The sequence below is a fragment of the Ixodes scapularis genome, unplaced genomic scaffold (genome assembly GCF_016920785.2).
Source record: "Ixodes scapularis isolate PalLabHiFi unplaced genomic scaffold, ASM1692078v2 PGA_scaffold9__187_contigs__length_104089568, whole genome shotgun sequence".
NCBI classification, from domain to species: domain Eukaryota; kingdom Metazoa; phylum Arthropoda; class Arachnida; order Ixodida; family Ixodidae; genus Ixodes; species Ixodes scapularis.
This window is the reverse complement of record NW_024609884.1, coordinates 16079150-16151238: the sequence shown is the minus strand read 5'-3', so window position 1 is coordinate 16151238 and position 72089 is coordinate 16079150. Positions and strand designations below refer to the sequence as shown.

General features: G+C 44.3%; 1 protein-coding gene across 3 annotated transcripts; it reads right to left on the bottom strand.

Moving 5' to 3' along the window:
• Window positions 1-23325: 23325 nt before the first annotated feature.
• Window positions 23326-71043, bottom strand: LOC8053869 (probable phospholipid-transporting ATPase IIB). Of its 3 annotated transcripts, XM_029981107.4 has the most exons (26): window positions 70943-71043; window positions 70695-70742; window positions 67345-67374; window positions 62130-62285; window positions 59559-59703; window positions 59313-59426; window positions 58560-58727; window positions 58141-58287; window positions 55182-55262; window positions 53237-53386; window positions 47410-47499; window positions 47171-47241; window positions 46944-47109; window positions 46366-46680; window positions 44412-44573; window positions 41642-41734; window positions 38369-38452; window positions 36327-36497; window positions 35805-35993; window positions 33567-33711; window positions 29361-29514; window positions 28895-29026; window positions 27956-28064; window positions 27785-27842; window positions 24687-24890; window positions 23326-23855 (listed from the first exon to the last, which is right to left on the bottom strand). In XM_029981107.4, exons 2-26 carry the CDS (start codon window positions 70700-70702, stop codon window positions 23722-23724), a joined length of 3276 nt encoding a protein of 1091 aa, XP_029836967.1. In that variant the 5' UTR covers window positions 70703-70742; window positions 70943-71043; the 3' UTR covers window positions 23326-23721. The 3 variants fall into 3 exon arrangements, with proteins under 3 accessions (XP_029836967.1, XP_029836969.1, XP_029836968.1); XM_029981109.4 differs by lacking the exon at window positions 67345-67374; XM_029981108.4 differs by lacking the exons at window positions 67345-67374; window positions 70695-70742 and having other exon boundaries at window positions 70943-71030.
• Between the last annotated feature and the right edge of the window lie 1046 nt (window positions 71044-72089).

Here is a 72089-nt window from a genome sequence, read left to right as displayed (position 1 = left end):
ATTACCTTGCGAACAACAAGTTCGATGGTGTTTGTAAATAGCATGGTGGAAGCCTGAAATCATTGTGCTCTCAAAGGAACACTGCCAACACCGTCGAAATTAAAGTTCCTTCATTCTTTTTATTTGCGTCGATGGTATACCCTTTCCGACGTCATAGTCAGCTTTTGGGCCAATCGTGAAAGGCCGACCACAGCGACGCTTTCGGTCGCGCACGTCGCCAATATTTGAAAATCAAAGAAATAATCGGCGTTAACATAAAAAAAACGTTTATATATATATATATATATATATATATATATATATATATATATATATATATATATATATATATATATATATATATATATATATATATATATATATATATATTTGTTTGTTTTGCACGTGATTCTCGGCCGCGTAAAGCCAGGGTCCCACTGGTCATACATCATACAAAAGACAGTCTGGCAGAGACGAGACACCGCAATATCCGTGCTTCGAATACCGCGTGCCAAGTTTCTCCTTGAACTCCTTGCCAGGCGGTATTCGAAGCACAGATCTCGCAGTGACTCGCGTTCAAATCTGCACACCGACTGTCTTTTGTATGATGTACAAGCAATATGACCCCCGGCTTAAGAGCGTATAGAGACAGCGATAAAGCATATCGGCGACAAGATGTTTCGGTGGCGCCCTCTCATGGCTTTTATCCCTGACGTCACGATCGAGATTCTTAGTCGCGAGCGACACGTTCGATGGTGCGTAAAAAGTGCGGTGGAAGCCTGGTCATCACGTTCCTAACCCAACACCGCCAAAGTTGAGAGTCTGACTTCCGTCGATGAAAGCAGATTTCATCCCACTAAAGACGTCATAGTGAGCGTTTGACCAATCCTGGAAGGCCGATGACGGTGACGCGTTTGGTCAGGCACGTCGCCAATAATGTTTGTCGCTGTCAGATTTGAATTAATCTACGGCCACATCGTAGCCTTATTCGTGTGTCGTTGTCGGTTCGAATGTGTGCAGCAGTTTGTTTTAGCGTACCTTCGCTACCTCCGGGTGTAGAGAGTGAGGGAGAGGTGGAGACGAGAACGGGGCGAGGACGTCAGATCAACCGAATTCTGGTTGGAATGCTTTGTGAAAAGACTCAAAGCTCTAGCTGCCCGCGTCTTTACTCCCTGTTCGAAGGCGAACGCCGAAACGCCGTGAGGTAACGAGGATGTGGCCTGTTATGGTCACGCGTTTGGCTTCGTGATTCGTACCGCACCGTTCTCATCGGCTGCAGCCGTAATTTTATCGACTGCCCAGGAATAATCAAATGTTTGGGACTCGCCGCGCCCCGCGTTTCTTTATCTGCCAGCGACTATACGGCGAGCAAGTGTTCCAAAATTGCGTCTTTGGCACGTCGCCGGAACGCAAGCAGAAATACGCCAACCAAAGGGCAACATTGACAAGGCGCAGGGAAGGCGCGATGACGAGGCAGCCAAACGCGCACCATCTCTGATCGAGGTCGGGGGCAAAAACAAAAGCACGCGGGGCGCATTGGGGGTATAGACAAACGCACGAGGTGCGGAAGGAGCAGACGAACTTGCATGCCGCATAGTATAGTCGGCGCTCTCAGTTTCCGTTCAGTGATACTGACAAAATTATTCGGTGGATTCGCGCACTTTGATCAGCCCTGTCGGATCGCGCGAGCATCCGTCTTCCATACCTCCCACGAAGAAATGTCACGAAGAAGCAGTTTTCTTTTCTTTTTTTTTTTCACATTTAACCACGCCGCACGCCGTGATTCACCGCAAGCGCAGCCTAGTTTGCGTATAATTAACCACACGCGCGTATTTAACCCCAATCGCGCTCCGCAAAGTGATACGAACCACCTTGCGGTACGTAATAACGCTTATAGCCCGAGTTTCGCTCTACCCGTGCGCGCGTTGTAACCACGCGAGAGCGCTATTAGTGCGAACACTCCGGTTTCCTGTGCACCTGTGCGGCGGAAATTGCTCGTGATAAATTAGGGTGCGTGCCCGACGGCGGCGGCGCTTGCTCCACAAAGCGGACCATCCGCGCGCGCGAGGGCCGGGGGTAGCCGTGCAGCGGGAGGCTGCCTCGGGTCGAGAGCGCGCAAGTGTATGTGCTGTCCCGTTCTGCCCCTTGGCGCCGCGCGGCCAATGAGACTAGCCGCGCATACTGGTCCAACGCCCAGGCCAATGCGAGCGCGAGGGCGGCTATTTCCGACTCGATTGAGGACGTCACGCCTCCCTTCGCAGAATGTCACGTCAAGTGGTGTGCTCGGCGTCCATCACGCTCGTCGTCGGTTTGCCTAACGATGCCGCAGTCGAGAGAAGTGTGCCTTTCAACGCCTGGCTCCCCGGCCGCCTAATAGCTATCTTTCTGACTCTGGCTCGGCTACCACCGGCGCCGCTCCGACATCCCCCGGGGAAGCGACTTGTTTGTTTGCTCACACGAAACCTTTCGGATTCAATAAACATGCCCCCCCCCCCCCCCCCCAGTCGCTCGCGTGCGCGGATCTATCAGGCACCCCCCGCGTCGGCCGCGCATGCCGCGGGATACCTCGTCCGAAAGACCGTCGGCCGGGCAAATCAAATCTTTTGACGACTGCCCCGTGTCCGCGCGTCTACCTCGGCCCGGTCACGACACGGTCATAGTCGACTTCCTTTTTCTCCAAAACCCGGCATTTTGTCTTCCAGTAACGCGACGGAAGGGCCTGCGTGTTCCTTCTTCTTCTGGCCGATGGCAAAACGCACGGCATGTGTGCATAGGTCGGTGCGCGTCGAAAACTATTAGCTTGATTCGCCACTGCAGTGACACGTTTCTTCTTACAAGTTGGTGTAGAATGATGGTCTTCGCTCCGCCTTGTTGTCCTACAGCACGCATCCCTCGTTGATGGTGGTGCTATTTAAGCCGCAGTTTCGCTCTAAAGAAAACAAAATGGCCGGTCACGGTGCTGAATTGCCCTTCGGCGCTTACGGAAGCGAGAGGTCTCTCTGGCCTTGCAGCATGAGGGTCGTGTACTTTCCGGTATTACGGCGAACGTCTCACGCTTTAGCGCAGTCGTAAATTACCTAATACAGCTGATACAAAGAATGCTTTAGAGAAGAGCAAAAAATAAAAAATTAAAAGATGAGCATTTGGCAAATAATTAATTAGAACAGTATCGAGAATAACTTCCCTACAGTGAAATAGCTTCACGTCCGATAATGATTAGCTGTGCAAAAACAGGCATAGCATATGCCTGGGGTGAGGCGTCTATAGATTGCAATGTTCTTTCATTATATTTTCGTACATGCCCCTAGGTGTGAATCATATTTCAGAAGGCGCTGGTCGAAATATGGCACAAATTAACGTACTCAAAGTAAGCTAACGTATACTGCGCGACGCGGTGAACGCAAACACGACATCCCCCCCCCCCCCCCCCCCCCCCCTGCGCTTTCTGCTATTGCCTTCTGAAAGAATATATTAACGAGCACCGAATTTTTCCGCTTACCCTGAATGAACACTTTCCGCAACACACGCAGTTACGATGACAGATTTGTCCATTTCAAAATAAATACTGAAAAAACTGGCGATAACGTGTTCGTGCTGTGCCGACCTCTGTGCAGCGGTACACGTGAAACGGTTGAAAAATCAGCGTCATTATTTGCCATTCGCTGAGGTTTTAAAAATACCGTCCACAAACAGTACACCGCGGTCTACAGAGTCCACCGCCCTTTATCTAAAAAAAACACACACACACAAAAAAAAACATAAATTATATCTTTGAAGATGTCTGAGAAGCAAGCGTTTTCACCAGTTTAGAGGGAAAAAAATGTTTGTATTATATGCTGCAATTAGAAATAAGCTGTGCACATTTAGAGATAATTCAAAATCCTGCGCTTTATAATGTGCTGTTCAAGGCAAACTCAAGAGCAAAACCAGCACGTATATATAAGGGGAGATTCAGCAAAAATCTGAATTTAGGTCTGTTTTGCGGACTGCATTCAGCTATTCATAATATTTACGCTACGGCGGTTGATACAGCGAGGAGCTGGGAATCGTCTTTTATGCTAACCAGGCACTTTCTTAGTTGGATATCCCAGTAAAAGTACCTGGTACTCCTAAATAAAAAAAGAGAGACCAGCACACCATATCCGAGTTTTGAACCATGGTTAAAAGTGCTAAAAAGACGAACACAAGAGAGAAGACAAACACGGGTGCTACTCACAACTCTATTTGAAAAAGAAGATAGAAGTGCACACGCGCACACACACATATATATATATGCATATATATAACCCACGCCTTCGGCCTCCCGCCACCATGCCCATTATATATATATATATATATATATCTGGCATATCCCACAAGCATATATATACAATTATACAAAATTGTGTAAAGGATATATATATCCATGACCCCACACAGACATGTGATTAGATGAGCACTTGCCTGTGCGAAACACTGTGCGCGTGTGGAATTTAGAATAAACATTTAGTTGTCAGTCAGCGTCTGTCTTGCTCCTTTTACGTTTGTCCCGTCCCTTTGCGCTGTTTTTAATAATGTCGTTCAACAACCAACTACCCAGCAATAGAGCCTTTTACTTTTATCATACCCACGTTTTTTCTTGTCAGTTCAGTGAGTGTTAGATACTGTTTTAGAATTAATGGTTTCCAAAGTTTGGTTGCAGAGACTATAAAAAAGACACCGACCCCCAGAAAAAAACAAAAAAAACATTTTGAGTGCATAAATACACATACCCCCAATCTAAAAATAAAAAAAAAAAAAATTATGTTACAATTTTTTAGCAGCGTGACGTCTTTAGAGAGCATGTTTCTAAAGACGTCGACCCCGAAATGGAAATATGTTTCGGAATAGCTCAACTAAGTCTCGCGACGTAAATATTAGTATAATATAATACTAATAAAATTAAATATTAATGGATACCAAAAAAAAGACCGCGAGTAAGCAATGTTGTTTTTATTCGTCTAGTAGTTCAGTACACCTGGTCCATTTTGGTATGGGCCAGTGAGAGGTTCAATTTCCTTTTTTCCCATGTAGTACGGAGGTAAATTTAAACGATTAAAACAAATTAGTAAAAGTTGTAAAGCTGTCGTAGTCATGTATGACGTAACAAATAACGCATTGGTGGGAGGAGACAGTAGCCATTTAGAAGCGAACAAATTTCACATAAAATGCGTCGTTTCACGCGATCCCATGAACACGCCAAGCGTTTCACTCGTATAGCTGCATACATCATCTCAAACTCCGGATACCTCTCAAGAACAACGTAGACTACTACAGAATTAGATTAGACGTGACCTATACGCCAGTTACAACGTCAGCTTTATTTACGACACGGTTCGTTGTCTGGCTTCGTGTAGCCTTGAGCTGATTCCTCCTAGCGGTACATGTGCCGTTTAATTAAATCGAAGGCATCCCTCATCCGGAGTGTTTTTATTTCTCTAAAACCGCAAAGAATCTTCAAAATTTGACCATTAACGCCCAACGCGTAACCAAAACGGCCTGGGAACAAGAAATTTCGGGTTATCGGAGCAGCGGCATGAGTGGTCATGACCAGTGCGCCGAAACAGTTAAGGGGGGAAGGTGACATGATAACAACACTAACGCTACCAGACAGGCACGAAGCCCCGGGGGGAGGGGCCGGGGGGGGGGGGGGGGGGGTTATGGTGCCTGCCCCCCCCCCCCCCAAATCTTCCATTTTGCTGGGACCGCCACTCCCCCTCCACCTCATACAGCATTTTGTCATGGGCGCCCCCCCCCCCCCCCCCCCCCCCCCGAAACAAAATCCTGGCTACGTGCCTGCTACCAGGGCAGACTATACAGATTGGCTCGCATTTCCTCATTTTCTGCTGGAGACCGGAATCACGACAACTCATTGAGTACGAGGCCCTGGGTGCGTCTTGAATATAGTCGAGAGCGCGCGGGATAATGTATGTACGTAGCACGAATTCGAATAATCGAAGCCCGCGCACTCGCACTTCGACGTCATCAGCGTGAGATCGAGCGCAGACAGTGACTGGACAAGAGGGCTGTGCCACTGTTCGACTAAGCCTTCTGTCAAGTCAATGCGTTGAATTGGACACTGGGCGTCGGGCTCGGGCACCATTTTCTGTGTTGACGCCATCCTATGTGCGATCACGTCACGCGGAGGAAGCTGTTCACAGGCTTCGATTATTCTAAGTGGTGTTGGGGAATGCGCCGGTCGGTGGTGAATATTGACCACTGTAGATATTTCCGGCTTGCCACGCTATATATATCGACAACTGTCCCACATGGTAGCCGTCTCCTCATCAAGCGAACAGCCTGCAGGACCAAAAAAACCACTTGCACAAAAAAAAAAAAAAAAAAAAAAAAAAAAGATAATAGAAGATTGCATGTCGATTGCAAAGTTTCGATCGTTTCATTTACGAGATTTTCACAGTGCAATAGTTTATAAATATTCTCTCGATCGGCATAAGTTCGTGTACGCATTCTTCGAGCGGCGTACATGCCTTTGCGGAGAGCAAGTCGCCTGCTTCTTGCGCAGTTCTGATTGGCTTTAAACGGAAGGATAGTGGGTAGACCTCAATGCTAGATGCCTTGAGGTCGACCCACTCTTTGTTTTAATCAGCCAATAAGAGCTCGGCATTCTGACGTCACCACAACCCCTGCAAGAGAAGCAGACGAACTTGCGCTCCGCATTGTTTTCACATGACTTGTCACGTTCCTGCCAGAAGTGCGCATTTGCGAAACGCGTGGTTTCTGCCAATTCGAAGCTCCAATGCCCTATACATGGCGGGTTGGTAGTTCCAAGATGGTGGAAGAGACGGGGATAAATTTTTCGTGCACCTGCTCGCTGACGCATGGTCAGTGTGCTCAAATTTCTTTATTTGGCGACAAATCCAAAACGGTCTGGACAGAAGCGTATCATAGGTGACAGAGATTTCGACGTACGTTAAAAAATCAGCATTTTTTTTTTAGAAGTTGCGGAAACATTACAGAACGTGTGACGCTTTGTGAAAGACGAGCGTGTTTTGGACGCCGGTCACATCATGTGTGGCAAGATATGTTTGTGGGTGGTGAAAATTTGGTGTTTGCGCTGTGCCTTTCCACCGGTGTTCTAAAAAGTGAGCCGCGCACGGTGACCAAGCTCCGGTAGAGCAGCGTTCGCAGTATTGATGTCTCTGTCACATGCTAACAGCTGTCTGCGCACCGTCGAGGTTGTAGCGCATTGTAACACGTGATCAACCTGCATCATGGTTGCTGAAAGGCAGTAGAGCATAGCGTATCCGCCGGCTACAGTACGGTGAGGCATTGCGACCAGAAGTTCCCGCTGCACCTTGGAAGCATGATTTTCAACGCGCGCCAGGAGCGTTGCCATGACCACGGCAGCCCGTGGTAACGCCATGCAAGAACTGCATAATAATGCCATGGGCGTGTTTGGGGGTTTTATTTATTGCTCTGCCAAAGAAATGTTAAAATATACAGTATTTATACACCTGTGTACCGTGTTATTCGCATCATCAAGACCCGGCCGCCTCCCCAAAACTGCCCGTTTTAAGCACACCTCACGATCTGCACACAGACGAGCTTAAAATGCTACGAACATTCCTTTATTTGCTTTAATAATTAACTGAAATCAGGTACCCGTAGTTTGTCCTTTGTGCTTGAAGAAAACTGTCATGCTTCATGTCACGCGTCCCTTCGTCGCATAAAATGCGAACCCATTCACGATGTCTACGCTCGATCTACACCGTTGCGCGAGCAGCTCTCTCCTTCTTTCTGGAAAGAATAAACTTTTCGTAGATCGTACGCAAAGGCTTTGCACTACCAGCAGGAGCTTTTGCCGTCACGTTGAGCACCGATTGTTCTATCAACCGCAGGACCCGGAATCCACAGCGTATATGCGATCTACGAAAAGTTCCTATGAAATGAGACATCCCGCTCCCCTTGCACAACGCTGATGCAAAGCGGATCACAACGATTCCTATTTTAAAGCACTCGCTGCATGATGCACGAATACGCCGACCAAAGCAGCAGCACCAAGGCCGACTGTCCCCGCCACCGTCTCCGCCATTGTCCCCGCTCCTCTGCATGGTTCTTCGTTGGTCCGCGAGACGGCGAGCGGTGGGCTGGAGTTGCGAATACCGTTGCCGAGGGAGCAATGCTGACCACCCACAGGAGGATAATATGATAGGAAAGACATGTCAACAGCATAGCGTCTGTGTCTGACGTGCGTCACAAACAACGAGTTGTCATTGAAATCTGAAAGGCGAAAAAAAGATATGTAAGAAAGATTCACTTTTTTTTTTTGTGTGTTGTTATAGCGTCTTCATTCTTGGCTCAGCATCTCCGCCCGCCATCCACCTCGCCAAGCGGCAACACACACATGCGCACGGGGAGCCGTGCAGAAGGTGTGTGCCATTAAATTGTATGCACTATCCGAGTTGCTGCATCTCCTAAATCTGGGCTTTCTAGTTAAAACAAATAATCGTAACTCTACCCCCCCAAAAAAAAAAAAAAAAAATTGATGAGTTAATTTTTGTAACGTCACAACTTCCGTGCTTCTATCCGTGATAGTTTTTTAAGATAAAAGTTATAAAAAGACTTTATACTCACCTTGTACTTCGATTTACGTGGTTTTTGAGTCTTTTTTTTTTTTTTTATCTCTCATGGTCAATAAGGTTGCATTGCCGTGATCGAGTTGCAGTACTATATTAGACTACGCATCGGAGAGAGTTAAGACTGTGTCCGAGTGTCACCATACAGGTGGTATACCCTGGCGGCCATAGTCGAGTCCGTTGGTACTAAACGCAATCTTACGATGAGCTCCCACTACGCTTCCGCAGCGTGCATTCCTCACCAGTGTAGAGTTCTTCTGCGAAGATAAGTGGGGCTCCTTCAGAGCATGCGCAGTGAACACCGCGCTCAAATATGGCGCCGAGTGATTACCATCTACGCTGGATAAGCTACCAGCTTCAGAACTTTCCGCTATTCAATATAGAAGTTCGAAACAATTTTCGGAAATTGTCAGTGAGGAAATATCGGCAAGTACCTGGAGTTGCACAGCGTATACTGCTCAAATGGGTGCCGTTTTCTCACTTAAATTTTCCCAACATCGCTTCCAACTTCTGAATCGGACATAATGATGTTAAGCCATCGGCATTTTATCCCAACAGCTAGAATGGCATTCGGGTTGGAGCCCTGACCTTTGGCAATGCGTATAATTTATTTATGCGGCTCAAAAACAAAACAAAAAACGTTTCAATATTTTTTCGTAAAGTCTTACGCATATTTATATCAAGACTGCAGGGCATACTTACAAGTGATACCAGGATTAGAAGAAAAACAAACGCTCAGCTGCCGACCGGATATTTCATGCCTATTTTTATCCACCAATTCGTGAATATAATACCCGTATTCGGTGTAATACGTATCAATGTTTTCGGAAAAATACTGAAAGGGAAAAATATACCCTATACTTAGCACTATTCCGTGGGTTCTTGATCGTGATGATGACTACACGAGTGGTTGCCTCCACCCGTGTTCGCACACAGATCGGCCACACTGGCGTCAGCCACGGGTTTGTTTACTACCGCCGCCTCCAAATGGGCATTGGTGAGCTCATTGGAAAAGAAATCTGACAACCCGTGTAAAGGCGAGTTATTAGAGAGTTCTAGAGGGGCCTCAAAGCTTTGGGCCTCCCAAACAGCTTGGAGGCCCCCTATTCTAATAACTGCTCCTTGAAAGGATACGCTTAGCTTAGAACAGGTGTGTCGTGGCTTAGGCACTTGCTTCCCGTGTACTGTCCATTTGACACTCACTTTTTTTATTTAGTCGCTCTTGGACACGCTGGGGGCATTGTATGTGTCCCAAGCTTTCATAGTGAGCATCTTGATCTGAAGAGACTTTAGAGAGTCTGGTTGCGTCCAGATCATGCAACCGCCCGGCCACAAGAATAGCTCAGTTTTTGCCGGTGGTATGCAAACTGTAAACATTACTGTACGCGACCTTCCTATGTCAAAGGAGTTGTCTTCACCGTTCTACTTTTCACCCGGGATAAACAGTATGACACAGGAAGAGCACGATGATGCACGGGTACAAGTTAAGCGGAATGCAACACCGGTCGCATATGGCGGGAACATATCCTCGTCGCAAGCTGCTTATTATTATTTTTTTTAATTATACGGCATATATCGGCGCTCGGAGCTCACCCATGCCGCAGGATTCATTGCTTGAAATTGGAGAATGTTTGTAAGACGAACGGCCTAAAGCTGCCATATATGCTGAGAGCCTCTATAGGCGTTTAGTCAAGAGTGGCAACCGACGCCTCTGCGTGCATCTGAAAACATGATTGCTGCTTTGTCTAGTCTTGCTATACCCATCGGGTATTAAAATGTATTTACATCTTCTGGGCGATACCATATACTGTAGAGCTAAATCTGCGAGAGAAGTTGACGTGCTAAGTCTCGTCGTACCGATGCTTTTTGCGTTTCATTTTCGAGTATCCAGCGTTTGTTTTCGAACAATCGTCCTGACTAGGATTCTTCAATTAACTCATTAGTTACAAAAATATTTTTTTTTTTGCTGAAATGAATGTTTAAAGGCAACTAAGAAATTTATGTCTAAGTGAGGAGTTTACTTTCCTTGCCTGAATACATTTTAAATTAGTTACTTTTAGCATCTGTTTTATACAGACAGTGTTTTAAAGGCGCCCGTACCGCTTAAAATATATAACGCAAATAAACTACTAAATAATTGTAAAAAAACGACTTTTGAATACGATCCACGACAGCAATATTCATCCTTCATCTTTACAACCAACATTTGAGTCGTAGACGACCCAAACTTCGCCACGGCTTCTCTGCGACGGAGCTGGTGGACATTTGGAGGTCCTTGAACTACTCGTGCAAACTGGGTCTTTAAGTCATTGTCACGCTGCTTATTCGCGGTAAGAAGTTCGCGAGGGGCGCTGCTGTTTGCCTCACCATGGGTGGTGTACATGCTACCCCATGCGGTTATGTTTTAATTTTCATACTGCGTAGAAGCTTGGCATTGCACGTGCTTGTACCAGCGGAGGAAGTTAAAGTATCCTCACTCTGGGTTGTGAAAAAATTCCACCAGGTGGCGATATCCAAACTTCTCGCCGCGAATACGTCATACAAGAAACAGTCTGCATACATATTCAAACGCGAGTCACCGCGAGGTTCGTGCTTCGAATGCCGCATGGTAATGAGTTCAAGGAGAAAACGTAACACGCGGCATTCGAACCCCGGATACTGCGGTGACTCTTGTTTGTCGACTGTCTTTTGCATGATGTATAAGCAGTGTAATAACCGCCACTTTAGAGAGAACGATCCTACTGGCGTATTCCAGACCTGCCCTCCATCCTCTCCGAGAGCTCGAAACCGGCGCTCAATTGGCTGCAGCAACGGCGGCAACTACCAGGCTGGCGGGGAGGATGTGCTGAAAACTTGATTTTCAGGTTGTCAACACACGCTGGTGTCGTGGGGAACGAGAGGCCTGATGCACTCGCTGCTGATGCGCGTCAACTCAGAACTCCTACTATCCCCCTTTGTGGATACATTGGGACAGGTGGATGTGTACGCGATTTCTGCCAGAAGCGCCACACACACGACGGGGTTGTTGATGGGCGACCTCTTCATGTGTTACCCCGCAAGCTCCCAAGCGTCGCTTTAGCATCGCCCGAGGACATGGACATGCCCGAGGACATGCGCGGACGCTAGATCTACTGTGCACAAACACCAAAGGGCCAGTGACCCTTCCTTGACAGAACTGCGTGGTACGGGAGGACATCGAGCACGTGCTTTCTGCATGCACAGAATAAGAGCAAGAGTGCCAAGTATTGCTTTATCGCTATTGGTCTTCTCTGCTCCACGGAGCTCCTAGCCCAAAGAGGTTGTCAAAACGCCTTGGGTCTTTGGCAGAGACAGTCTTAGCCGATTGTATGTGAACATTTACCCGACACCACAAAGAGTGCGGATGGCCCTCAAGTAAGGCCTTATCGCAAAGATAATTTGGACTGTTTCTAAATTTCCAATTCATCCCTTTTAGCCGCCTTCGGCTTTCTCCCTTTCATAAGCCAGGTAGCAACCTGCCCCGAGAGGAGGTCCACATACATCTGCGCTTTCTCCTTTCCTCTCTGTAACAAACAGAAGAAAAAGACAAGTACTCGAACACCTATTTGACAGAAACTAACTGAAAATCGCTTGAAATTCGCAACATGGACAAATAGGTTCAAAAGTTATCTTTCGAAAAACGAACCCCGCGTAAATATTTAAATATGTTTTTAGCGCGACCAAATCTACGTTTAAAATGTATCTAAATGCCCTCGTTTTTTTTTTTGTTTTTTTTTTCTTTTTTTAATAGAGCGGAATGATTTTTAAATGTTACAAATTTTGCGCGATTTTCGATTCGTTCTTTGCACATGTGTTCCAGCTTTTAAAGACATATACACGAGTGCCAACAACCAGCCGAAAATTGCGCAAAATCTGGAAGAGGACGAAACTATAGTTCCACACTATTCTTCACGAAACGAACCACACGTAGGTATTTCTTACCGTATCCGGCAACTGCCAATATGCTTTTGTCTAGATCATAATTGTAATTTACGTATTTCAAATACCTTTATACATACACATATATATATATATATATATAATATTGAAGATTTTTCTACATTTCCGAATTTTGAGCGATTTTCGGTTGGGTTTTCGCGCCTCTGTTTGAGCCTTAATAGTATAAATTCACACATTATTTGAGTAAGATCTCTGCCTCGCGCTGGCCTGCACTAGATGGCGTTCTGCACAACGGCCTTGTTATGTGTTCAATTAAACTATTCCTTCTTTCGCGGCGCGAAATGAAAAAAAAAAACGACTTTGATTGCGCGTTTTATATTAGAAGCGGGACGCTTTTGATGATAACTTGTGTGGTTTTTAGACTTCGTGAAGTAGGTTTATATATAATTTTATTGACATAAAAAAAGAGCCAAACATTTCTTTCGTGCACCTTTAACGCCTTACAGCGGCAATATTAGACATAGAGTTTTTTGGATTTTGTTTTAAAATATGGAGAGGAAAGCAAATAAGGAACTTTCGCTCTACGAATATCTTACTAACGTTCTTGGGCAGGAAAATAAAAATATGATTCTTCTGACGAGGATGAAACGTGAATTTACAACTACAAGTTGTCTTTCACTTAAAAGAAAACTCAACCACTTTTTCTAAAAGCTTGTTTTCAGGCATATTGTTTGTTGCGCTATAGTCAATAAAAAAATATCAGTAAGCCAAAACGTTCTGATAAACTCGAGCAATCGAAATACACGGGCACGATTTTCTCCTCGGGAAGCCATCCTCGGGTTCCCGCCACCTTCATTAAATTGGACCAATAAAAATAGTTAATTGCGTGGAGATTCCAAACGTTTCCATTATTTTTCTTTTTAGGCGCGTTCTGGCCGTATATTTTGACAAAAAACGTCAAATCTTTGGGTGTAGGAGACAAAATACAGCAACTACTGTTTGAAAACGCCGTCTGTCGGCGCTCCCCGGTGTCTGCTCCAATTGGTGCAGAAAGAGGGGCGTGGCACGATCTTTGATTAGATCTTTAACAGGGAAATCGGCCGCCCATGAGTATATTTCCGGGGTTGTTTTTTTTTAGGAATGCTGGAGCCCGTAGATTGAGTTATCACCATAAATAGACGATCTCAGAATCCACTTGAGTGTCCCTTTAAACGCTCCGCTAACGATACCTGTGATTTTTTTTTCTGTTTTACACACGTATTGCGTACACGTCGGGATTATGAAACCACTTTTATATTGCTGTCTTGACTTTAAAGGCGGTTGAATCAAGATTCAAAACGAAGAAGTTAACCACTTTGCCGCAGGCACTCGAGCTTTCAGTTCTAAAGCTCGCAGATATCATTTTAAAGCATTTCGGCGCTTATGCGCGCAACCGCCAATCTCCAACTGACCGTTCCCAATTTTGTATATTCAAATACTAGAACTATTTTTAATGGTTCCAGGCGTTTCTTGACGCTTTGCTGTCATTATTTCTCCCTGCAATGGCATATGCTATTCTACATTGTACCCTGTGTTGTGTACTTTGCAACACTATGGAGATCAGCGCGCATACGCAACAAGAAATTTTGCACCCTTAAGTGTGTAACGAGGGTTCACCACAGACTTCCACTCATGGCAACACCCTTTCAGCACCCTTATTTCAAGTGATACACAATTTTTTTTAATGTTGCTCCATATGTGAGAAGAGTGCTGCAGTGCTGCGCGGCTAACACCTTTAATGTTTGAAGGGTGTCTGCAGCACTTACACCTGCTTAAAACAGCTTTAGCGGGGGTCGTTTTAGCGACACTGTCGAATAATTATTGTCTGTACCAATGCTTTTTACATGGAGACACATACCTTGAACTTATATAGATGATGATTTATGCGTAACCTGCGTAGTGCTCACGAAGAATGGAAGAAAACAGCCTCTTGCTTCTTAGTGAGACCGACACTTGAATACGCGTGTGTTTTGTGGAACCCACACCAAACTTATCTTGTAGATATAAGCTGGAAAAACTTCACAGCCGTGCCGCAACGTTTCTATCGGGGAAACTGTAGAAGAGATGGCAGTGTAACAGATATTAAAAACATAATTGGATGGAAACCTCTAACTTTAAGGCAAAAATTAAAAAAACAACCTGCGCTTGAAGTTTTTACGTGCTATGCTCAATCACCTGACAAGAATATAAGAAACAAAACAACGCTACGTAGAATTACGAAACTATTTGAATTGTTGCGTAGATCATTCAAATAAAAAAAAATGTAGCATTAACAAAACTCGTTTTCACCTCAAGAGCCGTAATAAAGAAAGTCTGGCTCCTCGTGCAGTACTACTAATTTCCTCCTTTATGAAGAGAATTAAGATATATCTAGGTGAATTTAAGATTAGATATATGTTATCTAATCAAGACGTAATCTTTCAAACGCTAAACGCATCGCTTCTTCCCCCGAGAACCAAATCTTGTAAGAACTATACTTTGCGCGGTGTATGACAAATGCGCAAAACTTCCTTTTTTCTTGCTGTGAACACGAGTACAGGAGGAATATTTGTTTTTTCCTTGTACAATCACCGAGTGGAATGCATTGCTTGACTCTGTCATTAGAAGTATTAACATGGGATCGATTCTTTCAGAAAGTTATTCTGATTTCTAACCTGCCTGTTTTTTTTTCCTGTTTTTTTTAATTGATTTTGTGTTTAATTAACAGCCTTTACTGATTTGTTACCTGTTCATGTTCCACAAACCAGTTTTGTTGTTGCTGTTGTTGGTGGTGGTGGTGGTAATACTAGGACTTGTACCTGTTATAATGCTTCGGCGCTGCAGGTTGTTTTTGTAAATAAATAGATGTAAATAAATAATAACGAGAGCAAAGCAATATGCGGCCAGAAAGTGAGGGAGAGGAGGAGACGAGAGGGGACGTCAGAACGCCGAGCTCTGATTGGAAGGATTAGGGGGTAGACCGAAAGCTAGCTGCCTTTGTCTCCACTGCACTCGTCGAACGATTGCAGTGGAGCTACTTCGCATTTATCAAGTTTATAAAGCTGTAAAGCAGTAAACAAACTAAACGAGGCCCCTAAGTTAGGCGTGCGGAGTAATGAAGTACGTTTCAACAACACCGGGGTCGTCATTATGGTCTCGTGTGTGCTTCTTTGCATCTGTATTTGCCGTATCTGTGCACAATAGTATGGCATGTAGCATGAGTAGTTTGTAAACTCGTCCCTCGTAAGGAAATACCTCGTCTAGTATGCCGATAAGATCGCCAGCACCCTGTTTTTGGGTGAACTCAAGCATCCTAAGGGTGTTGCTGTATCACCCCCAGACTGTTTGCCCTGTGACAAGTTGATTTACACCCTTAGTTTGATGTGTAGCGTATCGTGGTGATTTATCGTGCATTATTACAATTTACTTTTGTGTACTGATGATTATGTAAGTTCGCAACAGAACCTGTTTAAAATATATTTGTGTCCTGTATATGTTGAATGTTCTAGAGTCTAGTCGAAATGTGCGGACGCTCCCGCTACTGCGAGAGTGTAGGGAATCTTAAAAATAAGCTCTGTGTAGTGCTCCTTAAAACATTAATATTTTAAAGATTTTACGATATAACAAATGTATTGTGCTTATTTTTTATTGTTATTTTTTTTCATTCTCAGAGACATAATTGTTTGCTTCAAAGTAGCAAAATTAATTTATAGGAGGGGTGACGAAGAGTTTTCGATTCCACAATAAAAGAACAATTCTCTCTCGAGAAGAACAAAACACCTCTTCAGTTTCCTTCAATTTGAGAACAGGCGCTTTTATATTTTGCACATAAATGCAAAACCCTCGATTTATCCAAGACTACTAACTTCAGAGACGGAAGATCAAATCTGCAGCTAGAGAGCCACGACTAACGCGAGCGGGCACGTCTCGCCATCTAGTGAGCACTCTACACACTACGACCGGACTAGGCGGGATTCGGGCACACAGCGCACATTCAATCCCGAGAGACCGTGTCGGTTCGTGCAGTAACATTCACTGTAGTAACAACATACATGGAGCCCTTTCGCGCAAAATGTCGTGCGAAATTCGCCGAATTTTGAACAGCAAGCGTACATAAACGTACCACATCAAGTAGAAAAGCAAAAAAAAAAAAAAAAAAAAGCTCTTGTCATGGTTGAGTTTTTTAAAGAAATGTGAGGGCGTGGTCAAGAAGAGCAGGTCTGCATTGTTTCATCTAAACACGTTTCATGGAAAATTGTTTGTGGACACTTTTTTCATCGACACACGTTTCGTGAACGCACGTTTTGTCGACACTGTGAAGTTTCGTATCGTGGAAAGTAGTCTCGCAAACCGCATAAGCTCCTGCAACGTTTCGTCAACATTTTTTTTTCTTCTTTTTGCCGAGTAGATTAGAATTGACTACTGTCTTTATTTCGCTCGCTGGAACTATCTATAACGGAGCCTATATAGGCCACCCAGGCATATAGCAAAAAACATATCTGCGTCCCAACAGACTGCGCTACGCGCGGTCACTCCTCGCTCTGCTCCGCTCCTCGGGGAAAATTGATTATAACTTTATAAGCTCTGGTCGGGATAGAAGTTACGGCAACCCTCGTCGGGTCGGAAACGCCAAAGGTTCGGCAAGGTAGGCTACCATCAGGATACCGGTGGTCGAGGCGATGTGCGCAGAAAGCTGTCGACGGAATGTCGATAGAATGAACTGTGGCGCCTTTCGAATAAAAGTCGCAGTGTCGACGAAACGATCTGTCTATTAAAACGTCGGTCGACAAATTGATTTCTACCAAGTCAAAAGCGTAAAAGGTCCGATTTTGCCGATTGTGACTTGTTTGTAAAACGTCTTTGCACGCAAGCGGCGCATGTGTTTTGAATTTCCAGTTTGAGTCACGGCCGTGATCATGAGACTTCGTACATGCAACTGCTGTAGAAGGGCTAAACTGGCAGTATTCACCGCGACATGTGACAGTTGTGACAATCATGCACGCTGCGGTGAAGAGCAGATTCTGCTCATGGTTGGAGTAGACAAAGGGGTGCGAGTTTATAAATTGTTGGCGCTGGTCCTGAAAATCGGCAGTGGAAGCAGAGCTTGCCCAAGATTCTCACTCTGAAAGGGGGAGGGGGGGGAGGGGGGGGGGGGACGTTTTGGTGGCGACGCGGCGCCACCTGGAGGGCGCCCTCCTGTGACGGAGCTGGTAAGATGCGAGCAGACGAAGCGATGTGAAAGCACGGAGTGGCTATGTTAGTTCGCATCTATACGAATTAATAAGGGTTTATATATATATATATATATATATATAAAAGAAATGTGTATGACGTTTTTGTGAGTGCATGATCATTCTGACCAGTGTTGTACGGAACGGCGTTCCAAGGAACGGCGTTCCTGGAACGCGTTCCTTTTAGGAGGAACGAAGGAACGCCGCCGTTCCATTTTGCATCGCTGGAACTGGAATGGGAACGTGTTACATTTTTACTGGAACGGAAAGAGTAACGGCGTTCCTTTTTTTCGTCCAGTGGGGTAGTTTTTATTTTATTTATAACAGGGAAATTTTTACAATACAAAAACAATATCTTTACGAAGTGCAGGATCTCGTTAACTATTTGACTGCTAATCTTAAGGGTAATTTTGTGTGGTCCTCGCTTGCTAATAGTTTTGGGTGCAGGAGAGCTGGTGGACATTGACTCTTTTTTGAGTGCCCGAAACTGCGGCACAAAAAGCAAAGCTTTTAGTCGTAGGAAAAAACAAAGAGGGTCATTTCAAACTCGACTACTTTTTTTGGTTTCACGAACCCTCATACACCAACACCCAGAAATCTAAGGCCAACTACAGCCATTTCTGAACTTCCCTAACGAGACCTACAGTTACAACAAGATCACAGGTTGCCAGACATGTAACGCACCCTGTATCCCGAACATTGGTCACTTAAAAAATACACAAAAAATAACCTTTATTTCTTCTCTTGTCCCCTACCTTCAAACTGAACAACAAATCCAGCCTTCACAAAGAAGTATTTGTAGTTTTCAAGACTGACCTTCAAAAATCCATACCCGCTCCTGTACTTGCTCGTCTTGCGGACAGCAACATCGAGAAGCAACTGTTGTTAAGTTCTAACAAGGGACTTTGTTAAATTGAAACGTGTGAGGTTGTTGTAAAACGCTCGTGCATTGTGGTTACATTTGGCTCGTCTCAATCGTCCACTACAAACATGAATATGGTTAAAAGCTGAGATTTTTAACTTGAATATATCAACAAATAAAACCCTGCTTCCGCTCGTTTTCTTCTTCTGGTGCCCTTCCATCGCGACATACAAACTCGTATCGTATACGAAAAAATAGTCAGAGTGCAGGCGAGCTGGTGTAAGTTGAACATGATTGTAAACCTGAGACTGGGGCAGAAAAGAGAACACAACAGAAGGTAGTAAAAGAGGAGGCAACGTCTCAATTGAGACGTTCCCTCCTCTTTTACTAACTTCTGTTGTGTTCTCTTTTCTGCCCCATTTGAGACGTTGTCTCCTCTTTTACTACCTTCTGTTGTGTTCTCTTTTCTGCCCCAGTCTCAGGTTTACAATCATGTCGTATCGTATGTTGCGTATTGATGGGATAGATAAAAAAGAAAACAATCTTTGCTTGATTTAATTAAATATGGTAATTAGCAAACTACAAATGTAACGTGTATGTAACGATACGTTCCATTTTTTTACGCTGTAACGGGAACGAGTTCCTTTTTCACAAATGGAACTTGTAACGGGAACGCGTTCCCAAAATCAGAAGGAACGAGGAACGAGCTTTCGTTCCTTTTTTTGAAGAACGTGTACAACACTGATTCTGACGAATAACAGCGCCTCAAAATTGCTTATATATATATCAGTGGCGTCACGAGGGTCTGCGGCACCCGGGGCGGCAGCCCGCCGCAACACCTTCCCCCACCCCCCCGCTCTCGCGTGGCCCGCCGCGACTTCCCCCCCCCCCCCCCCCCCCCCTCCCCCGGAGCGCTGCACCCGGGGCGCTCCGCCCCCCTCCCCTTGTGACGCCACTGAATTATAAATAAATATATATATATATATAATTTTCAAATGTGTTTCTTAACCTACCGCGCTACGGCTTTGTGCAGCGTTGCCCACAGATGGTGCATTTTTTCTGTAAAATTTGCAAAGAGCAAACTTACTTGAGGAAAAAGTACAGAAAGAAAAAGGCTTAGCTCCTATGGAAACGCAGCGAAGCCACCGGTCTTCAAACAATACGGCGCCGCATCGCACGGGAGACAAGAGATGGCGCAAGCGGTCGCGACGCCAACTGCCGCCGACGAACGAGCACACAGCGCTGAGAGCCGGCGTCTTTAGCAGACGATCGTTTCGACGCAAAAGCGGAGCGAGCTTTTCGGATATCAGTTGTCAATGCATTATTTTATCATCCTTACTAAAAAAAACATTGAATGGACAGATAATCGATTATAAAAATGGTTTGCCGGGATGTTTTGACTGTTTTTTTTTTTTTTCTTTCTTCCTTTGGGATGTCGTCTGCTTTGCAGTTCCTTGCTGTTACCGCGCCTGTTTTTGTTTCTGCAACTGTCGCTTCCTGCGGAACGCGTGCCGCTTCGAAAAAACGCAGTCTGAGTTGTGAACTTAAGCAATGCAAGTGTGACGTTTTGTATCAACTTTGAACTGCGTTTTTTGGTCTAAACATATGTTTCGGCATCGTCCTTCGCTGAGCTGCCTCCGTAAGTTGCGGTGGTTGGCTCTCCGAGCCTTGTGCGGGAAAGTAGACGCACGGGCTTTTTTTTTTTTTTGAGTGTGCGCGTGCCACGGTTTCAAGCTTTAGTAAAATGTCCTACTACAAATATCACTTCAACAATAAACACAACGCGTGAAACAGGCTTTGCCGTGCGTTACCCAAACAGCGCATGAGGCCAGCTGACGAGCCGATTCAAGATCTGCGCGGTCTGTCCCAGTATGTGCTAGCCGTGACGTCGCAAACGACGATGATGATGCTGATGATAGTTAGCGAAGCGCGCCCTGTAGTTCGCGCACGCCGCCAATAACTTTTTTTTTTTTTTTAGCTGCAAAAACAAATTACGCATTACCGAACGCTTATTCTCCGCTCCAATGTAGCCCTAGCGGTCCGAACCAGATGCCAAAGTTTCAAAACGAACCATCATCTCAGTCAAAAATTATAGATTTCCTAAAAATTTCAAAGGGAAAAGGGGCCCGTCTTCGCCCGTTTTCGGTAACTGGCGCCATTCAGCTGCATGCATTATAAGAGCTCCATCGGCCACCATTTTCCCATTAAAATTTTTTTAGAAAATCCGTTATAAATTTTTAATAAGATAATGGTTACTTCTGAAACTGGCATCTGATTGGGACTCCGGTTGAACGTGTTTCTCCACGCCGTCACCGCCTGAGGGGAAATTTATCCAGTGCTTTGGAGGGGAACACTCCAGCGCGCCGCCGCCGTCAAGTTCCGACCGGCGCACAGGTCTATCACGTGGTGTTTGGGCTCTCTCAGAAGCTTCCTTTAGGCTCTAAAACTTATATTAACCTTCGTTGTTTTGTTGCACTTCAAACGGAGATGAATATCAAACTTTTAGAGACCATAGGAAGCTCCCGAAAGAGCGCAGGCAACACGTGACCATAGAGGCCAGTCACGTGATCATAGCGGCACTTTTCCGCGAGCGCCTACTACAAATTCGTTTCGCGCCGTAAATATAGCTCTAATTTTTTTTTTTTCGCTGTATATTCGTTTTATGACATCCTTTTTCTATCTAAACTGTTTAAAAAATTTTTTTCTTCTTTGCATGTGTTCTTTAAAGGGGTACTTCAACGAAATTTGAAATATTCCCGTCGTGTTCAAAAATAGGTTGAATATGATCCACAATATCCGTAAATGACAATCGCACGTTTGTATTTTGAGCCTGGGTGGCTGTATTTTTCGTTATAAACGGCCCACTCTGGCAAGCGCTCGAAGGCCCAGCGGAGACCACGTGACATCCAACGCAATCGTGACGTAGGTCTCAGGACGAGTAAAGCTACGGCGAGGCTGACGTCGAGAGGATGGCCTAGTCGTTCCAGCCACCGAAGCGGCTGCTTTTGTACGAATTTTGAGTGACGGGTTAATCTTCTGTAATCTCGTAGGGCGACAATAGCGACTTCTGCGACACACAAAAGGCATTCTCGGGAAGAGGGGAGTTCCTCCTGCCCCTCTTCTCTCGTCGTGGCCGGAGGCGAGACAACGTCCGTCACTAGCTGTCAAGGTTCCTAGACGGGCATTACAAGCGAGGCGTTAGCGACATCCACCAGGTGCTCTTTGCTAATCGTTTAATTCATTTTAAAATTCCTTTTCGTGACTTTTTTAACAAGATATTCGTATGTTCGATGTGATGCTGCTCCTTGGAACACATATAAATAAAAAAAAATGAGCGCCGAAATTTCGTTGTAGTATCCCTTTAAAGGGATACTACAACGAAATTTCGGCGCTCATTTTTTGGTCTGTATGTGTTCAAAGGAGCAGTATCACATCGAACACACCAATATCTTGTTAAAAAAGTCTTGAAAAGGAATTTTAAAACGAATTAAACGATTAGCAAAGAGCACCTGGTGGGTGTCGCTAACGCCTCGTTTGTAATGCTCGTCTAGGAACCTTGACAGCTAGTGACGGACGTTGTCTCGCCTCCGGCCACGACGAAAGGAGAGGGGAAGGAGGAACTCCCCTCTTCCCGAGAATGCCTTTTGTGTGTCGCAGAAGTCGCTATTGTCCCCCTACAAGATTATAGAAGATTAACTTGTCACTCAAAATTCGTACAAAAGCAGCCGCTTCGGTGGCTGGAACGACTAGGCCATCCTCTCGACGTCAGCCTCGCCGTAGCTTTGCTCGTCTTGAGACGACCTACGTCACGATTGCGTTGGATGTCACGTGGTCTCCGCTGGGCCTTCTCCCAGCGCTTGCCAGAGTGGGCCGTTTATAACGAACAATACAGCCACCAGGCTCAAAATACAAACGCGCGATTGTCTTTTACGGATATTGTGGATCATATTCAACCTATTTTTGAACACGACGGGAATATTTCAAATTTCGTTAAAGTATCCCTTTAAAGCTTACCATTCATAAATAACTTTAAACTTGTCTTCATAATTCTGATAAACCCAGGGAGCGCGAGTGTATCGTGCGTGAAACGCTCTCGAAGACTCAAATTTTACAACAATTAAAGCATAACAAATTATAAAACCAGGAAGTGCATAATGTGTCGTGCACACAGCAACACATTCTGTGCTACCCGGGTTTATCAAAATGACCGAGACAAGTTGAACTTATTTATGTGAAGGCGGTAGGCGTGTATGCAGAAACCACCCTAGTGCGCCTTAAATAACAGTACACTGTAACTGCTTGATCATATCTAAAGAGCAAGAGCAAATACTGCAGAAGACACCTCCTAAAGCCACACATTCATGCTTGGTGCCTGTGTACTGTAGGTAACATAGCCGTACTGTCCGAGAGCAGAGCAGGTGCAACTATTTCATTATGAACACTGAATCACTAGAAGTCGTAGGAGTTCACACACACCTCCAAGCTACTGGTCTATAGTCCGTTGCAACCTAAGAACGAAGGGCGAGGGTAAGACGGGCCGGGGAGGAGAAAGCAGACGGAAAGCTAAAGAGAGAAGGAAGTTTCCCCCTCTCTTCTCCAGCGTTCCGTCTGCTTCCTCCTCCCCGGCCCGTCTTACCCTCGCCCTTCGTTCTTAGGTTGCAACGGACTATAGTGAATGGGTGGACACGAAGACAGAACATCCTGCCAGATCACTGTATTACTTTATTACATAAAATGTGGCATAGATTCAAACTCCCTTTAGAACAGCTCAATACATATAGAAAATGTATCACCTAAACATCTTCACGACATTAAGAAGTCACAACGCAGTCCTGGTAAATGATGCATCTGCACATCAAAACGAAAGAAGATTGCTCATGCAGGGACTATGCTCGCAACGCGAAGACAAATTCTCCGGTGCTTTTTACGCAGTCCACTCCGCAGTTCTTGCACATGATCCCCGTAGTCATAAAATGCGGCAAACGATTTGGCAGGGCGGAAAGAAAACAGCGAAGAATTAAAGCACTGGCGTGGTAATGCCCAGAGAAAGCACAGCACATCGCTGGCCTTCCTCAAAGTCCTGGTTGCACTCAAGGTGTCACGTGAGCTTTGAGTAGCTGGGTGGCGCGACTTTCCGGTGGAGGTACTTGAGGATGTAGAGTGGGAGGCAGCTCACTAAAGTAATGACTGTCACCTTCCACAGGAACGCTGGTGTCTGAATGAATTGTGTGTCTGCAAGAGGAAAACAAATGCCCAAATGAACCATTTCAGCTCTATGTTGTGTGACAACCTTGTCACATGTATGGAAACCACACCAAAGAATCATTCCACTTAAAAAAAAAAAATTATCTACAGCACCAACGCGGTACGATTACTGGCATAAAACTAGAGAACAGCCAGTGGTTGAGATAGATCAAAGCAAGTGAGAATCGTTTATTACCTTACCTATAAGGAGCGTTTAACACCTAAAGGGGGCGCGCTGATCCAACTGATGTTCCTGCCAAATGACTCTGCCAAAAGTCGCACCGCAGCGCTAGTGTCTTGTCGCAGGCTTTCCATTATCACTTAGCAGCCAATCAGATTGTGGCGTTACTCATTATGAACACCGAAGAATGTGTGTTTACATAAATGAAACTATAACCTATAAATACATATATAAATGAAAACAGAAATATAAAACAAGCAGAAAAACCTTTACACAAAATTTTCTACAAAGAAGAAATACTGCAAACTAATGAGCCAAAATCAGAGGTACAGTGCACGTTTCTTCAATAACCATCTGTGCACCAAGCACTGTGGAAACTTTTTCAATCCAAGATAAAAAAAAAAAAAAAGAGCCGACGCTTTTATGGGCATGTTGATGCAGTTCATGCCTCAGCCGCAGTCTCCTAATATTTAAATGTGGTATATTTTGGAACTGCTTTCATTTAATCTCTTCAATATTCGAAGCACTCTCACTACTTCTGCGATAAACAGAAGAAACCTATGAAAGAAGCAGCAAATCTGCATACAAAAAGGCAGAATCAAACAATGCAGTTAATGACACCAAATCTTAAAACTTACCAAAGAACTCATTCAGAACAAAAAGCGAGGCCACATATATGCTGAGACTCAGCATTTCAGCAGCAAACATCAGCCAGTGCCAAGTCCGAATAGTCAGGGCAACCATCAGCAATTCCGTCAAAATCAGCGACGTGAAACTGATGGACACAATATGGATGAACTCATCTTCGAACAGCAACAATGCACCATACATAATAATGCCACCTGTAAAGAGCAGAAGAAAACCCTAAATGATTACCAACAAGTATAGGACCGAAGCTTAGTCAATTAAAGACTGTAATTAAACCTCTTCTTCCCCAAGAGTTTGATCTCCATCCTTCCAAAGATGCAGGATCATGTCCCCACCTCTTAGACCCTTCTTTTCTTCCTTTACCACCCTTGCAGTTTGAGAATAAAAACTAAAGGGACATTCTGATTTGCAGAAGACTGAACTTCAATATCAGCCTTTAACATTTATTGAACCCCACCACACAGATACCAGAAACTTTCTTTGCCTCCAGAATCTACAAGATAGACAAGGTCATAAACTACTAAGTAGTGAATGAGTTTGCATCTTTTATAACCCAGGGAAACAAGTTAAGCAAAATTGCCACTAAAGCAATATGCTTCAATAGAGGCCCTAAAAGTTGGGGTCACTTCCCTGCTGATGCGAAGTTGGAGGAAGTAAAAAAACAGAGTGAAGAATCCAGGTCATTTTTTATGGGAACTTTTTACTTTCAAAACAAGCCCCAAGTGTACAAATGCATAGTTCTCAATTTTTCCCAATTTTTCTAAGTATTGATAATGTTTTGCAATATTTGACACAGGTGGTTGGCCTGACTACCTGTGATCTGTTGATGTCGCTTCGTTAAAAAGACGATGAAGACAATTTTAACTAATTTCTTTAAATTGTGTTTTTAGGCTTTTTGGGAACCGAGTACACTGCCCAATTTTTCATAGACGTCTGTGACGCATAATTCTGTGCCTATGGAAGAAATTGAGAAATTGAAACTGAACTATCTCCATTCTCATTTCTAGGCGCCCGAAAACAGAGGTGACATAGGGAGTGACGTCAAGTGTGAATAGTTGGTATCGGTAGCATTTAGAAAATCGAGGCCCTGGTTACCGTGGTGGGTTATAGGAGCGCGGTGGCGCTTTTTGTTCCCAAAGTAAACACGACACTGACATCTGAAACCCAAACCAAATGTCTCCCGCGTGTGCCGCGCTGTTCTTTCTTTCTTTATTTTCTTTGCCCATAGTTGCTCGTTGCCCGTTTTGCGTCCAGCGTAGCAAAGAGGAAAATAATTATGCTGTTTTGTTTACAGTCACAATAATCATTTCCAGTCAGATTCATACTTTTCACGGTTATTCAAGTGGAAATTGGAACAGTGTTCATAAAAATCACAAACCAAGACGTGACCGAGGGCACGTCTCTCGTTTTGACCAATCGCTGACGCGTCTCTTGCGATGTCGTGCTTCTAGGCCCCGCAACGTCACACAAACTCCGCTTCTCCTGGCTTCTCCCGCAACTCTCGGGGCGTCACTACAATCAATCCCAGTAGGATTATTACCGAGACTGTTTAATTGATTTGCACCGCACACAAGCACCAGTTTCGGCTGTAAGTTGGGCAACGTTGCCTGGGACGTGCCTGGAACCCAGTTCAATTGCCAAGAAAATATCCTAAATTGCCTTCATTGTCCCTTTAAGGGGAGGCCCTCCCTTGGAGGGTCTACTTTTAAAGTATTTGTGCCAGGTCAATGAAATTTTTAGGGTATGTTAAACGTCAAAACTTAGGAGGCTACACCAACTTTCAACCCAAAAGGTTTATTTTTTGACAAGTTACAGCCTTATTCGTTGAAAAAAAATCTACATGTAGCAGTGCCAAAGGAAAAACACTCGTTTCAAAATATGAATAAAAAGCCACAATTTCTTCGTTGGGATATAACACTGAATGACTAAACTATTCGGTAGTAGGCTTGAAATAATTTTTAAGGCCATATTTCATGTAAAAATTAACTTTCAATAATGGTATGAATTTTTAATCTTTTTCTTGTTTCACAAACGTCAACATTTTTGTGTGAAAAAATAATGATTTGCAAAAAATAAGCACATAGCCGAGCTCTCCAGTAAATTTCATGCCAAAAAAGCCATACATTAGACTTGGGGGTGCTTAACTCATCGAACAATAGTTTTAGAACTGTGAAAAAATGGTGAAAACATGAAGCTGAGAAAAACTGGTTTGAAAGTTCGAACAGTGTTTTAGTTTAGATGGGGCTTGCCATTTCATCTAAAATGCTCCAGGGGCATATGTCACTCCTTCCTCTGCACGGCCCCTCTGTGCCTTGGCCACAGCTTCCATCTTCCTTTTTTTTGTGGGACATCTTGGAGGACTCGAGCGCTTTCACTTGGGCCTTCGCAACCTTCATCTTGGTGGCCCTCTCTCCCTATGACGGTTGGCAGCTCCCTGGCTGTATGCTGATTTCCAGCAGAGTTTCCTGATTCACTAGGACGAGCCACGTCACGTGGCTCGTCCTAGCGAATCAGAGCTCTTGTTTCGCCAGCTTGACCAGCAAGAGCGTGCACAGCTATGTTTTCTACGGGGTTTAACGGTCTGTGAGCACGATATCGCGAACAATGCTGCAAACAGAACGAAAGAGGGCGAGACGCTCATTCCAACGAGGGGGGCCTGTCCATGCTAGTCCTAAGAAGCGCGGAGGGAGCGTGCTTTGAAAATGGCACATTTTCGTAATCGGCCGCGTCGTCGGCGCGCACGTGCGGCCGCCAGCACTTTGAAAATAATTTATTTCGGAGTAAATACTTTACTTACAGGAATAAAATTTTTGGACAGCATTCTTTATGAGTTGTAAAAGCTGGTCAGCCTATTTTCCAAAAATGTGACTTTTTTAAAAAATTGTGATTTTGAAAATCTCTAACCCTTAAAAAAAATTGTGATTTTGAAAATCTCTAACCCTTAAAAGAGTTAGAGATCACATAAAAGTTGCTTAGAGATCACATAAAAGAGTTAGAGATCACATAAAAGTGCTTAAAAAAAATTGCGATTTTGAAAATCTCTAACCCTTAAAAGTGTTAGAGATCACATAAAAGTGTGAAAACTTACCCTGATAAATGCTTATTAACACCCAGATAAAGAATGTCTTGAAGGACAAAGAGCGACCCTGCAAATGAAACATAATAATAACTCAATCAATTTCGCCACAGAATGAAGTGGGTGCTGAGGTACTCATGATACTTGTTGCACATAAAAAGTATTGAAATAGCAGAAACTTACCTTTGACAGTTCTTTGTAGAGCTCTGGGTAGGTCAGTGCAATCTTAGGTGACACATCTTTATCCAACACAAGTGAGAACACAGGGAACATTGTGTACACAGTAGCATACCTGGAGTAAAAGTAAAAGTAGTTCGCTTTTAGCTGGCTCAAGACTAAGAGAGGAAATATACAGGGTGTTCCACGTAACTTTAGCCAAGGTTTAAGAGTATTTTGGTGCATTTTAGGAAAACAAAACTAAAGGATTAACTTTGTTAATTGTTTGGAGCAAGTCAGGCTATTTTTCATACTTTGCCCAATTAACTAATTAAGATCAATTAATCAATTTTCTTAATTATCAATTTAGAGCAAAAGTTTCAATGACAAAAGTTGTAGAGCATCCCCAGAAACATCCAATTCAGTGTTTTTTATCAAGAAACCTCCAACACAGTTCGTTTTTCAGGGCTTCAAAAAAAAGCTAGCAAATTATTAAAAAAAAAAAGCAAAAAACGTTATTTCAACAGCGCCCTGTTAGCAGTGTTCTATTCAGCATGCGGGCATAGTTTATTCAAGCCACAGCTGAGTGTGCTGCAATACAAGGCTCTCAAGTGCAAAGTCACATTTTTTTCTTTTGTAATTCACTGGCTTTTTTTTTTTTAAGCTCAGAAAAACTAACAGTGTTAGAGATTTCTTGATAAAAGCCACTGAATTGGATGTTTCTCAGGATGCTCTACAACTTAGTCATTGGAACTTTTGCTCTAAATGAAATATTTCAAAAGTTCATTAGTTAATCTTAATTAGTTCATTGGGAAAAATACAAAAAATAGCCTGACTTGCTCCAAACAATGAATAAACTTATTCCTTTGGTTTCGTGTTCCTAAAATGTACCAAAATATTTTTAGAACTTGGCTAAAGTTACTTGGAACACCTTGTATAAATAAATATATCAAGGAAAATGCTTACCCGACCATCAACAAGCCTTGATAAAGTGCAACTGAGGCAAAATAGAAGACTGAGGAGAACACTGCCTGCATGGTCGAGATTATAAGACCTCTGTGGATCACGAACTGGCTGAGGGCAGCTGACCGTTTGTAACTGTAAGAGAAAGAAATTACATCCTGAAATGCAGCAATATAATGTACCATTTATTCAAGATGAGAAATAAGACTACTGAGGTGTTCACCCATCTGAAAACAAATAATCCCAAACAATGAAATTACTATTGTAACAAAAGCAATAAAATTTGGCTCCATACAGAAGAGCAGATCACTAGTAAACTTACAGCTGGCTCTTCTTGTTGCACGTCACCGTAGGAATAATAATGGCACTAACCAAGAGAGTTTTGAGCCGAGTTGCCCCTTGTATGCAATAGTTGCGGCTAACACAGTTTTAGAAAGTCATCTGACAGCGACAGGGGACTTCAAAATACCTGTAACGTCCATGAACCAGCAGCAGCCGTGCAATGTGGTGAAACTGGGTGACCGAGAAGTCTGCAGCCAGAGAAGCTTGGTTTCCTTCCCGACCCACAATGCCTATACCGGCATCAGCTTCCTGAATCATGCTCACGTCATTGCCGCCGTCCCCTGAAAAAGTCACATGTGCTTCCTCACATCCATTTACAGACACACTACGACAGTTTCAAAATACTCCTCTAACAAGGAACAACTACATTGCAGAGCCTGGAGATATGGCACAGTTGACTTCCTTTTGTAATAAAATAACTTCATTATCAACCTGCTAATGCATCCAATTTTACAGAAGTATGAACAATGCCAATCATATTAAACAAAACCTGAGATGGAAAGGAGGTAGGACACAGCACACACAGACTAGCCTCCACCATATCATTCACACCCCCCACATTTTTTCATTACAGTGCTGAAAGTTTCAAATACTGCAAAATCCTGTGGATAGTACAAGATCTTAACGACCAAGCCTGCACATCTACTTTACCACAGAGCGTGAAAACGGTGAACCACTGCTGTTTACGGCCAGAAAATGGCAAGACACCAAGAACAATGAAGTCTCAGTACAAACCGTATTTGCAAGACGGTGCATCATCAGTACCCCATCATTCACTCGCCTTCCATAAATGGCAGTGAAAGACAACCGCATACCCTGTGGAAAAGTGGATGCGTGGGAAAGCTCATACTATCTGCGATTGTGATGAGGATCATACGAAAGACAACGAGGCAGTTTTGAGCGAGCGCACATGCAGGCTCTTGAGATCAGACAGAAGGCAGCTCGATGAAAGGAACATCTCAACACCGGTAGTTCCGGCAGCCAAGTAATGCCCCAGAGAAACGTCCAAAGGCCCGTGGGGGCACCAGGCAAGCTTGCTGCGGACCCACCACCTACACCGAGCCCTTTCTCCGAGTACTACAAGCCTGCCATCCCTTGCCTCTGCGGTGTCATCACCACGTGTTCGAGAAGTTGTGAGCGAGACCTTCCGGAACAAACGATTTCTGCAGTTTTCTTCACGCGTGGAACCAAGAATCGCACGACAAAAAGAACTAACAAACAAACAAAAGAAAAGAATGTGCCACCCTGTTTCAAAGGGCCCTCCCCTCACTCTCTCCCAGGAGGACCTTCTCCCGTTCCCCCGCTCAAATGCGGATCACTTCTGACGGTCGAGGAGGTTTCGCCTCGTCTTTTTCTGCTTTCAGGAAGGAGACTCGTCCAATGGCCCGAAAGAGAGAGCACGCGTATCGGCGACTTCTCCGATGCTTCTTCGATCTGAACTCTCTGGAACCCTGCGTCTGGTTTGTAAGGACCTTTTCTTACCTTGCCGAAGTGGGGATTGGATGGGGACATAGTAGTTCTTTTAAGAGAGTGTTTTAATAAATACTCTTAGACTCTGTCCTTACCCTGGTATGTGTGCCTTCTCTTCCGCTATATTCAAGAGAGTGACACGAGGTAGTCAATCATTGGCACCGACGGAGGTAATTTATCGAACCGACCCGAGCTAATGTAGCCCTAAACATTGCCTATATTGCCACGGAGATGTGGGACTGTGCTACTAGGTTTGACGTCTCCTTTGGCATCGCCACCGCTCTTGAGATAACCCTTTGGTAACTCTATCAGCCTCTATCAGTACCTCTGTTGGTAGCTAGCAAACCCCACAACGGGGACCAACCGACAAGGATATTGGCAAATGCCTCTCCGCAAGCTCAGGACTTCGTTGCTCAACCACATTTCAGTCGCCCGAAGCGCCAAGTGGAAATTACGAGCTTTTTCTGAACATATTCGAGTTCACACCGACGAATGTTTACAAACTTTTTGTAGACGTATTAGAGATCATGCCTCAAACTTTTACAGTACATTTATTTCAGTTTACACCTATGAATATTTACAACCTTTTTCTGAGCCAATTTGAGTTCACACCCACGAATGTTTGCGTAAAATAAATTGTTTCGTGACAATTGCTATCTGTCTCACCTCTAGCATTCTCGTTTCTTACATTTTCCTCGATTGTAATTTTATTTCCCAGGTCCCCCGAAAAACATATCAATGAGGTTGTACTGTAATCTTGCCAAAACAAATCTGCTCTCAAACCAGACTGTGACAGGAAGCTATTTCAGTGATGTGATTGGCCTAAGCCATTTTGGAGCACCTTTCGAAGCAGCCAAAACAGTGTTTTGGAGCAGCAAATGTGGCCTTTGGAGCAACCAAAACAGTGTTTTGAAGCAGCAAAAGTGGCTTTTGGAGCAGCCAAGACAGTGTTTCAAAGCAGCAAAAGTGGCTTTTCGAGCAGATATTCTTAGAAAAATAAATTATTTGTTTTAAGTGCTGGACAAACGAAGGGCACTTTGTGTTGTGTTGCGATGCGATGTGACGTGTTGTGACGGAACTCACTGCTTGTGTTTTTGCTGCTGAGACATCCTACAAGTATACAGTGCTGTAGGGGTTGCCGAGCAATTCCAAAAAACCGCTTGCCACCACTTCACTGGTTCCCCGACGTGTCAGATTTTCGTCATAAGTGAGCAAACGTAAAAAAAGTGAAAGCCGTTTACAACTCCCTGTAACACCGAATTAGAGCGCAGCTCTTGAGGAGGAGGAGGGAAGGGTACTAGGGGGGGGGTGAAGTGACCTGGGGGGGTCACGTGACGATGCCGATGATGTCATCAGTGACGTCACTGATGACGTCATCAGTGACGATGACGATGCGGACTCCGATGACGTCATCAGCGATGATGACGACGATGCGGATGTCGGTGACGTCATCAGTGACGTCACTGATGACGTCATCCGTGATGATGACGATGAGGATGCCGGTGACGTCATCAGTGACGATGACGTCATCGGGGAGGTCACGTGACCTCGGCGGGGGGGTTACGTGACCCTGGGGCGTGGTCACGTGACCTCGGGGGGGGGGGGGGTCTTACGTGACTTTGGGGGGGTCACGTGACCCTGGGGGAGGGGTCACGTGACCTTGGTTACGCCGACGCCGCTCAAGCCGGGAACGGGCCCCTAAGAGCTGCACTCTAAAATGGATTGCAAGCGTCCCGGCTGGTGCCTCTGTCGTGCACTCATGTTCGCATCCACGTGAGGGCAACTTCGGCAGGCTTGCAGTTGCGCCTGCTTCGTCGCGCAAGCGGAGGCAACGGCTGTTTGAACGAAACCATGCCACTCCGCTCCGTCGCCAATTGATTCCCAAAATTGTATGCAAAATGTAACTGTCGAGCATACGACACAAAATAGTCCAGCAGCGCGTGCTTGCCAGGCCGGCAAATAAAGCACGAGCTGCACACACACACAAAAAAAAAAAAGAACCTGAGCGCATCGATGCAAGACATCGCGAGCCAGGGTCGAAAAGTTCTTGGATCGCTTTGTGCAACGACTGAACTCGAGACAAACAAGAGCGCTGTGTGGGTTCAGCGTGCAGACATTGTCTTCTTTGCTTTAGCTCACTTCTCTTCACCGAGAGAAACCTACGTAATCAGTACTTCGACGCAGCAGTCTTTGAGTTACAGAGGGATTTTTGTACTAAAGTATGATTTAAACAAGAACAGGAAAGTTGATGAACATGCGGCAGTACTTAGTTTCATTTTAGAAAGCGCCATGAGACGTGAGGACGGCAATACCAGACGTCGTGAGACCACGGTGACTGGAAGGCAGGGACCAAATATAATTTTCCCAAGGCCATTGCTTTCAGGAGCAAGTTCTTCAGCTCACAAAATAACTGCCGCCGCGCAAAAATGTGGTTTCGTTTCACAGCTTGACGGCATGGCTGGTACCCAGCATGCTAGCGTTGGAGCGTTCACACACACCCGCGTCTATTGTTGAAAAAAAAAAAGTGAGACAAGAGCCATGAGACGAGAGCGCCAAACGCGAGACGGCGGGAAAACCATGCAAGACCGGATGGGCGATTGATGCAGGGTACTTTGTGTCGGGCGGTCGCTTGTGCCATAACACACCCGCATGCTCAATTACGGTACTCAATTTAGTTAAGGTTTTAAAAGGCTACCGAAATTGGTCCTTTGGCACAGGCTTGGCACAGATTACCCATATTTTGGCAAAATGTAGCAGAATGTACCAGGGTTAGCCACTTGGCGCAGTTTGCCGCAATTGGTGCAGCAATCACATCACTGCTATTTGTACATCAAGAAATTAATAATTTTAAGCTCAAACATACCAACAGCACAAGTGGTCTTGTCTGTGTACTGCTTAATCAGGCGCACCACCTCAGCCTTCTGAGTAGGCGAACATCGGCAACAAACCACAGCAGGGCACTGGCATGCCAGCTCCATGAATTCACGAGGGTAGAACTTGAGACACACCTAAAATACAAATATACAAATATGAACTACCATAACATTATTACATATGTCTATGCTCCACTAACACCATTCTTTGACTAAGCAAAGACCGTAGGAAGGTTCTCGTGGTTTGGAAAGACAGTATTTCTCCTACGTGAGCGCTCAGGCAGCTTGTGCTATATGTGCGCATGTAAAGCAAAAATGAACGCAATAATTATGTAGTGGCTATAATACCACATAACTCAATCTAATTAATTTCTAGGAAGCACAGCAAGCCCGGGTGCAATACTAGTTGCATTTTAAATGCTTGCACAAAATAAAAATAAATAACAATAAATAAAAAAGTGAAAGGAAACAATTCAGACCTGTCTTGTTAACATGGGCCTCATTAATATAAACACCCCACTAATAGACAACATTTTCGGAGATCGACCATTCCTCATACAATTCTGCCTCGATAATATAGAAACCCGCAGTCCGGACGAAGGACAAGCTAGTCTGGGAACGAACTGGGTTATTACACACATTTTTGTCACATTATAGACAAAAGCTTCTCAAGATGTCCACAACTATCTTCTATACCCCCCCACCCCCCCCCCACCCCCCCCCCAATCCACCTTCACTTCCCATGTCCCACCTCACCTCAGCTTCCCCCCCCCCCCAAAAAAAAAACATAAAGAAAAGAAAAAGAAAAAAAAAAATTAGGGAATTTTTGGGTCCCAGAGTACACCTAGAACTTCACTTTTGTCTGCTGTTGGTTAACCTTCCTGAGAAAGAGCTAAGACCTGGACCTCGAACAATGGTTAAATTTTTCGGGGATTCTTGGCCAAATCAGCCACTCCCCTTTTTCTCTCTATGTGTATCACGGCTGTGCATGGCAAACCTCAAGAACGTTCATTAGTCCTGTGTACCTTTTGAGCATTAAAATTAAAGAGGGGACAATTCACTTGCCACTTAAAGGAAGTGAAACTATGCCAGGCATGAAGCGGAAGTGGCCCCGAGAGCCTGACAAGCTCAAAACTTAAGACACTGTTTTTTTGGAGTAGGAGGGACATGGAGATGTGCCTTTGAGCTGGCAGAGAGTTATGCTCTTTGGATAATGAAGTATACACCAAACCACCTGTGCATATAAAAGCGCCAGCAATTTTCCCAAACAAACAGTGTTTTTCATGGCCACATTTATTATTTGTGATCCTGACTTTGCTTTATTATTATATACAGTTCACATTATGGATGATTTTTGGGGGGAACGGACGTGTTCATATTGAGAAGACATCACTGTACTAATTATCAGTCAATGCTGACAATAGAAGGACATTCCGTGCCACACAGTGGACAGGTGGACACCGTCATTCACTTGAGATGAAGAAGCTACCATGTCACATTCGCTATGCATGCCAATATCACTACAAACCAAATACAAGGACTTTGCTTTTGATTAAAACCCAAAGGTAGGCAGCCCTTGCACACATGCAAGCATAAGGGTGCAAACAGTAGAAGGCAAATACTTAGCAGCACACAACTGTGTTTGTATTTGCACTCCATGTAGCAGATCATTTTTGTAGTATCTCAGCAATTGTAGTACTACCTGATGATGATGATTAAGTGCTTAATGGTGCAAAATGTAACACAGGCCATACCGTGGCAAAAAACAATTAAATTAGAAAGATCTATAAAAAAGCAGGAAATTACAGTGCAGAATCTGCAGAACTACTTTAGATTTTGCCAATCTAAAACATGGCCAACAGTGACCAAAGTTTGATCTCCCAGCGTAAAGGCTGAATGAAATGGAAGATGGTACGTGAAATGTTGATAAAAACATGCTAGAAAGTTTGCTGAAGAAAACATGTCAACTGATTGTGAAATAGAAAAGTTTAGAAGCAATGTGTTGACTGTCCAGCCAAGGATGCAATCCGTACTTGGAGCAAAACGTCTAGTATTAAACTTAACCTTTCTGTTCTGTCAAGTCACTGCATTAAATATTTGTTTTACAATACAAGCTCTGCACTGTTAAATCAGTGATTGGAGCGAAAAACCGCTGTAAAAGGCTACATACGGTAAAGAGGCCTAAGCACGACTTCAAGCAATAAGAAATAAAAATGGCACAGCCTTACCTCAAGGGCATCACCCCGAATTATCAGGGCATAGTCATTTCTGCGACGAAATTTGTTCAGTTCGCAACGTGCCTCCGTGCGGTTTGAAACCGATTCAAACACGTGTAGCTCCTGGGATCTCGAGACCAAGCGAGAGGATTTTGCGATGCTGGTGGCAGTTTCCAGTTTATCTCCTGTTAGCATCCACACCTGGCAAGAAAATGTTTCTGTACTGAGACTGTCAAACTCCATCCTGGCAAAGTTTCCTTATGCTTGTGATATAAACTAAGGCACATGAAAACAGGCAAAGCCATTTTTGCCGGCAATGCCACAATACTATGATGGTACGGAGCCAAAATTAAAAATTTTGTGTCTGGAGCAACTGAAGATTATTTAGCAAACTCTGAAATGCCCCTGAAGGGCAGCGTAAATGCTGCCACGAGAATGAGGCACACAAGTATGGTGAATGGCAGCTGATGTCATGTCAACAGACCAGCTATTGCAGAAATGCACCAAACATGGCTGACGGTTTGATTAACCCACCTTGATGCCAGCATTCCTAAGGAGCTCCAGTGTGGGCCGGACTTGATCTTGAAGCTTGTCCTCTACACCTGTGAGGCAGAGCAGCTCGAGATCCCGCTCCAAGGTCTCAATAACAGCCGACATCCGTGCGCTCCTGTCTTGCATCGACACTTTGGCTTGGCTGTAACGAGCCTGCATGCAAACACAGGAGTCTCATTCTTGAGGATAGAATTTCAAAACCAGGAGAAATAGTGGTCAGAACAATCTAGCAGAAAAGAAAAAGCTCAGCTGAGAAGAGAATATACTAGAGCCTCGGTAACACATTTTTCAGTGGATCACGGAAAACAAACATACGATCAGAGACAATGCAACAACTGATAACACCCTGGTCAAGCTAACAGACAAAATAAAGCAATTCTCGCTTGAGAGCTTTTTCTTTTTTCCGCATGTACGTCCGTAGGCATGGGGCACCCATATGCAAAAAAAAATGTTGCTGCTTGGTGCTTGTGTTACAAATTTTTTTTTATAATAGAAGCCTCTTCCAAGCAGCCTTAAACCTCTTTCCCTGTTTGGGCAGCTGCATTATTATGCGCGCCAATCTTCGAGTGAGCCCAAAGCTGCATACTATCTGTTTCCATCCAGGTTCCAATATGCACTCGGCAGTTCGGCAAACATGCTCTTGAGAGAGATACAAATTCAGTTGCCAAGACACCAAAATCCGAACAAAACCAGCAGACTTGCTCAAAAACAAAAACATTTCATGGACTTCATGCAGGCAAAAGAAATGGAAAGATGAAAGAGCTGCGCAGAGCTGCAGTGAAGGTCGCCAGTTACACACATTGCTGAGAGTAGAGTGCCACCACTGGGTGCCACTACTGAAGAGTCCTTTGCCATTAGCTTCCCTCAGGTGGTGCAGGGTGGCGCAAGCCACTACCACCACCCAATTTAAGAGTCGGAGCCAAATTCATCAATTCAGCCAAAAGGGACATGTTATAGAGAACTCAACGATCGTTAAAATTCATCAACAATTGGGGAAGGCCTGAAAATTACAATGCAACAAATGAGAGGTGAATGCATTAACTCTACAGAAGTATAAATGGGGCTGTCATTTAAACCGGTGAACGTAACAACCAGGAAAACCGTGTCAACCGGGAATATATCAATGATGTTCTAACTATAGTTCAAAGAGCTTAAAAATGAAGCTGCTTAGCATAGAGACTGGTCTCTTTGACAAAGGGGTAACTCTGCCCTTACCAAAATGTTTTCTCAATGCTCGATTTAGACAGATTAGCTTGTCTTCCTGTGGGAAATTTTGTAATGTTGGTTTTAGCATCCTCATTATCGCTTCAATAAAAACAAAAGAAACATGATGGTTTCTAAAATAATGGGATTTCATTACAATAATTGCTGCTCTTTCCATGGCACTGAAATGGCTCAGCACACAGGTTGGCAACCTACAGCATGCGGGTCAGATCGGGCCAGTGGGGATGTTGAACAGGCTGATAAGACGTGTCTGTCTGTTCGTTTACTTAATAGATCTTTCTGGAAGATCCCACACAGCCTCTCAAGAAAACCGCATTGCACCGTACGGCAGGGGGATTCTGGGGATGTTCTGATGAACGCTTGGGCCGACTCATACGTTCCATATATCCAGGAAGCGGTGCAATTCCTTCTCCCTTGGCACTGAGAGTTCAAAACACACACACACAACAAAAACGGAACAAACCATAGCAAAGCCGATACTAAGCCTGTTTTGTTATCGTCCCGTCTTCTATGTGTCCAAAAGTTTTAAAATGCTAGCTTTACGTGCCATATGTCGGACTGTCGTACGTAGTGTGTTAAGCAGACAGTGGGGGTGCTGCATACGTTTGGAAAGATCTATTCTGTCCACTGCAGTTTTCACATATAAAGTTTTTATTACTTTATTTCACTTTTTTTTTTTTTTTTTTTTTTTTTTTTTTAATGGTATGTGGTATTAACATCTTCTGTAGCAATTCCATGCCGGATAGGTGTGCCTTTAGATGAAGGGTTGCCGAGCTCAACCGAGGAAAAATGTGCCATACCTCGAATTCAAGGTATTGCTCCTCAGTAAGATTCTTCTTGGCCACGACTAAAGTGCGCAATCCCTCCCGTGCCATGTTGCCACACTAAGAGAAAACACAATGAAAATGCTTGATTATGATCACAAACTCCTATTTATTCTGCTTTTCTAACAAAGAAACTACTACTGACTAAAGGAACAGAGCATGAGGTGGACACCAGAAATATGTGTAATATGTAATAAATCAGAAAGGGAAAGAGAGAGAGGACGGTACATGACATACTCAATTGTCTTATATTTTGCAGTGACTTATTAATCTTTAGAAAGTCCAGAAATATAAAACTATTACAAAAAATTGAGCATGCAAATATATCATCCACATATGATTATATGTATTCACCAGGAGTAAACTGACCCAATGACCAGTTTACTTCTAATTGGAAAAATTTTGTTACCACCATTGTTTAAAGTGTACATGTTTTCAAAAGGCTGACAAAAAAGCTGTACTGCACCTATGAAAAGCAAGCCCAAGAGCTGTCTATATTGCTAGCATGTGACTACAAAGGCCTGACAACCTTTTGGATTCACCGTATTTACTTGAGTAAAAGCCGCACTCTTTATGAAGAAAACCTGTGGGGTCGCTTTTCCGCGGAGCACGCAGATTGCCAATCACCGCAATCGACAGCATGACTCCAGCGGTTTACAGGACAGAGATAACGTGTTTGCGCGAAGATAACCTCTATGAGGATTGCATTTGTATAAAGAATCGTGTTCTCGATTTAATTATTCGCTATGTTATTTATGTGCAACGCGATGATTGGCTGTATATGTGCTTTGCAGGAAAGTAGAAGCAAGGACCTTGTTCATAAAGAGTGCGGCTATTACTCGAGTAAATACGGCAATATAAATCAATAAAAAACCTGCAACTACAGGGTGTCTCAAACAGCGGCCAGTCTTTTTAAATCGACCTCAAAAATCGGTTTCTCAGCCTATCGCGCTACAATTTTGTGCAACGTTGCCCACAGGTGGTGCATTTTTTTCTATATAATTTGCAAAGAGCAAACTTACTTGAGAAAAAAGTAAAAAGAAAAAAAGGCTTAACTCCTATAGAAATGCAGGAAAGTCACCGGTCTTCAAACAATAGGGCACTGTTTGGCATGGGAGACAAGAGATGGCGCAAGCGGTCACGACGCCATCTCTTGTCATCTCAACGACCGACCATCATCTCAACGACCGAGCATACGGCGCCGGGAGTCGGCGTCATTAGTAGACAATCTTTTCGACTCAAAAGCGGCGCGCATTCCGCAGGTGGCGACAGTCGCAGAACCAAAAACATGCGCGGTAACAACAACGAACTGCAAAGCAGACGACAATAACCCGACGAACCATTTTTTTAATCGATTAGTATGTGCCTATTCAATGTGTTTTATTAGTAAGGATGAGAAAATCATGCCTCGGCAACTGATATTGAAAAAGCTCGCACCACTTTTGAGTTGAAAATATTGTCTGATATTTGATGCCGGCTCGCGTGCCATGGTTTGTCGGGTTATTTTGACTGTCTTTTTTTCGGGGTACTTATGTCGTCTGCTTTGCAGTTCCTTGTTATTACCACGCCTGTTTTTGGTTCTGCGATTGTCGCCGCCTGCGGAACATGCGCCGCTTTTGAGTCGAAAAGATTGTCTGCTAATGACGACGGCTACCGGCGCTGTATGCTCGTCCATTGGCCGCAGTTGGCGTCACGGCTGCTTGCCCCATCGCTTGTATCCCGTGTCAAACGGCGCCATATTGTTAGAAGTCCGGCGGCGTTGCTGCACTTCTATAGGAGTTAAGCCTTTTTTTTACTTTTTACTTTTACGCGCCACAAAATCGTGGCGCGATAGGTTAAGAAACCGATCTTTGCAGTCAATTTAAAGAGCCTGGCCGCTATTCGAGATGCCCTGTAGGTAGTTTTAATGAAGATACATGTCTTCAAAAAACGAGTGGTGGGCTATACCTTTCTAAACATGTAATAAAAATAAGAGAACCTAGTTTTTAAGAAAAAGTTCCTTGGCAGTTAGGGCTGCCACCTGCCCAGTTTTCGATCAGCAAGGTTAGCTTTTCGGATAGCCGGCCGGTTGCCAGTCTCTATCTAAAACCGGCTGTCATTTGCCAGTTTGTTCAACTATCCAAGAGCTTTTCTTGAGGGGGGAGGGGGTTTATAAACATATTCCCCTAGACTGTCAATGCAAAAACTAACAAAAAAAATGATTGTCAACAGATTTTTTTTTTTTTTTTTTTTTACACAAGGTACACGAAAATGTGTTGAGGACTCCCAAGTAGAGAAGGCATGTGAACGAACTTGCTTGAGAAACAACTGCATCATTCAAAATCTTTAAGCAAGTGGGAAAATGAGAGAAAAATGGGAGAAAGCAGAAAGCCGGCACCTAGGGGGTGCGGGAAACACACGGCTACTACACAGGACTGCCCTGTCCTGCCGATAGCTGTCTGTGCCTTCTGGGGGAGGGGGATGAATGGTTTCACGACTTCTAACAATTGTCGGCATCCTAATAGACACACTTGGTGCTATTGCCTGTCCATGGAGGCAGGCAGCCGCGGCGTTTCCCCTTTCTTTCCTATCTTTCCACTTGTTTTCTTTTCAGTCACATACATCCACATGATGCTAAAAAAAATTAATTTGCTTCATTGCTTTCAGACTCCACCGACATTATTTATTTTTATTTCCTAGCACTTTTTTGGGGGTCTTTGCCCAAACACGAGGATGTGCTGAAATGTGCACCGGCTGTCTCCGGGAAAGGCTGATATCTGTAGCGAAATTGTAGGCTGCGTGCGTACGTCCCTAAGTGACAGGAGCGGTGGAGAATAGAAACGGCTTGCTGAGTACTTACTCATCCTTGCTGCACAGGACGAGTAGAGGTGCGGGATTTGTTTTTGGTGCATTACTTTCGCCTAGATGGTATGCATCTATGCATGTTATTGGCTTCAGTGTTGTGCATTCATCTACTTACATGTGCTACTGTATTATTATATTAATGTTAATTTATTTCACCTTGGGAAGCTCATATAAAATAAATTTAATTTGTATATTAAAGGCTGTCAACACTGCATTTTTCTTTTAACTAGTTCAATCCCAAATATAATTCCCCCCCCCCCCCCCCCCCAGGCATGGTGTTTTTTTTAGGAAAGATGGCAACCCTAATGGCATTACTGACACATCTCTAAACACCTCTTTTAATCAGAGCCTGCATAATAAAAGTAAAGGCCACAAAATATTTATTCATAGGAAGGGCCAACTTACCTCTTCGTCCAGCCAGTCATTGTATTGTACTATGCCACTCATAACAGTGTCAGCCCCCTTCATAAAGAAGAAAATCTCACCAGTGGACTCATCCTAAACAGAAGAAAAAAAAAACGGACACAAAACATATTTCAGATGCCCAACACTTAATTTTAAAGGAAAAAAAAAAATTCGGCAGACATACTTAAAGGGCAACTCTGCTCAATTTTGAAGATTTCGGGATAATGAGCGATTTCGCAATACAAAGCCCTAGTAAAAGACACTACGTCGTTTGCTTCGCGAAAAATGGGATATATATTTTTAAATCTAATTTTAAACACGAGCGGAAATCGAAACCGAAACTTCGGCTGCACCCAGCAACAGTGGCCTCGGGCAGCCAAGAACATGGCCATCACGTGGTACACGAGATGTCACGTGATCCTTTATGCGACGACGGGAGGGACTGGGGCGGTCGTGTGCCAAGCGCAAGTGTCGTCTGCACCACACTCTTCGCCACGTTTTGGAATCTACAACATTCGACGACGTCAGCACAACTGCGACATAAGTCTGCGCACGTGGTGTCCGTAGTGTGGACGAAACTCCGAGAGACAGTAATCACAAACAATAAGACGATGACGGCAGTTGCGGCGCGGGAAACGGCGGTAAGGGCGAGACCACGGCGGGGCGGCCGGACGGCTCCCAAGAAGCGTGGTGCGCAGGCGCGTTGCGCCAATCACATGGACACCCCTCAGCGCCGAGAGGAAACGTTGCTGACGTCATCCACTACGCTCGCTCAGAGAAGCAAAAACAAGCAAAAGGAGGCAATGGTGATGACGTTTAGCTCAATGTTGGCTGCGCCCATGCCATAGCCTTGACTGCGCTGTTGGTTTCGCCTGCTCGAGCCAGCCGATTTCGGCAACTTGGCGAGGTGCAAAGTTTGCCAGACCGTTTAAAAAACATTTATACTTGTTTTCACCTCAAGAAAAAAGGATGTTTTGCGCATTGTTCGTACGCCGGGCGTAGTAGTTCTTACGAGGTTTGGTTGTCAGAGAAAGAAGTGATGCTTTTGGCATTTGAAACGTATTCGTCTTGATTAGATTACACATATCTAATCTAAAATGCACCTACATATATCTTAATTCTCCACATAAAGGAGAAAATTCGTAATGCTTTGCGTGAAGCCGGACTTTATTTACTATGATTCTTGAGGTGAAAACGGGTATAGACGGAACTGCGTCATAATATTTGACATGTGTTCTTCCTAGGCAATACTGAAGAGGACTGCATTGTTTTTTCAAAATCAAAAATGAAGCGGAGTTGTTCTTTAAAAAACCCCTAAAAGAAAGAAAAAAAAAAATTTCTAAACAGTTTAGTTGGGACACGCATGTCAAAAAATATTTTATGTGAAAAAAAGTTTTTTTAGAGCAATATTGACGGCGAGAGATTTATTTCAAATTCTGCACGCAAATTCCATGACGTCACGAAATGGTCATTCACTCTTTCGACCTCAACGAGATAGTCATTCGCTCTTTCCACCTCAACGTGAAGGCGAAGCCGATCAACCCCTCCTTCACGTGCCCGAAATGCAGAGAGAAAACAAGTGGAAAGGAGGTGACTACCGACTACATCGCGTCATCAATATTGCTCTAAAAATTTTTTTTTTTTCGTGTAAAATTATTTTTTTGACACACGTGTCCCAACCAGACTGTTAAAAAAAAATTTTTTTCTTTTCAGGAGGCCTTTAAGACTGCTTACATGTAGGAATGTGAAAGCATTTCTACATGCAGCGCATTCCTACAAGCAGCGTGCCACTTTTTCTTTTTTCACACGGTGCGCCGGTGGAGACATCACGCTCTCTCACTGCGCAGGCGCAGCGCCCCCTCCGGCTCCACGGCTTCCGTCACAATGCATCTGCGCTGCTGTGCTTTTCTTTGCGTTTTATTTCTGAGGTGTGTCCGCTTTGACCTTGAGCGCCCAGCTGGCTTCCATGACGAAGCATCTGATATGACGTATTGTAGCCAATGGGAATTCTGCTTGTGGGTGCCGTTTCACTGCTACAGACGGTTACAGACAATGTTGGCTTCGCTCCATGGGACAGTCAATGCTCTAGCATTAAAAAGGACTATGGTGCACACTAATTAGAGGTCTCATTGCTAGCAGATTGTGCCAGTCATTTTGTGACAAATGAAGCAAAGGATTGTGGTCAGTAAAGTCAAACATGAAATATTCATAAAAAATTCCTGACTGAATCTTACTAAAGTGTTCCAACTTTTCAGTTTGTCGAATGTCGAATAAAAAAAAAAGCAGAACAACATTTCTCAACACAGAATGTGCTTAAGGGCTAAGACCTGAAAGGAAAGCGTGCGTCCATAGGTTCCATAGAATTTAGTGTATTTACGTCCATAGGCGAGGGATTGCCCTCCAACTTTAGTAAACGGCGGTCACGTCACCAGGATTACACTGCCACAGGTTTACAGTGGTCACGTCGCATCACAAAACCCATAGTGGCACTAATCATGTGACTGTTGCACCCACTCTACGTACATGTTTAGAAAAGCTTCAATATAAACCCAGCCCTGCTAAAACATATGGCCTATTCTGTGTCTTCCAACTTAATCCGCATGATTAAGATTTTTTTTTTTTTTTTATAGTTGCGCTGAAGATGTTTTTGCGAAAGTTGCTACCGAGCAAAAGTATCCCAAACTTTTGCACAATAGTGCATGTAGAAGCAAAAAATATACTAAGAAAAAGGCCACCAAAATGTAATGAAGTGCCGTAAAATACCACCCGCCTTGACCACGATGCCCATTCGTTTCCGCTCAGAAGTGAAAGAAAAGGTCTGCAGGATGGTGTAGCTCAAGATCTGGCCATGGGGAGTGCGCACTTTCATTGTGCTCAAATCCCTGAAGACGAGCTCGAGACCAACGCTTTCCGTCCAAGTGACTAGGGCCACCTGAGAAAATACAGAAGCAGAGGAACACCCCCATCAATCAATTTAAATACTAGAGTCGAGTACATACCACAATTTCGGAGTTAAACAGCTCAATATTTTTGCGGAGTTGCCAGTTAGCGGCACAGCTGACAACAAAGGACACCAATGTAGGCACCGAGCGTGTGCAGTGTGTTCGTCTTTGCGTCTATTAGTTAGAACCATACCCAGGGACCAGCCATGCTATGTGTCTGTAAATAGCCTAGGCATTTACACAATGAGTGCTTCTCTTTCCCTAGAAAAATATATGCTTGCTTTGTACCACACATTTTCCGTTGTATAAGTGTGATATTTTTTTACAACTTTCTGTTGGTGCATTTTATAGAACAGTGTAAATTAAATACTTTTCATTTTTTTATAGGTATGGGCCTTAGCTGTACAACATATAGGCTGTATTGTCTGCTCTTCCAGCGGTCCGAAGACGGTCCGAAGCATGGTCGCACTTTCACCGCGTCAAGTCCAGCCAAAGTGGTGTGGCAGTTTCGCCATGCCGAACGCACAAAGAGGCGAGACTTGTACAAAGGTGCGACTTATATGCTAACTGTTTCCTGAAAACTGCCATTTATAGGGAGGGGTGCAACTTATGGGCTGGAAGACACAGTACCTAAAACTGTAACAAGCACCATATATACTGAAAACCAAGAGGAAAAACTGCTAATTCCACAAGAAATGAGTAGCAGTCATTACATAATTCAAGGCAACTTTCAACCCGACTTTGTAACCAGGTAAATAAGCACACCCATAATATGTATCTGACATCATCAATGTCTAAAAAAGAAAGAAAAAAAGAAAAAAAAAAACTTGAATTTTTAGGTTGCGTTGCAACAAGGCATCACCTGCAACGATTCTGGCCTGTAAAATGTGCCACCATGCCTGTCTGGGGAAGTCGCGCAACAGAGCACTTCGCAAAAGCGTTTCCCCAAATCAGAACGCAAAAAGACGGCACCATTTATTATACAAGCGCCAGCACCGACAAGCGAAGAACAAACAAAGTTCTATTGACACGGCATTTTAGGAAGAAGCTTCCGAATCTCTAAAAGCCACTTCCCTGAACATCGTGCTCACAAACAAAACATCTCTTCATCCAACATCCTTTAAAAAAAAAAAAAGTGAAAGCCGTTTACAAATCCCTGTAACGCCGAATTGGAGCGCAGCTCTTGAGGAGGAGGAGTGAAGGGTACTGAGGGGAGGGTAGACCCCTCCTCCTCCCCTCATTCTTTAATATGCTCCGGGGGGGGCGGTCACGTGACCTCGGGGAAGGGGGGGGGGGGGTGTCACGTGACTTCGGGGAGGGGGGTCACGTGACCTCGGGGGTCACGTGACCTCAGAGGGGTCACGTGACCTCAGAGGGGTCACGTGACCTGGGGGTCACGTGGGGGTCACCTTGGGGTCACGTGACCTTAAGATGACCTTGGGGAGGAGACCACGTGACCTCTGGGGTCACGTGACCTCAGGGGGGTCACGTGACTTGGGGGTCACGTGACCTTCAAAGGGTCACGTGGGGTCTTGGGGTCACGTGACCTTGAGATGACCTTGGGAGGGGTCACGTGACCTCGAGGGGTCACGTGACCTTGGGAGTCACGTGGGGTCACGTGACCTTGAGATGACCTTGGGAGGGGTCACGTGACCTTGGGGGTCACGTGACCTTGGGATGACCTTGGTTACGCCGACGGCGACGCCGCTCAAGCCGGGAACGGGCCCCTAAGAGCTGCGCTCTAAAACAAAAGTGCAACAAATAAACGGCCTACGTTCCCACCTCGTCTGGGCTGGAAGCCTGATACACGGGCCGTCCCTGGGGCTGTCCTGCTGCTAGGGCATCCTCATCGCCGGCAGCTTCACTTTCCTCGTAGACGGGCGTCACGTTGTGGCAGAGTGCAATGGCGCGCACGGCCTCTTGCACGCGGCTCGACATGCTGCGGCGGACACGGGCACCCTGTGGGGGACCAACCGCGCCGCCGGCACTGCTCCCAGATCCGGGGCTCAGGGTGTGAGCAGCCCTGAGGTGCTCCGCCACGTCCCCAAACGACTCGGACCCAAAAGAAACGGAACCCAGGTGCAGTTTCTTCAGCACCTGTCAACAAGGAAGCCAAACCAATGTTAGCAAGGTGCGAGATCACCTTGCTGTTTGCGGCATTTGATAGTCCGTAGCGTGCAGCGAGCAAGTAAGCCCAGCTGGATTTTAGGAGATGCGAAGGACAAAGGTAAATAAAAAATGACAGCAACGTACACTTGCACGCAAAATTAAAGCTGAAAAAGCTTTCAATACATTTTTCTATGCACATACCGATACGTGAACATGCAAAAAAAATAGTGCGGGATACAAAGCGTACAAACCATCTCGTTCTGAGTCAGCGTGCCGGTTTTGTCGGAAAGCAAATAGACAATCCGCCCCATCTCTTCAGGAATGGTAGTGGACCGCACCACGGTCCCGGGGATTTCCGCATCTTGCTGGATCATCCACGAGTACACCATTTTTCCCATGTCCAAGGTTACTCGAAGGCTACGATGCAACGGGTCGATGTTACCGGAATGTTATTGTAATTTGATGGGCTGACACTTACCTTATGGGGACAATGTAAGAGAAGAGAAGGACGAAACGCAAAAAATAGCGGTACCACGGACCGTCGAATCCCTGCAAAAGTTGAGCGAAACAAAGCAATTAAACATTTCCATCTCTCGGTGCCTTTCACTTGGTGCAGAATCGAATGCATGTTGATGATAACAACAGGCAGCTGTTGCTCAGTTACTTGGCTAGTCTAGCGGGTAGACGGCAGCCAGTCCTGGCCACCAGCTCACTTGCCTTGACAAGAATCATGACAAAGGCGAGACCGATAACTGCAGCAACGCATACTTTGGTCAGCTGATTAATCTCCAGGTCCAGCAGTCCAACCTAAAATGCATAATAAATGCATTGAGTGCTCTGAATCAATCTCATATGAGAGTGGCAGTGTTTATTCAGCAACCATAGAATAGTTGCACAACATTAGCAATACACAGCTTGCACCGACGTTATATCGGCCGCCTTTGCAGTGGCCTCGCTGCTGAGCGCGTACCTTTTGTAGCATACATTTCAAACCACAGAGTGTTTGTCTTGGCAAGAACAAGTATGAATGATCACCAGCATGGCATGATGACGTCATATGCAAGCCATGTATATATCTGACACAACCCCAAATCAAAATTAAGCTATATCAGACATCATTTCAAACAAAAAGTAATGTTAGGGGCCAGCTCTAAAACTATATACAGCTACGTCTAAATTTGTATGGCCTCAAAAATGCTAAAAGCTGTGTCACGAGAGTATGTCAGTTGTGTGTGTGGGGATGATGCCATGTAACATGTAGCCCATATTATCCACAGAGCAATGGGACGGTGGAGAGGATCATACAGACAGCGAAGCAGCTGCAGTCGCTGGACATCCACAAGGCACTGCTTGCTCGTCGGGATACCCCTGCAACTGAAGGGTACTCCCCTGTGGAACTCCTGATGGGAAGAAGGATACGGACAAATGTACCAGCCATGTCCAAAGAGTTCCAGCCTCGGTGGAACAACGAGCCCTTTCGGAAAAGGAATTGTGCATGCAAAGCCAAGCTGGGTGCACATTATGACGCCCGTCATAGGGTCAAAGAGCGAGACCCTATACCTCCACATACAGCTGTGCAAATTCTTTCAGAAGCAGCCACAAGTGGGACAGTGCTGCAAGCAACGCCATCTCCGCATTCGTATGTGGTGGACACGGCCACTGGCATCACTCATCACACTAGCAGACATCTGCAACCTTAGCAGCCTGGAATAATCGTCACGAGAGGCAGATGAAAATCAAGACCTCCAAGCCGCCTCAACCTGCAGGTGCTGGGAGTCTTCAAAGAAAAGGGGGATGTCGTGAGAGCCACAGTACGAAGAGGGCACCACAAGGCAGACGACAAAGAAGCCAGCGAGAGAACTGAGTGCGAGAGTCTCGTGCTCGGAATGCATACCTGCCAGCCTGTGGACTTTCAAATTCGTAAAAGTCCCGCGGCCGCGGCGAGGGGGTGGGGTGGGGGGGGGGGGGGGGGGGGGGGTTACGCGAAGCGATGTGCAGCTTAATGTCAGCCTGGCCAGCGTGCGAAATGCTTACATCACACGTGCACGTGCTACAGAATCCAAACTTCTCTCGCTTTTTGGGCGGCACGAAACACGGAAATTTCGACGTGTATGACTTCAGGAGCACCTGAAAATACCTCTTTTGAGGTTTCGAGTTCGGTGTTGCGCCGTGAAGCCACAGTGACCAGGTGAGTGCTGCAGTTATACGTGCAACAAACACAGACGCCGTACTTCTCGCCTCGAAACTGGCCAAAACAACGAGGCCTAACAACGTCTGAACACGCCGAACCAACGTGCACCAGTGCACCGCCAAACAAACGAACAAAGGCTTTGAGCTTTGGATTGGTTTTCGATCCGTGGCCACCGGATAGACAAATAGTAAAAACCACAACGTAGTAAAAACCACGACGCTGCTGTGGACGGTACCTATCGTCCTCTTGTGGCGGTGCAAGATACCGCCAACAACCCCCCAAAGTTACAAAAAAAAAAAAATAAATAAAAAAATTAAAAAATATATTTTTCGTAAGATTTGAAGCAAGATTCGTAAAATTAGTCCCAATTCGTACATTTTACGAAAAATTCGGAAGAGTTGGCAGGTATGCCCTCAATACGATGGACGCACGCCAACTGACGTGTGGGCTCACTGCTATGTATCTTATCTTTAACCCAAATTAAACGCCTTATTTTTGCCAGCCTCGTTCTGACATGGTGGCAGCGGCGAGATGCTGTGGAACACGGTTGCGAAGAGAAGTCTACTAGTTACAACAGCAACCGCTCCAAGGAGGCGGCTATAGGCGTCCTCCCAAAAGTATGCGAACGCTCGGAATCCGAAACTTTGCATTGCTACGCCAGAGGTGCATTTGCAACAACCATGCCGACCGGTAAGCGATGGCCACTAAGCAACAAGCTGTGCAATAACCAACGCCACTAAATCCTTTCGTTGTTGAGTTGCCAGAAAAATGGGATTTTCGACGTCCCGAAGACTACAAGTCTTCGGGACGTCGAAGACTTGTAGTGTTGGTTCACCCGATGGGAGAGGTACCGGGTCATTTCTGGGTTAAAAAAACAAGACGGGGAAACCCAAGTGAAAACGTTAGTTTATGCTATGGGCCGCGAGGCAGAAAACGTCCCGACGTCGCTGAAACTGGTGAATGCCCAGAAACACGACTAAGATGCAGTGACAACTGCCTTTGGCAGACATTTTGTCCCTCGGAAGAATGTCATTTACGAACATGCAAAGTTCAACAGGTGTGTGCAAGAGGTGCATGAAACGGTCAACGTCCTTGTGACAGATCTCTACAAGCTGGCAGAGGTATGTGCATATGGCGACTTAAAAGAAGAGCTAATTAGAGACCGACACGTCATGGGACTTGTCGATGTTAAGCTGAGTGAGCAGCTTTGGCTCAACCCTGAACTAAAGTTGGCGACGGCGATTTCCAACGCTCGCAATTCGGAGACGGTGAAACAGCAGCTCAGGGAATTGCGACCACAGGCACAGCTGAACACGATCGCAGACGAGCTTCACTCCTCCGCACAGCGAGCCAAAAACAAGAAGCTACCAATCCGCAACAACTAACTGAACCAAGCTTGCAGATGGTGTGGTTCCACGCGCCCAAACTTGCGTGCCAACTGCCCTGCTGTCGACAAGACATGCAATGGGTGTGGAAAAAAAGAACACTTCGTGTCAGTGTACCTTTCCACAAAAAAAAAACAGCCCAAGACAGCCAGAGTCAGCGCCACGTTGCACTTGAAGCGGTTTACCTGGGTAAAGTAACAAACCAACTCGGATCAGAACCATGGAGGATCACAGCTTGTGTAGAGTTCAAGGTGGACACGGGAACCGACGTCACAGCTATCCCGTCCAGGGTCTACAACAGGCCGGCAATGGGACCACTCAGCAGACCTACGAAGGCACTCCTGGGGCCCGGCCGAGCCAAGATTTTCACCGTGGGACAGTTCGAGGCGACCCTGAGGTGGAATGGACGATCATGCCAGGAGCAGGTGTTCGTAGTGAACAAGCTTCACGACGCGCTTATGGGCCGTCCAGCAATCAAGTCTCTATGAGTCCTGTGCAGCCTGTCGGTGGTCGAGGAATCTGAGGAAGAAGACACAGCCGTCATCTTCAGTGGCTACCCCAAACTGACCGCGGGTCTCGGACTACTAAACACCGAGTACAAGGTGGCTCTGCTTCCCAACGCCAAACCGTATGCGGTAATATATTCAAGGCTTGTGCCTCTTCCAATGCTTTTAAGTGTCAAGCAGGAGCTGGAGCAGATGATGAGCCTCGGAGTCATTGCAAAGATAGACCATGCAAATGAGTGGTGTGCACCAATGGTTGAGGCCAGAAAGAAAAACGGAGAACTACGCATCTGTGTTGATTACAGTGGCCTGAACAGCTGCATCCTGAGGGGACGAGTCTTAATGCCAACTGTCGAGAAATGGCTCGGAAAACTGGCTGGAGCAACCTGGTTCAGTAAGCTCGATGCCAGAGCGGGCTACTGGCAAGCCCCACTGGCAGCCGAATCGCGAGAACACAACCCTCTTGACACCATGTGGTAGATTTCAGTTCCTCCGACTACCATTCGGTACCTCCACTGCACCCAAGTTCCTCCAGCGTGAGATGCTTAGAGTGCTCGAAGGTCACGAGGGCCAAGCTTGCCTCCAAGACGACATCATGACATTGTGTTCGGAAGAAAGAGAGAAGAACACGACCCACACTCGCATCGAGTACTCGAGCGCCTGCAAGATGAGGGCATAACTCTCAACAAGGACAAATGCGTTCTTTGCAAACAGTCTGTAAAATTCTTCGGACATGTCGTCTCGGCCAACGGGGTCACTGCGGACCCAGTAAAGATCAAGGCTCTCACTGAACTGACGCCGCCAGGAGATGTATTGGAGATCAGGTCGTTCCTGGGCATGGCAAACCACCTGGCCCAATTTCTCCCTGGACTCTCTCAACTCACAAACTGCTTTGCGATTTGCTTCACCATGATGCTGATTTGCTTTGATTCCATCAAAAAAGCACTAATGACTACAACGGCACTGGTATGTACACTACGATCCTCGAAGTCATCTCACAGTCTCGGCGGATGCATGCTCGTAAGGCCTTGGGGCGTCCTCCTTCAGGAGACATCTGGAAGATGACTCCCTGTCACCTACGCATCACGGTCACTCTCAGAAACCGAACAACGCTACGCACAGATCGAAAAGGAGGCGCTGAGAATCACATGGGAATGCGAGCATTTCTGCCAGTACTTACTCGCTCTGCGATTCCACAGAGAAACCGACCACAAGCAGCTCGTGCCTCTGTTGTCATCCAAGCGCATAGACGAGTTAAGTCCCCGATGGCAGCGTCAGCAAATGAGACTGCTGGAATTCGACTACACATCTCCCACATTCCCGGAAAGGAGATCCACACAGCTGACATACTCTCACGACAAGCTGCATCCACTTTTGTGAACCCCGTTCTCCACTGTACACAGCATGAACACAGCATTGGTGCTGCTTTGCATCTTACTCATATAAAGTAGCTACAGTGCACTGTGCTGTGCTTTGTACTAAGCATTCTGTTACCAAAGCACAATGTGGTAAGTTTTTCAGAATGTGAAGTGATTTATTTTAGTTTGAACTATTTTATAAATACATATAACAGTGAAACATGTCTAACATGTGCCTTCTTATTTAAATAGGTAATAAATATGTATTAGTGAAACATGTCTAACAGTGTCTTTTCAGGTAAACAGGATATGAATTTATAAGAGAACTCTAATAATACATAGGCTGAGCCACACAGCATGCGTGTGTATGCTGTGTGACTCAGCCAAGACATCTTTGAATACATGGCTTGCACGTGACATCATTCAAAAAGCGCTCCGATGACCACCAGAGAAGAGGGAAAGAAGGAGCTCCCCTCTTACCAAAATACTCTTTTGTGCCTCCCGAATTTGCACAGACGTCGCTATTTTCCTACCAGAAGATTATAGAAGATAAACACATCACTCAAAATTCTTACGAAAGCAGCTTTCCTCTCCTCCTCTTACATGGTGGCCAAAAGTATGCGATGCGACGTTAGTGCAAGCCATGTATAGACCGACACACTGTTTACAAACAAGCCCGCATTTGCCCACACCAGGTGTGGGCACTGCGCGTGCGTAGAAACCAAGTTCAGGAGAAGTGAAGCGTCTGCACATGCGCAGTGCTGTCGACAGTGCCACCGCAGCTGCACGACGTCAGGGCCGCGTGTTGGTCTATAAAGAACACCCACCCGCATCACACAATATAGCCTACCTTATACCCGAAGATCCCCTGCTTAGATCTGTGCTAAGTGTTGCACACAGCAATGAAAAGATGAGACTATAGCTTGTTTTATCATAACCCAACCTTAACTTTTATTATTAGTGATGTATGGTGTCACATTACTTTTGATTTGGAGAAATGTACACCTTGTTCACTGCACACTAAATGTATTTATTGTATCCGTAGTATAATTTCTAAAGCAGCAAAGTTGTAAAAACTGAAAGCTGACAAATGAAATACTGAAATACCTTGCTTCGAGCTTCAGAGTTGTTCATGACACTTCTAGTTTCCCGGCCGGTATAGATGACAATACCAATGGCAGTGCCTGAAGCCACAACTGTGTTGGCCCACAAAGTGTTTTCGATGTTCAGTGCATCCTCTGTAGGTTCACCGTCGTGCTGCAAAAGAATTTTGGCCTACCTGAAAGCTACTACTACCATGCTTCAAAAAGTAGCACAAGCAACCAATGCTTTTCTCCCCCCTCTAAACCATTTTCACTTTTGAGAATGAATACTGTAATGAAGCAACAATGCAAAGGCATTAAACCAAAAATATACGAGCTCTCACTTGTAACTGAAAAGAATGACAGTATGTCTGACCTCAAACGGCTTTCATAAAATTGACTTGTCAGCTCAAAGGGCAAGGTAGAGTTCTCTTGAAATTATTAAATCCAACCTTTTCCAAATAGGTGCTGCCACGTAGACGAGCGACTGGGTTTGAGATTGAGTGGCTAGGAAACAATGAACTTGCAAGAGCTCTCCCGCCCGTATGACACCCAAAACGTTGGTTACGTCCTGTTGGCCCATTGAAACGCCATGACCTAATAGATACGACTTCCCCAAACTTCGCATTTTGTCCCCAGTGGGTTTTATATTTGGCCCCAAAGTTGATACAAAGAAGTCATCTTCCCTCTTTGCTCGGCCAGAAAGAAGAGAGAGAGGGAGAGGGGGTGCGAGAGAGCTAAGCAGTCATGTTGTATGGTACTGAACTGGTATGGTTTCAAACTGAACAAATACTTTCTTAACCAAAAACCAGCTCCAGTACTGTGAAACCTGCAGCTCTATAGCAAATTTTGTATTAGTGAGCCTAAATTTATGCTTACGGATGAGACTATCCTTAAACTTTAAAATCTGCCAGTGTATACCGAGTAATAGCCGCACTATTTGTGAAGAAGGCCCCAGCATCTCCTTTCCCGCAGAACACAAATACAGCCAATCATCGCGTTGTGCATAAATAACATAGCGAATAACTAGATTGAAAACACGATTCTCCATACAAATGCAATCTTCACAGATGTTATCTTCGTGCCAAAACTTTATCTCTGTCCTGTAAACCGCTGGAATCATGCTGTCGAAAGCGGTGATTGGCAATCCCCATGCTCCACGGAAAAGTGAACCCTCAGGTTTTCTTCATAAACTGTGCGGCTATTGCTCGAGTAAATATGGTATATGTCAGATTTTGGAGTTTACAATAGTAGTGCCCTAATCTTAATCAAAATAAGGCACAAAAAAAAAAAAAAAGGTTTGGAAAACCAAGATTTTTAACTACTGTACGCCATGCTTTGTTATCCTTAAGCCCACCAATAAATCATGTCTCTATCACCACCAAGTTGAAAATATTCTAATGTGGCAATATCTCGAACCCCAGTCACTTCCTCGGTTATCTCTGCTGGCCTTATGCACTCACTGTGTACACTTTCCTATAGAGGAATGTCCGAGTGAAAACAATCTATCGGGTGTCTCAAATAACAGCCAGGCTCTTTAAATCGACCGTAAAATTTGGTTTATTAAATTATCGCACTACAATTTTGTGAAGCATTGCCCACAGGTGGTGCTTTTTTTCTATTTAATTTGCAAAGGGCAACCTTACCTGGGCAAAAAGTAAAGAAAAAAAAAGCTTTACTTCTATGGAAACCCAGCAAAGCCACTGGTCTTCAATCAATAGGGTGCCCTATTGTTTGCAGACTGGTGGCTTCGCTGCGTTTCCATAGGAGTTAAGCCTTTTTCTTTTTTTTTTACTTTTTCCCCAGGTGTGGGCAACGCTGCATAAAATCATAGCGCAACAAGTTAAGAAACCAAATTTTGCGGTCGATTTAAAGAGCCTGGCCGCTACTTGAGACACCCGGTATTGCGGCAATATCTTGTTAGGACCCAATCACTCTCTCAGCTATTTCTGCTGATTATATGGACTCACTCTTGTAAACTTTCCTATGAAGCAGTGGATGTCTTTCTTTGGCTCTTCTGCATACACACATGCATCAATCTCCAGCATTTCCTAAAAGAAGAGATAACCATCAAATGAATAACACAAGTTTGAAGGTTTCTTGCCCTTCTGACTAGCTAATGTCACTTATGGTCAAATAATTCAAACAAGTTTCATAGTAGACAGTCATCATACTTCTCTTAACTACTACAGTTGAACCTCATTATAATGACATGACATCGCAAAAAACAAAACCATTCGTTATATTCTATATTCCTCATAAAAGAATAGAAATCAAAGCGAACATTCCCTTACTTGGGCCAGTGGTATAGGCATACAAAAGTGCACATCGTCAAGATATATGAAAACGCACCGTTGCAAACCTTGAGCCCTATTACCAACATGCAAATCCTTACCTGTGATTCCAAGTCACAATTAAAGTAGACAGAAACAAGAAGAGATCAATTTACAAAAGGAGCAACTGTGTTGGCCGAGTGCACAAAATTTATTTGAAGAATAATATAGTCTTTGATTGGTGCCTTTTCCCGGCATTGTGAAGGATGAAGTTCACCGTGTCCATGCAGGACAGAGCTTTTCCAAGTCCAGCCGTGGGGAGTTTTTCGAGGTAGTTGCACAGCTTCCTTACCATGTCCACCAGTGCCTGTGCTACTCTTGGAAAATTCTTCGATGTCGTCTTTGCTGTAGCTGCTGCTTTCATTGCAGGGCAACAAAACACAATCTATGATTTCCCAATCCTTCAGCTCAGGTGCCACAGCAAGGTTGTCATCAGCAGAGACGAAGTCCTCAAATGACACGTTTGGCAGGGCTAATTGATGCCAAGTAGACTCGTCTGGTTCCTCTGCTAAGTCTTCGCGGCGAGGTTCATCGATGAGAAGAACAAAGCCGGCATCTGCAGAACAGTTCCTTATTGTGGACTGCCTCAAGTCGTTCCAAGACCCGTACAACATTTGCACTTTTGTCTTTATGGTGATGGAGGTCAAGTGGCGCCGATCGATGTCAAACGCGAGCTGCGTCACCAAGCATTTCCGGTAGCTACGCTTCAGGGACCAGATGATGCCCTTGACCAAAGGCTGAAGCAGAGAAGTTGTGTTTGGTGGCAGGAACATTAAAGCACTGCCTTCAGTGAAGTCGACACCTTGTGCGCCGAACAGTTTCCCAAGAGAAACAGGACCTTCCTGTTCTGTGCGTCTATACACAGAGCATGGATGTCAACCAGGCTTTTTTATTCGACCAGTAGTCTACCTACAAGTTTTGGACGCCTCGCAGGCACATGGGGTGGGCAGACTTTCCGATGACAGAACATGGATGGCACGCCTCTTGTCGCGCCATCCATGTTTGCAGCAACAACGACAGTAACTCGCTCCTTATGTTTTCTTCCACCGTGACACTTTTTGTTCTTCGCGTCCAGCGACCACTCTGGTAGTAGCTTATAGAAGACCCCAGTCTCGTTAACGTTGTACACGTTGCATTCTCCGCATTCTTGAAGTACGGGCCTGAAGTTTTCCAGTCACTTCTCGCGTGTCTCAACGTTAACGGCCGACACATCACCAGACAATGCGTGGTAAGCAATCTCGTCTTTAGACACTCAGCGGTTGGCTCCAGCGTTCCCTTAAACGGCTGGAGCCAACCGCTGGTTGCAGTGAAGTCTTCAAGCTTCAAGAGGCACGCTAATCTATTAACCTATGTTTGCAAGAGGGCGCCAGACACGGGAAAGTTTTGCGCCTTCATGTCTTTAAACTAGGAGAATAAAGCCTCTTCCACGTCAGGGTACACACAAGGCCTCACATGCTTTCTGTCACTTTTGACGGCATTGCTCGTATGCATGTCTTCAATCTTCTTCCTTCTACCAATGATTGTAGATAATGTGCTTAAAGCAAGGTCAAAATCCGCGGCAATGCCTTTTTTTATTTTGACTGCAGTCTACCGCTCTTAAAATTTTAGTTTTCCTCTTTAGAGAGACAGCTTTACGTTCCATTGCCATATTCACGGGCTCGGTATAGGGAGCACGGGTGGTGGCTGCAGGCTACTGGGGGACAAACAAATGCCTCAGTGTTTGCTATCACCGACAGGTGACGCCACCCCCCAATCCCATTCTTCCTTCGTTTACGTGTCGAGTTCATGGTTGGTGTCAGCCGCCGCCCATAATGCACATTTGCGGGCACCGGGTGATCGGAACACCAAAGATCAAACTAAACATTTGAAATATTGCATTCGCTGCCTGCTTTTTTTAAATTTATGAATTTTCTGCCGCTGATTACATGTTTCGAGCTGCACACTGAACAGAAATTGCTTCGTTATAGCAGATTTCGCGCCGAATTTCGCAGTTTCAGTTTCATTATAAATGCAGAACTACCATTGAAAGAAAGCATGGACAGCCAAACTTCATATCTACTTCGTTATATCTGATATTTCGCTATATCAGTGTTCGTTATAATGAGGTTTGACTGTACCTCACCATGTTAGACAATTATGTGCAAATGTAGATCACCAGGATGTAGTTAAGCACTTTTTAGGTTCTATATCTCTAACGAACTAATCAAACCACAAGATTCCTGTCTCAATAGGTTTGTCAACATTTGACTCTCATGCTGCAACTCTGAGGAAATTTTCATCAGGATTCAATTATTCTCAGAAACTATAACTAAGCATAAAATAGCTGGTGCCATATTCAAAGAGAACTTTTCCAAGAAATCAACAGTATCTCCCTCTCCCACTGGCCAAGTTTAGGTCAGTGGTTTTGATGCATGTAGCATGTGGAAACCAATCAATCACATGGCAGAAACCGGAAAAGTGACAAGTCAACAGGTACAAGCTCTGCCCCTTGATCCTGATAGCCTTAAATGAGACAGGCCAACAGCACTCACTATAATTCCAATTTCCTTGTGCCAACTAAAATTTTGCATTTAGAAATTCAAAAGGCAATACACACCTCTGGGCTTGCTAACCGCTGAGTGGAATCAACGGCAACCCTCAGCTTCCAATCTGTCTCGCCATCCAGTTGGTCCGTTCGAATGAAACACGAGCCGTTTTTTTCCGTTGTTTGCAGCAGCACCATGTCTGCAGGCACTCTTTGGTTCTAGGAGATTTGTAAAAAAGAAATTTGAAGGTGTTCTTTTAGATCCGTTAATAACATGGATGTTCCTTAAGCACGGAACATTTTCTTGTTTTTTATTTTGTATAGAGATACGGCTACAGTTTATGAACAGCATATTCCAACCTAAAATCTTCTAATAATAAATGCAGTTTTGAGTTTAAAAAAAACAGACACTAACAAACCTACTTTTTTTTTTTCTTTTTTTCCTATTTTTAAGAAACAGCCACAGTACAGTTACCAGATGAGAGGCCTACCTTTTCAATCATGATGAGGTCAGAAACTTTAATATCCGAGCTGGGAATGCAGCAAACTCCGCTGGGTGTCAATTTCTTAAATTGCTGCGAGTTCACCTCACGGTCACGAGCATACCGTCTGCAGTCGTCGATAAACTCTCGAATGAGGGTCACCGCCAGGACGAAACCCTGTAAGGAAAGACAATTGGATGCTCAAAAGCACGGCGAAATATTGTTTCTATAAAAATTAGAACCCACCAAAGTTGTGCTCTGGCAGAAGGACTGAGGATTAATTTAAACCACCCGAGAATCTTTAATATGCATCCGAAATCCAAGCTACCCGCAAAGATTCTGAAATCAGCCTCCGGCACATTGCAAGCACCTCAGCTGGAAGTCAAACCCCCCAACTTGGCATCGGTAAGCTAGCACTTGGCCTCGCAGCCACTTAGGTGGCTTTCATATTCAAGTGAAGTCATGGCATCGAGCATTGTTTTTAACTCCAATTTTATTGTACTCCACCATACAATCGTGTGCCACGAAACTAAAAAAGCAGTGGAATACTTCTAAAAACTCTTGGTGCACTACATAGCTGCCAGATACGACTTCAACAGTAAAGTTTTAAAATATGCTAAAAGGTTACTGAAACAAGTGGCAGCTGAATATATGTAAATACAACAAAATAACTTGCTCAGAGGAAATTCCTAAATGCACGAAGTGCAGCCCTCCACTAGAAAAAGGAGGGTCTTGAGGAATGAAGATGGCCCAAATGCTCACCAGGGGGCCCCAGTAGGTGTAGAGATATCCGATTCTGATGTCAGGGATGAACTGGGACAAACATACCACCAAAAAGTACAAGTTCAAAAAAAATTTGAACTGATTAAATAAGACCTGAAAGAGAACAACAAACAATGTTACAGGAATAGTCATTACTAAACAACACAGACTTACAGTTCAGGGTATCACGAGAAACACCCAAAAACTGTTTTAGCACAGCTTTAGCTAAAACACCAAACAGCTTACCAAGGGAAGGAACGTTAAGATGTTGTATTTCTGGTTGCATATCTTGTTTGGAGGAAACTTCTCCGACGGTGACCTTCCCAAGAACACCGTCCTCGGTTGGTACTCGTGTGCCCTGCAGCAGCCCATGGTGATGGTTCGACAGCAACTGCAGCATTCAAAACATCCATTAGGGTTCTCTTCAGAAACAACAGAAAAGATTGATCGAGTAAAAATTCAAGAAATGCATGAGGTAATGCACTCTGAGTAGATACCTTCTAAGAATGTGCACACTGGAAATTTCCAGCAACATTACTCAACAGGGAAGAAAGTTCTAGGCATTAGAAAGTTGCTCACTACACTCTGACAATGGCCAATAAATTATAAAACCTATCCCTGCAATTAGTCGCTTTAATTAAACATATCAAGCTGCAAACATTATACTGACTGACACACTGCTTTGCTTGTCTAACAGAGGCAGGAATCATATCCAACTGAGCTTTCATTTTTACTACCATCCTATTTTAGCTTTTTCAGTGAATGAAAGATGCACACTGGAGTCAACGAATGCATGCAGCAGAGCAGTAATGCCACCTGTGACACCGCTAGCCATGAGATGCACCTGCGAGCTCACTGGGCTGGGTTTTGGGGGGTTCATTTTAAGTGCCAATTAAAAGGTGTCATTACCCTTTTGCACATTTTTTATCCCATCAAGTCATGCATTCATTTATTAGAAAAGAAGAAGAGAGGGAAAGAAAAAAAAACCTTGCATAGGGTCTTTTCTATTTGGTAGTGAGGATTGCAATTGAGACCATATATTTTCCAATGTTAGGTTTAAAAAAAAAGTGGGGGAAGTTAAGCTTTGATAGTTTAAAAAAAAAACAAAAAAAAAACAGGAAACAGTTGGGTATATCTGTAGACTATATACATTCACAAGTCAAAAGAATTATTCAATGCCCGAAGGAAATGTTCGACTGATGACAACTTCCCGCTTGATCCCCCAAAGCCCAAGCATTAATTCCATTTTTCCAAAATTGCGTCCCTGAAACAAACAGCAAGGTCCAATGTACCAGCCAAACCAAGTTCAGTAGGTTTCCTATGTGTGTGGGGCACTGCTACCTTTTAAAAGGATCTTCTATAAAACTGCATCAACCAACATTATCACTCATATTCAATGCATAGTGTGTAATTGGAGCCAAGTCCAAAGTCAACCGTCTACCAATGCAATGAATGGAAGGAGCTCCAATCTGAACACTGATGCAACACTCGTGTCTAATATGTGCAGAGTGCACACAATTAATATATGGCAGCCTCGATAATTGGCACAGCTACTACCAGATAGTGCATCTTTTGTGAGGGGCCTATTGTCCTCGAATTGATGAATCTGCCAGTTTTAACTTTTACGAAATTATTTCATTCAGAACACTTCAAACAATCTGGAAGACTGAAACAATTACATCACCCTTACCAGCTGAGACATGGACAGACTACAATTCTCAAACTTGCAGGTGCCAGTGATAGTTTAAAAGGATACTACAACGAAATTTCAACGCTTATTTCTTGGTCTATTCGTGTTCAGGGGAGCATAATCACATCAGATACACCAATCTCTTGTTGAAAAAGACACGAAAAGGTATTTTAAAATGAATTAAACGACTGGCAAAGAGCAGCTGGCGGATGTCGCTAACGCCTCGTTTGTAATGCCCGTCTAGGAACCTTGAGAGGTAGTAACGGTATCTCTCGCCTCCGGCCAAGGCCACGACGAGAGAAAAGAGAGAAAAGCTTCTAGGACACACAAAACAAAGTCTCTCTGAAACTTTCTTTTGTGTGTCCCAGAAGTCGCTATTGTCCCTCTACAAGATTACCCTAACCCGTCATTCAAAATTCATACAAAGGCAGCTATGGGGTTACTTGGGGTGGCCCGATCGCTGGTGTGCTTTGGCTGCTTTTAGCGGATACTACGAGCCATCAGGGCCTATCCAAGGCCGTGTGAATGACACGTGACTTGGAGAGGGGGCATAGCAACGCGCAAAAAGCGTATCACAGGCTACGTCCACACAGCGGGATTGGCTAGAATAGCTCGCAGCGTCCGGACGAAAGGTCCCCAGACAAACTGTCACGACTGCGGCGGATGTGACGTGCTCTTTGTTGGCTGCTCTCCGAGCGTTTACCAGAGTGGGACGTTTATAACGAGAAATACAGCCATCAGGCTCAAAATACAAACAAGCGATTGTCATTTACGGATATTGTGGATCATATTCAGCCTATTTGTGAACACGACGGGTATACTTCAAATTTCGTTGAAGTATCCCTTTAAGGGAAACAAGAAATCTGTCTACTTGCTCTTGCAAGGATAGCATTATCTGTCATAACATGCCAGTGCACATTTTCCCATGCCATATGCAACTTTTGAAAGAAAGTAGTACAACATACTGCCACACATTTGCTACGGGTTGACATACATATTTGGTATGCTGCTCTCTCCAAGATATTACACCCGTCTCTGTCTTTCAAAAATACCTTGCAGAAGTTAATAAATAAGTTCTCAGAAAAAGCAGTTTAGCAATCCTTTGTTACATAGTCCAAAAAGCTCACCTTTGGAGAGCTGATGATAAGCAATCGCAGCAGCTCATGGCCCTCGTTTTGCAATGGCGGCTGGCAGCGTCCTTCTCAAGTAAACTGTCTCCTTCTCCAACGTCAAATCCTTCGTCACTGCTCAGACTAAGTCGTGAGGAGCTAATCCGGGGGGATCTAGATGAAGTAGAAAGGTACAAAAATTCTGTTAACACATTGCATTTGTTTGTGCATCGTGTATATTGTTGTGTAGTTTCCTAATGTCTTCTCAGCTCGATCTGAACAATGCTGAGAGCTCTTAGAAGGCTGCTGATCTTGGCTTTCTACAAGGCAGGAGAGCCTCTTTGTTTCATCCTCTCTCAAATTTAAGAAAAAGAAGATACTAGGAGAAAATGGCTCTACATACTCTTTGTTCAGAAGAGGAAATGCAACACCTGGGGAAGAAGGTATGAAGGAGGGAGGGGGTGTGGGAGAGGAAAGAGACCAGAAGTGGAAAGCTTTAAGTGTGCAGCAACCTCCTAAAGAATTTACCAAGCTATGCTACCATGGTTCCTCACGCTCATTTGTGTAGGCTCCAAACTTGTCAAAGAGAAAACCTGAACTCATGTAAAATAGGATAATTTGTCAGTAAGTCAGTGGAAAATACCATAAGTAAAAAGTGCACCTAAAGTTAAAATAACACATTTTCATTTATTTCTCCTTAAAGGCCTGATGAGGCATTACGTAAGGGGGGATGTGAGCGAACATAATACAATAATTTGGAACACAAAAAACAAAGTAAAACAAAGAAAGGAAACAATAGTAATAAAAAGCGCATACAGTGACAAGCTGGTATGACAGTGGTGGTTAGCAGAGGTACAAGGTGACTGACTGGCAGAAAATGGATTGGTCTGAAATAAGTACTATTTCCTCAGGGAGGGAGCTCCAGATGGTTATACTAGCTGGTGAGAAAAATGAGGTATTAAAAACTAGTGTTTTGCCTGTTATATGTTTGATGCAGTGACTGTAATTGAGGCGAGATGATATCCTATTTGGAGGTAAAAGAAGGGTGTCATATGGACTTGTGTTTTTGTAGTAAACTTTATGTATGAGACACATTCGAGAAGTTAGTCTGCGGTCAGAGAGTAATGGAAGTTCTATGGCTAGTTTAAGTTATGTTACACTGATGCCTGATGCCATAGGAATATGTTGATGTAATAAATCGAGCTGCACGGTTTTGGCTTGCTTCAAGGTTAACAGCAAGGTAGGCTTTTGAAGGATGCCAGATGGACGATTCATATTCTAGTTTTGGACGAACAAATGTTATGTAAGCCAGTTTTCTTGGGTGAGAGGGTGCAGATTTAGATGGCATTTTAAGTATCTGAGGGTGCGTGATGCTTCAGCTGTTACAATGTCGATATGCTGAATCCATGAGAGTGAGGGAACCAAATGGACACCAAGGTACTTTTAAAATGATGCAGTTCCGATTACAACGCCGTTTAGAGAGTATGGATAAATAATAGTATGTAGATTTTTTCCCTGTGAATTATATAAGTTTGCTTTTCTCGTGGTTAAAAGGGATAAGCCATTTATCGCACCAAGCGCCATTTCATGTTAGGTCATTTTGTAGAGTATGATGATCGGAGAGATTTGAGACCGGATGGTAAATGACGCACTCATCAGCGAACAGTCTGATTTTTTAATTAATGCCATGCGGAAGTTTGTTTATGTATATAAGAAATAAAAGTGGGGAAAGTCCTGTGCCCTGGGGAACACCTGAAGTTACGTTTGCAAGGGGTGATTTATGATTATTAGCTATTTTGAACTGTACTCGGGACGTGGCAAAATCATGAATCCAGGAGATGATGGCTATGTCAAGGCCAAGCACCGAAAGCTTAGAGAGAAGACCATTATGTGGTACTTAAACGAAGGCCTTGGAAAAATCCAGGAATATGGCATCTGTTTGATAGTTGTTATTCATGTTAACATGCAAGTCATGAGTAAATTCGGCAAGTTGGGTTTTGCAAGAAGATTTTGTAGAAAACCACGTTGATGAGGGTAAAAAAAATTAATCGAGTTAATGTGATTGATTATGCTGGAGCTAAGTATATGTTTTAAAATCTTTGATGGAACGCTAGTTAAAGAAATTAGATGATAATTAGATGTGAGTGATCGGCTACCCTTTTAATGGACAGGGACTATCTTCGCTATATTACAATCTTTTGGACCATGGCCAGAGGAGACAGATTGGGAAAAAATTAAGCTGAAATATGAACAGGCAATTATATTAGTGTTCTTAAGAATTTTGGAGTTAAATATTTATCTGCCCCAGCAGACGATGATAGTTTTACTTTGTCAATAAGGGAACTTATTTCAGCGGGTGATATTGTTATAGATGGCATGACGTTGGTTGGCAGTGAGAGAGGAGAGGGAATCCTGTCGAGGTTTTCAACTGCGATAAGGATACAAAAAAGTTGTTTAGGGCTGTTGCGCAATCGCTATCACTGATAGGATCCTTAATGCCATTGGTCAATCCCAGTGATCGAAAATAAAAGTTAGGTGATAGAAGCTGCCAAAATCGAGTTGGATTCGTGCGAAGAATTGATGGCATGTCATCAGATAGAAATTTTGCTTTAGGATGTTTAACGTTTTTGAAATATTCTTTTGAGAGTTCTCTGTGTGCTTCCCAATCTAGGATGAGGCCAGTATGTTTTGCTTTGCTACAGAGGCATTTCTTTTTGTTACTCCAAGAGTCTTATTAAACCAGGGATGATTCCTATCGGATTTAATAAAGATGGTTGGAATAAAGGCATCAATAAGATCGGTCAGCTCATGTTGAAAGAAGTTCCAGTTTTCTTCGACAGTTCTGGAAGTAGTGTTCACTTCACTGAAGTCTCTGTAATAGGCGTGAAGTTCAGCGTTAATAGATGCAGTCTTTTTTTTTGCTATCTTCAATTTTTGCATGGCCGTTTTTCTGTTGATGGGAAATTCATGTTTAAGCTTCGGTAATCCCCTAATCCCGGCAGATGAATGATTTTGAATATAGTCAACGGTGGTTGAAAACGGGAGATTGAGTGTGTTGCCGAGTCTAGTTGGTTAGTTAATGACTTGAGTGAGGGTGAAGTCAAGTGTTAAATCAAGGAACCTTTTAGATTTATTTGCGGTACTAACCATGTTGAGTTAACCTGATACTGAGGTAGAGAGGAACCGTGAAAATGAAGAAGAGACAGAAAATAGACAGGACGATGTCTCAATGAGAATTGAGACGTCGTCCTGTCTATTTTCTGTCTCTTCTATGTTTCGATGTTTCCTTCTCTACCCCAGTCTCAGGTTAATTCAACATGGTTAATATTCACCAGCTCGCCTGCATCCCTATGTTATTTTCTTTTTGCGGTAACTTTTCCTGCGACTGTGAGTGAGGTCCAGTGTATGTCTGGGTAGTGGAAGTCGCCAAAAAGAAAAAAATGGTGATTCATGATGTGCACTTTTAAGTTCATCAAGGGCATCTCATAGATGATCAACAAAAACCTCACTGCTGTCCGGTGCCCTGTAGCAAATTCCAATGATTGCTTCGAAAGTAGGGGATTTGATGCAAACCCATATTAATTCAATGGAACTGTTACGACTGATGCAGTAGGATGATATGTTATTTTTTATAGCAACCAAAATGTTGATTCTCCTGCGCGAGTGTCGATCACGACGATAAATATTATAGTGCATCTGAGGAGGAAATATTTCACTGTCATGCACATTATCAGTTAGCCACGTTTCTGTGAGGATGACAATGTCAGCTGTACAATCATCAATGAGGCTATGAAGGTCGATACGTTTAGGCATGATGCTACATATGTTAATGAAGGTAACAGAAAGTTGAAGCAGCTATCATGTTTATTATTTTTAGTAAGGAGAGCACTGGTTCTTCGAGAATGACCTATCTAGCTGCTAGTTTCAATGACGGAATCCAAGGCAACATCGTAGACATGGCTTGCTTAGTTCCAAGTGCTGTCGGCACACTAACTATTTCATGCTGTGATCGATTGGACAAGCTATTTAAGCCATGACTGCTCACACACAATTCCGAAAAAAAATGTGAGATTAGGGCTCAGGTTTTTGTTCTGTGCATTTATAGAAAAATTAAAAACTTGTCAGCTGAATATTTAGTTTTTACCAAAATGTGCCAAAATTATGACTTAAAAAAAGGCCAAGGTTTTCAGAGTTTATTTTTATCACTTCGCTCAAACTGTAGCAAGGCTTCAAATTCAAATGACAACAAACTCCCAGAAAGTGGAATGGTGAAGTGGGGGAAGAGGGGGATGAGAGAACTCTAGTTTTTAGTAGGCTCTTCTCATGATTTGTTTTAGTGTAGTTCTTTTGAAATGGAACAATGTCAAAGTGCACAGTTATGGTGTTGAAGTGAACTCCATGTTGGATTTAACAGACAAGTCATGAGACAAACTCCTGAAACAGTTCTGCTGCCTACAAACAGAGGTTGGTTGACAAATGGCACTCTGGCTTAGAACCTGCCACACAATACACAGTTCAACCACAATTCAAGCCCTTTCTGGTCTAAGGCGTGCATTCTGATCTTAACCCTCAACCCTAAATTTTGGCAGGACCTTGATTCATACAAACTTATCGTCACTTTTTTTACGCAGTGGTGACACTCAACACTTTGGAGGATGAGTTTGCCGAGTACATGCGGTATGTTGCAGAAGAAGCAGTTGTTTGATCACTTTCAAGAAGTGTCACTTTTCCAGCTGGTCATGTTGGCTATGTGTGGTACTGAACGTCACAACACTTTCAGAACCAAGTCCGAGTGTTGAAGGTATGTTTCCACAGTTCTGAATATACAACCAAAAGGAGTGCAACCAGCTGAGGGATGAAAATGAGGAAAGTCGCTCAAAACTGTGCCTCTCCTACAATAAGGTGGAGTGAAAGAAGTGGTTTCAAATTTTGTTCTTTATGATGCCACGAACATGCATGACAGCAAATAAATGGTGGATGTCGACTGTAGCACCTAATTGTTTCATTTTTTTTATTTTTTATTAAAGCAAAAAAAAAAAATAGGTGCCAAAAATATAAGCACCAAAAAGGGCAGAGTGTAAAAATTAAAATAAATGCCAAAAACAACCTACTGATTCTGAGCCCTATGCACAGCATATCCCAAACATTTCAGCTGCTGTAGCATTAACTAGAAACATTGACTAGTGAGCTGTATGTCTCCTTTATTACGTTGTACTTGATTAGTCACTCTCACCTGGAAAATTTTTGAAGTGCAACTCCGTCCCTGTAAAAGGGGAGAATGAATACTCTGCATTTACCAATGACAGGAAACCAACCAAACATACATTGACCACATTTGCAGATGTTATGAAGGGATGGTGCCACCACTCCCATCAAGTGCAAAAACAAATTGAAAGAAAACTTTGAAAACTGTGTTATAGTCGGTGACAGGTTAAGAGTAAAGTGGAAGCCCCTCCCACTTCTCTCCACTTTAGCAGAGTGAATGCTGGAGAGGAGGCAACCTCCTCTCCAGCCTTCGCCCTGTTAAAGTGGAAAGAGGTGGGAGGATCCTCCACTTTACTATTAACCTGCCACCGACTATAGTCAACAGTTTTCAAACTTTTTTTTTTTATATAAAACCTGAGCTAAGCCTAAAATTAAACACGCACAGCAAAACTAGGAGAAAAAAAAAGAAAAGAAAAAGATGGTGGCCCCATTCCTTATTAGTGCCTGCAAATATGGCCGTCCATTGTCTAGTTGGCCACCTATCATCGCCAAATGCATGGTTCTAAATCTCAGTTTTTATGGAGACAGAGCTGCCCTAAACCTGATGTGAATATCTCGTGTTCAATGGTGGCTTAGTTGAAAGAGCTCTCCTGTTTCCATGTTACCAGTGCGTGCTTAGCTGGCGAAAGCCACAAAAGAATATCATAAGACATGCTGATTGCCAAGTGCTGCTTAACCTGTGCACATGAACTCATTGCCTTCTAGCTGGTTAGTGAGAGTAATGAAAGACAGGGTGTTTGGAGTGAACAAAGAACCATATTTTTCTTGCCGCAAACATAAGTTATGAATTGCCGGACGCTCAGTCTCTGCCCAAGTGTAGTGCTAGCGGTTGAGATCAAATGTCAAAGTTTCAGAACTTATTATCCAATTTAAAAGTTGTAAACAATTTTCAGATATTTTGAATGAGAAAATGGGTTCCTTTCCCAGTAGCAGATGCCATTCATTAGCATGTATTTGCGGGCTGTTGGGCAGCCATTGTGCCACTAAGTCCGAAAATTGCTCATAACTTCTAAATCCGATAACAATAAGTTCTGAAACTTTTGCATCTGGTTCCAATCACTGGTGCTACATTTGAGCAGAGACTGAGTGTTTGGCAATGCAGGTTATTTCTGCACTGTGAAAGACATGATTCTCTTTTCGCCCAACCATATGGTACTAACAGAATGGAATGAAACGCGAATGCCAGAATGCATGGCCACGTAACCTTCAATACATGCTGCGCTACCTAGAGCTGATAATTTTCCATATGCATAGCCTCGTAGCCTCCCTCTCCACTCCGCAGTTTTATCGCCTCCAGATAGTGCAGCATCTATCAAAGGCCGTGCATTCTGGCATTCACATTTCATTCTGTTCTGATAGTGCATGTCGTTTTGCTTGCCCATCAAGCATGTACACTCTTTGATAATACAGGCTGAAACGAACTGAGAGAAGACGGGACGTTGAACTAAGGACGAGAAAGAGGCTGGAGACGAGAGTGCAGTGCCACTGCGAGCTCGGCCTGACCATCCAAAGAATGGTAAAAGCCAGCGCCAATATTATGTGGCAAAATTGAATCCAGCCATTGCCATGCATGGGTAGGCAGTAGTAAAGAATGCATAGGCAAGGTGCACTAAAGTGCATCCTGGAACATTGCTTGAAGTTTCGATGACCCCCTTTTAGTAATCTGAGAAAAACTGGAAAAACCTGCGATCGCTTGTTTGGGCTAACAGTATCCCGCTCTATACATGCACTAATCTAGTTTCTCATGCGTGTAAACATATGAGAAACTTCTGGACTTCATATTTTATACATACCCGTTCCATCCCTTCCCCCTCCCCCTTTCCCAAATTCCTCTAAACTTTCCTAAAATAAATAAATAAATAAATAAACTTGAAAAAGAAAACCCAGTTTTCGACTAGATGCCCTAGCGACGAATAGCCCTATGACGAATTGCCCTACGCGACCAATTGCCCTGCTACGAATCGCCCTGTTACGAATTGTCTTTCGACGAACGGCCCGTAGCCCGTGTAAACAGGATGATGGTCTATTGACATGGGCCATGCAGAAAATAATCTTGGGAATTTGAGACGAAGAGCAACAAAACAACGGGAGACAACTACAACACATAAACACAAGAGGCATGAGTTGAGACGAAGAGCAACAAAACAACGGGAGACAACTACAACACATAAACACAAGATGTACGGGTATTTTCAACAAGCTTGTCTACTTCCTAATTCTTTATTCAATCCCCTTTTTTGCCTTTCATACACTTGCAACAACGTCCGAGACTCGGAAGAAATACGGCACTGCACAGGACTAATTTTACATACGCCAAACGCGATAGCACTGGCAATTAAATGCTAGTAACGAGCTTCTACAGGGTGTCACAAAAGAAAATTTACACGGTCTTTTTTACCGCAAAAATAAACTAGGCATCGCCGAACGCTCATTCTCCGCCCAAAGGTAGAGCTAGAGGTCACAACCAGATGCCAGAGTTTCAGCCCCATCCGATAAGTTAATCAAAAGTTATTAGTGATTTTCTGAAAATCTCAATGGGAAAATGGAGCCCATTTTCGCCCGTTTTCGGTTTCTGGTGCCATAGAGCCCCATGTGTTTGAAAACTCCGTCGGCCGCCATTTTCCCATTGAAATTTTCAGAAAATCACTTATAACTTTTGATTAAGTTATCGGATCGGGCTGAAACTTTGGCATCTGGTTGTGACCTAAAGCACTACCTTTGGGCGGAGAATGAGCGTTCGGCGATGCCTAGTTTATTTTTGCGGTAAAAAAGACTGTGTAAATTTTCTTTTGTGACACCCTGTATTTAGAGGGCACCTTTTACAGCCCCTTATCTATGACGCGGCTGCCGATTTGGGGGTCAATGTTTCAGAAAGCCCCGGGTGGAAACGGTGTATGAACACACGTAACCCATTTCTTCACATTTTTTTGTAGAGTTATTTCGAACTTACGAAAGACTAGCCATAGGAAGTTTGCCATTGACAAGTTGCCGAAGACATTACGGCAAGGCTGTGGCCGATTCCAATTAATGCTGAGAACGCGCGAATGTTTTCATTGCTGTTTTGCTAGGTAAGGTGAAATGCAACGAATAACGTCGCGAAACAACGAACTTAGGTTTTCTTGCCTGTCGGCTTTAATAACTACCGCATATACCCACGAAATAAAGTAATCAGTAATCAATCCAGGCGTGGCCGCCAAACAAACGGAAATGCGCCCGTTAGGTTTCTGCAGAGTGAGTGCGTCTTCGCGAGAAATCAAAGGAACGGCCACTAGAAAATTAACATAAAATGTCGAGGGTGTAGTGACTTCTAGTTCTGACCTGAGCATGATTTCGGCACCGCTCCCAGTGCATTAACGCGGTGACATTCTGAAAAAGAACAAACACAGGATAGGTAAGACCGATTCACATGATGATCACATACGCCTGAGCATGACGTGTTCGAGGTTTGATAAATCAGTAGCACGATAAACTTGAGCGCGCATTCCTGTCATCACCGCCAGAAGTGAGCACCACACCTTCTATCAAAGCTCAACTTTCAGTAAAAGCGGAAAAACAGCAGTTCCTACCTTTGACTCCTACATTCTTCGAAGAAACGCGACATACACGCGCCCTACACAAACACGATGACCATTGTTGCACACTGACGGCAATAACGACTGCATTACTCCGCCCTCACTATTCCGCTCAAATATTCGTGAATATGCCAGTTATTCTATAGTACGCTTATACGTCGCGCTAAGCCAGTGGCGCTAGTGTACAACTCCAGATGGACAAGTTATCGCGCGGGAAAACGCAACGTGCTGTTGCAAGCTGTTCGAACTTCGTCCCTGCTTCACTCCCTACACCTCCCACAGAAAATGTTGATGTCTCCAATTGAAGGTAGGTAGGTTGGTATTCATTTATTTGCGCCCGTAAACGCAGGCGCATCAGAAAGGCACGCAGCACGTATAAAGTACGTGCCTGTGAGAATGGGTGTATCCAGGATTTTTAAAAGGTAAATATATCAGCTTGGACTTTATAATTATACTTGAAAACGAGGCAAGAAAGAACAGGAGTGTATAAACAGCTGACTTCCACCGGTGTTTTAGTGTAAACTTCTCCCTTTAGCGTTTGCTTCTTCATTCAGAGGCCAAAGTAGAGCACGATAAACGTATTACATAAATAAACCTATTGCACTATAAGATTACTACTGATAATTACACTTATACAAAATTACACAGAAATAAAAGGTATACAAGCGCCGAAAACAACAAGGACGAAGACGAAGGCGCCTTGTGCTTGTCTTACTTCGTCTTCGAGAGCTGACGAAGTGATCGTAAGCGGACGCTCTGTTCCTTCGCGGCTTCTTGAAGCCCCAATTTTGGATCGTATTCCTTTTCAATCGGAGAGGGCGCCCCTTCAGGGCCCCCGTTCTAGCCCCGATGATGTCCCAGCAAGCCGGAGAGGGCATGCATGAGTGGCAGTGCCTTCGGACGTCCTGGCTGCAGCAGTAGATGCGGTGAATGTCACGTGACAACTGGCAAAGAAAAAGTCGATTGCACGGATCGCCTCGCCAAGTGCTGGAACTGCAAAAGTTCACATGAGACAATGTCACCAATATGTCCTATACTCCGTGTCACCAGTTGTGTGCAGTGCAGGCGAAGGCAACGCCAGGCGAAGAGAGAAAGGGCGAGCACTAGGAAGGCGGGACGGGAGAGGAGGGCAATGGAGAAC

What these genes read in the sequence shown, in the direction of transcription:
- LOC8053869 (XM_029981107.4), bottom strand. An exon ending in ATGACTGGCTGGACGAAGAG is followed by an intron (nt 38,453 to 41,641) that starts GTAAGTTGGCCC and finishes GTTTTCTCTTAG; the next exon opens with TGTGGCAACATGGCACGGGA. An exon ending in CAAGACCACTTGTGCTGTTG is followed by an intron (nt 29,515 to 33,566) that starts GTATGTTTGAGC and finishes TGACTTTTTCAG; the next exon opens with GGGACGGCGGCAATGACGTG.